Source organism: Anomaloglossus baeobatrachus, chromosome 10, assembly GCF_048569485.1.
Source record: "Anomaloglossus baeobatrachus isolate aAnoBae1 chromosome 10, aAnoBae1.hap1, whole genome shotgun sequence".
NCBI classification, from domain to species: domain Eukaryota; kingdom Metazoa; phylum Chordata; class Amphibia; order Anura; family Aromobatidae; genus Anomaloglossus; species Anomaloglossus baeobatrachus.
Window position 1 is genome coordinate 12,224,491 of NC_134362.1, and position 60,948 is coordinate 12,285,438.

The 60,948-nt window shown below is 56.7% G+C and overlaps 2 protein-coding genes across 9 annotated transcripts; both read left to right on the plus strand.

The window, feature by feature from the left end:
- The first annotated feature begins 446 nt into the window (after positions 1–446).
- Positions 447–44,888, plus strand: PACSIN3 (protein kinase C and casein kinase substrate in neurons 3). 7 transcript variants are annotated; one of them, XM_075326359.1, is made up of 12 exons: positions 447–551; positions 27,117–27,192; positions 31,203–31,294; positions 31,836–31,992; positions 34,440–34,675; positions 36,727–36,882; positions 37,213–37,388; positions 37,545–37,665; positions 38,707–38,846; positions 39,318–39,380; positions 40,303–40,460; positions 43,997–44,888. In XM_075326359.1, the coding sequence occupies exons 3-12, from the start codon at positions 31,250–31,252 to the stop codon at positions 44,110–44,112; spliced, it is 1,368 nt and encodes a 455-aa protein (XP_075182474.1). In that variant the 5' UTR covers positions 447–551; positions 27,117–27,192; positions 31,203–31,249; the 3' UTR covers positions 44,113–44,888. The 7 variants fall into 7 exon arrangements, with proteins under 7 accessions (XP_075182474.1, XP_075182480.1, XP_075182479.1 ...); XM_075326365.1 differs by having other exon boundaries at positions 40,303–40,387; positions 43,997–44,108; XM_075326361.1 differs by having other exon boundaries at positions 517–617.
- A 3,309-nt stretch (positions 44,889–48,197) lies between these two features.
- ARFGAP2 (ARF GTPase activating protein 2) lies at positions 48,198–60,508 on the plus strand. Of its 2 annotated transcripts, XM_075325185.1 has the most exons (17): positions 48,198–48,317; positions 52,498–52,616; positions 53,130–53,202; positions 53,278–53,409; positions 54,674–54,754; positions 54,841–54,934; positions 55,015–55,071; positions 55,196–55,240; positions 55,560–55,612; positions 55,680–55,816; positions 55,888–56,019; positions 56,824–56,949; positions 57,083–57,220; positions 57,621–57,744; positions 59,214–59,307; positions 59,571–59,689; positions 59,781–60,508. In XM_075325185.1, the coding sequence occupies exons 1-17, from the start codon at positions 48,243–48,245 to the stop codon at positions 59,799–59,801; spliced, it is 1,620 nt and encodes a 539-aa protein (XP_075181300.1). In that variant the 5' UTR covers positions 48,198–48,242; the 3' UTR covers positions 59,802–60,508. The 2 variants fall into 2 exon arrangements, with proteins under 2 accessions (XP_075181300.1, XP_075181301.1); XM_075325186.1 differs by lacking the exon at positions 55,196–55,240.
- The last annotated feature ends 440 nt before the right edge of the window (positions 60,509–60,948 follow it).

Here is a 60,948-nt window from a genome sequence, read left to right on the forward strand (position 1 = left end):
GAAGGAGGCTGCAACACAGGAGGAGGGGAGGCCGGGAGGAGGGAGGCTGCGGTGGCAGGAGGAGGGGAGGCCGGGAGGAGGGAGGCTGCAGTGTAGGAAGAGGGGGAGGCTGGGAGGAGGGAAGCTGCACTGTAGGAGGAGGGGGGAAGCCAGGAGGCTGCAGTGGAGGAGGGGGGAGGCCAGTAGCAGGGAGGCTGCGGTGCAGGAGGAGGGGACGGGAGGAAGAAGGCTGCAACACAGGAGGAGGGGAGGCCGGGAGGAGGGAGGCTGCGGTGGCAGGAGGAGGGGAGGTCGGGAGGAGGGAGGCTGTTGTGTAGCTGGAGGGCGGGGGAGGCCGGGAGGAGGGAGGCTGCGGCGCAGGAGGAGGGGAGGCCGGGAGGAGGGAGGCTGCGGCGCAGGAGGAGGGGAGGCCGGGAGGAGGGGAGGCTGCGGCGCAGGAGGGGGGCGGAGCACATAATTACCGGGGAGGAGGCCGGCACTCTGCACGGAGACGCAGGTCGGGCACAGCAGCAGCCGCACAGCCCGGGCTCAGGAGGATTCAGGCCCCACAGGTGAGGACCGAGAGCCGGGACTAAGTGCAGCACTACAAGCCCCAGCGTGCACTCAGCCTGCAGCAGGTGAGGGGCGGCCCCGGCACAGCAGCAGCTGGCCAGAGGGGTCCTTTGCGGGAAGGGGGCCACTGGGAATATGGGGAGGACTAGGAACATGGGTGGCAGTGCCGGGAGAACTGGGAACACGGAGGGGGTGCAAAGCCAGGAGGAGTGGGAACATGGGGGGTGGGGGTGCAAAGCTAGGGGGACTGGGAACATGGGGGGGGGGGGGTGCAAAGCTAGGGGGACTGGGAACATGGGGGGGGGTGCAGAGCTAGGGGGACTGGGAACATGGGGGGGGGTGCAAAGCTAGGGGGACTGGGAACATGGGGGGGGGGTGCAAAGCTAGGGGGACTGGGAACATGGGGGGGGGGGTGCAGAGCTAGGGGGACTGGGAACATGGGGGGGGGGGGTGCAGAGCCAGGAGGAGTGGGAACATGGGGGGGTGGGGGTGCAAAGCTAGGGGGACTGGGGACTGGGAACATGGGGGGGGGTGCAAAGCTATGGGGACTGGGAACATGGGGGGGGGGGGGTGCAGAGCCAGGAGGAGTGGGAACATGGGGGGGGGGGTGCAAAGCTAGGGGGACTGGGAACATGGGGGGGGGGGGGTGCAAAGCTAGGGGGACTGGGAACATGGGGGGGTGCAAAGCTAGGGGGACTGGGAACATGGGGGGGGGGGTGCAAAGCCAGGAGGAGTGGGAACATGGGGGGGGGGTGCAAAGCTAGGGGGACTGGGAACATGGGGGGGGGGGTGCAAAGCCAGGAGGAGTGGGAACATGGGGGGGGGGGTGCAGAGCCAGGAGGAGTGGGAACATGGGGGGGGGGTGCAGAGCCAGGAGGAGTGGGAACATGGGGGGGGGGGGTGCAGAGCCAGGAGGAGTGGGAACATGGGGGGGGGGTGCAAAGCTAGGGGGACTGGGGACTGGGAACATGGGGGGGGGGGGTGCAAAGCTAGGGGGACTGGGAACATGGGGGGGGGGGGGGGTGCAGAGCCAGGAGGAGTGGGAACATGGGGGGGGGGGTGCAAAGCTAGGGGGACTGGGAACATGGGGGGGTGCAAAGCTAGGGGGACTGGGAACATGGGGGGGGTGCAAAGCCAGGAGGAGTGGGAACATGGGGGGGGAGGGGGGGTGCAAAGCTAGGGGGACTGGGAACATGGGAGGGGGGGTGCAAAGCTAGGGGGACTGGGAACATGGGAGGGGGGGTGCAAAGCTAGGGGGACTGGGAACATGGGAGGGGGGGTGCAAAGCTAGGGGGACTGGGAACATGGGAGGGGGGGTGCAAAGCTAGGGGGACTGGGAACATGGGAGGGGGGGTGCAAAGCTAGGGGGACTGGGAACATGGGAGGGGGGGTGCAAAGCGGAGGGGGGGTGCAAAGCTAGGGGGACCGGGAACATGGGAGGGCGGGTGCAAAGCTAGGGGGACTGGGAACATGGGGGGGGTGCAAAGCTAGGGGGACTGGGAACATGGGGGGGGGGGGGGAGTGCAAAGCTAGGGGGACTGGGAACATGGGAGGGGGGGTGCAAAGCTAGGGGGACTGGGAACATGGGGGGGGTGCAAAGCCAGGAGGACTTGGAACATGGGGGGGGGGGGTGCAAAGCCAGGAGGAGTTGAAACATGGGGGGGGGGGTGCAAAGCAAGGAGGAGTTGGAACATGGGGGGGGTGCAAAGCAAGGAGGAGTGGGAACATGGGGGGGGGGGGGGGTGCACAGCCAGGAGGAGTGGGAACATGGGGGGTGCAAAGCTAGGGGGGCTGGACTGGGAACTGGGGGGGGGGGGGGTAGTGCAAAGCTAGGGGGACTGGGAACATGGGAGGGGAGTGCAAAGCTAGGGGGACTGGGAACATGGGGGGGGGTGCACAGCCAGGAGGAGTGGGAACATGGGGGGGGTGCACAGCCAGGAGGAGTGGGAACATGGGGGGGGTGCACAGCCAGGAGGAGTGGGAACATGGGGGGGGGGGGGGTGCACAGCCAGGAGGAGTGGGAACATGGGGGGGGGGGGGGCAAAGCTAGGGGGACTGGGAACATGGGAGGGGAATGCAAAGCTAGGGGGACTGGGAACATGGGGGGGTGCACAGCCAGGAGGAGTGGGAACATGGGGGGGGTGCACAGCCGGGAGGAGTGGGAACATGGGGGGGGGGGTGCAAAGCTAGGGGGACTGGACTGGGAACATGGGGGGGGGGGGGGGGAGTGCAAAGCTAGGGGGACTGGACTGGGAACATGGGGGGGGGGGGGGGAGTGCAAAGCTAGGGGGACTGGACTGGGAACATGGGGGGGGGGGGGGGGAGTGCAAAGCTAGGGGGACTGGGAACATGGGGGGGGGGGGGGAGTGCAAAGCTAGGGGGACTGGGAACATGGGGGGGGGGGGAGTGCAAAGCTAGGGGGACTGGGAACATGGGGGGGGGGGGGAGTGCAAAGCTAGGGGGACTGGGAACATGGGGGGGGGGGAGTGCAAAGCTAGGGGGACTGGGAACATGGGGGGGGGGGGGAGTGCAAAGCTAGGGGGACTGGGAACATGGGGGGGGGGGGGGAGTGCAAAGCTAGGGGGACTGGGAACATGGGGGGGGGGGGGGGGGGGGAGTGCAAAGCTAGGGGGACTGGGAACATGGGGGGGGGGGGAGTGCAAAGCTAGGGGGAGTGGGAACATGGGGGGGGGGGGGGGGGAGTGCAAAGCTAGGGGGACTGGGAACATGGGGGGGGGAGTGCAAAGCTAGGGGGAGTGGGAACATGGGGGGGTGCGCAAAGCCAGGAGGACTGGGTAGGGAGGCAATGATGGGGGGGCGACTACTGTGTATGGGGGTGCAGTGTTGTGTATTATGGCGTCATTCTCACTATTCGATGCCCTTCGGTGGTTTCCACCTTCTGCCTCCAGGTGTCCGGATTTGTCGGCCTTTGTACATCTGAGATGAGCGTCTGCAGGAATCTGGCGGCTTCTTATCTCGGTTTGTAGCTCTTTGGTGGCCGCGGTCACACAGGGCTGATTTTCCATTTCAGTTTAAAGGTGTAATTCTTCCATATGTTGTTCTGTGGGCCGGGGCGCAAGTGGCGGGCGCTCTGTGGGCCGGGGCGCAAGTGGCGGGCGCTCTGTGGGCCGGGGCGCAAGTGGCGGGCGCTCTGTGGGCCGGGGCGCAAGTGGCGGGCGCTCTGTGGGCCGGGGCGCAAGTGGCGGGCGCTCTGTGGGCCGGGGCGCAAGTGGCGGGCGCTCTGTGGGCCGGGGCGCTTTGGGTCCGGGGCTCTCTGGGGTTGTTCACAAAGGTCTGATGTGCAGAGAATCTTCTCGGCGTTCTCTGCAGGGGATGTCCACGTCGTGGCCAGATTCCGTGGATTCTGCAGCTTATGTGGGGGGTGAAATCTGCGCCAAATCAATAGCAAATCAGCTGCAAATGTGTCGATCCTTGTGCAGTAAATGCTCCGTGCGTTGTAGCGGGTGCGCTCCGCGCGTTGTAGCGGGTGCGCTCCCCATGTTGCTGTCAGCGGCCGGCACTGGAGGTGTCACGTCTCTGCGATGGGGGGGATGTTTGTGTTCGGGACTCTCTTCAGGGTCTGGCGGCTTTGCACCCCTTTTGTGGCTCTGATCTGGGGGCGATGGCGGTAGATGTGGGTGCGCGGCTCATGGTTCTGCTCAGCAGTCGATGGTGCGGAGCGCTCTGCCTGCCGTATCAGCGGAGTATATGGGTTTATGGTGTGTGCTTTGTGCAGGTTTATGGTGGTGTTATCTTTGTTATAGGCTGTATACCTGGTGTGTGCGCAGCCGGTGTCTGCTCATCATCTCCAGCAATGTGTAGGAATCGGGGATGTCGGAGCGCGTTCACACGAGGGGGTAACGCTGCAGGATTTCTCCCTGGACTCCTGTGCATTGTAGTGCCCGCAGTTATGTGCGCACGCTGTGTGCTGACTTCACAAACTGCAGCATTTTGACAAATGTAAACTCTGCGTTTGACAAAAAAAATGCATCCAAAACGCATGCATTCTAGATGCGTTTTGAATGTGTTTTGCATTCACTCAGCTGTCACTCAGCATGGGGGCGTGTCTGAATGCAACCAATCATAGGAGCCGGTGGGCGGGGGAAGCAGTGAATACGAGAGAGAATAATGAGCGGCTGGCATTTTCAAAGCAGGAGAAGCTGCCAGAGCAGTGTGACAGCCGCGCCGGTGATTGGTGAGTATGACAGAGGGTGAGACCGACCGACAGACACTGAAAGACCTTTTGTTTTGTCTGTCAAAAAAGCATGCAGAACGCAACAGAAATGCAGTGCAAGCGCACAACTGAACATTTTGGTTTGGTTTTGACACACCTCATTGATTTCATTGGGTGGAAAATGCAACCAAAATGCATAAAGTGACATGCGGCTTTTTTTTAAACTCATCGATTTTTGTCAAATATTTGTCATCCGAAACGCTGCGTTTAAAAAAGCAACGTGCGCATGGAATATGCTTAATTCTCATAGACTTTGCTGGGGACACAGAACGCATGAAAAGACACAACCTTATGCATTGACACACAGCGCAGTTCTGCCCCTTTCATTTATCTACAGCCTACCATTTTTGCTTGGAATCTGTCTCAAGCACTGAGGTTTGGGGGGGGGGGGATGTTTTGGTGCGGTTTTCAATTCCTTGCATGGTAGTGCCCGCTCATCACTAGTTACCAGTACTGAGCACCCGAGCATGGTAGTGCCCGCTCATCACTAGTTACCAGTACTGAGCACCTGAGCATGGTAGTGCCCGCTCATCACTAGTTACCAGTACTGAGCACCTGAGCATGGTAGTGCCCACTCATCACTAGTTACCAGTACTGAGCACCCGAGCATGGTAGTGCCCACTCATCACTAGTTACCAGTACTGAGCACCCGAGCATGGTAGTGCCCGCTTATCACTAGTTACCAGTACTGAGCACCCGAGCATGGTAGTGCCCGCTCATCACTAGTTACCAGTACTGAGCACCCGAGCATGGTAGTGCCCACTCATCACTAGTTACCAGTACTGAGCACCCGAGCATGGTAGTGCCCGCTCATCACTAGTTACCAGTACTGAGCACCCGAGCATGGTAGTGCCCGCTCATCACTAGTCGTCCTCAGTCTCTCCTTTTCGCTCTGGGGTTACTTTGCTAAGTTTTTAGAGCAGAAATTGAGACCGATTTATAGGAGGATTTGTACTCTCCAAAAACTCGTGTACCTGCTCCTCAGTTATTGGGGTGATACGATCTCTATAATCCTCCTCCAGAAATAGTTGACCACATGGACGGGATTGGATTTCTGCTTTTTGGTTCTTTAGGAAAGTTTTGGCTTCTTCTTTTCTCGGTGTTGGATGTGGATCGAGGCTCATGATGACGTTTCCATTCTGAGTGCGGTTCTGTGAGTGACATCTTGGCTTTTACGATTACATGATGTGTTTGGGGTGGTCCCATCCAGGATTGTTGGGGCTCCGACCCAGAGTCTATAATTGGGGGGCGCTGAAGCCCGGCCTTCCTGGCAGTTGGGGGCTGCTCTTACGGAGGACCCTGGACCTGGCGCTCTATTTTGTGTGCACAGGATATAATATTTTTTTTCCTCCTTGCATTGTTTTACAGCGTGACCTGAATACCAGTAAATGCACATACCTGTGTGGTAAGAATTTGGTAAAATATTTAGGGATTTCAGAGCTGCAGTTTTTGTGTCTGGCACATGTATGGGGGGAAGACGGCTCTACAGGGACAGTGGTTGAGGTGATGTTTGGGTCCGTCGGGTCCAGCAGTGATGGCCGCTCGCTGGCTGAGGGTCACTGCCGTACACTGGCCGCAGTGGTCGTGTGCCGGATCATGCAGTGCTCACTGGCTGGGGGTCACTGCAGTACATTGGCCGCAGCGGGCGTGTGACGGGTCTGACATTGATGGCCGCTCGCTGGCTGAGGGTCACTGCCGTACACTGGCCGCAGTGGTCGTGTGCCAGATCATGCAGTGCTCACTGGCTGGGGGTCACTGCAGTACATTGGCCGCAGCAGGCGTGTGACAGGTCTGACATTGATGGCTGCTCGCTGGCTGAGGGTCACTGCCGTACACTGGCCGCAGTGGTCGTGTGCCGGGTCCTGCAGTGATGATCGCTCACTGGCTGAGGGTCACTGCCGTACACTGGCCGCAGCGGTCGTGTGCCGGGTCCTGCAGTGATGATCGCTCACTGGCTGAGGGTCACTGCCGTACACTGGCCGCAGCGGTCATGTGCCAGGTCCTGCAGTGATGATCGCTCACTGGCTGAGGGTCACTGCCGTACACTGGCCGCAGTGGTCGTGTGCCGGGTCCTGCAGTGATGATCGCTCTCTGGCTGAGGGTCACTGCCGTACACTGGCCGCAGCGGTCGTGTGCCGGGTCCTGCAGTGATGATCGCTCCCTGGCTGAGGGTCACTGCCGTACACTGGCCGCAGCGGCCGTGTGTCGGGTCCTGCAGTGATGGCCGCTCGCTGGCTGAGGGTCACTGCCGTACACTGGCCGCAGCGGCCGTGTGTCGGGTCCTGCAGTGATGATCGCTCGCTGGCTGAGGGTCACTGCCGTACACTGGCCGCAGTGGTCGTGTGCCGGGTCCTGCAGTGATGGCCGCTCGCTGGCTGAGGGTCACTGCCGTACACTGGCCGCAGCGATCAGGTGACTGTTTGCAGCACATCTGATTGCATGGGTGGATGTGCTGCCCATAGGGTTCAGCAGAAGTGGGGCATTGATTGTCTGTGGCCACTGGATCAGAGCCCTGTGGACCCCCCGACCCGCGATCTCCTCAGCGCCTCTTCTGATAAGTCACACTGTCGCGTGCATCTGGGCGGCACGTAACGACGTCATGGCGGGATACTAATCAAAAGAGGCGACTGGGGGTGGGGGTCGCAGGTACGAGGGCCACAGAGCTCTGGTCAAGTTGCCACGTTTATAGTCCCAGGTCTGGTGAAAGGCCCAAAACACATTAGGCCAAAGTTGGTTGAAGCCATTGATATTGGTTTGATCGACTGATGGTGTAATGTGTATGGGGTCCACAGACAGAAGATGCCGGGGGGAGAGAATCCACCACTTTCAGTACGAGGGTCTGAACTTGCGATCCGTACTGATCACTCACGGAATGTGATCGCACCGGAGTGAGGTGATTCTCGCGGTGTAACCGCTCGAGTGCTGTGGGGTTTGTCTTTTTGTGGTTTGCGCTTTTGTGACTCGCTCTCCCGGCTTCATGCTCGGTATGTGACTTCTCTTATCTCAGCCACAAACATGTCAGTAAACTTGAGCCCTGCAAAAAAAAATCTGACCTGTTTCCTTATCTGTGCACTGACACAATGTACCGGCAGCTCCGCGAGGAGGACACCTTCCCCGCCCCCTCCGTACCTATTGGAAAAAGCTAAGGGTAGTTGGTCCTGGCAGGGAGCCCCTCGGTGGACCGGGGGGTGTGAGCGGTGTCTGGCCCTGGCGGGGAGCCCCTCGGTGGACCGGGGGGTGCGGGTTTGGCCCTGGCGGGGAGCCCCTCGGTGGACCGGGGGGTGCGGGTTTGGCCCTCGGTGGACCGGGGGGGTGCGGGTTTGGCCCTGGCGGGGAGCCCCTTGGTGGACCGGGGGGTGCGGGTTTGGCCCTGGCGGGGGGAGCCCCTTGGTGGACCGGGGGGTGCGGGTTTGGCCCTGGCGGGGAGCCCCTTGGTGGATCGGGGGGTGCGGGTTTGGCCCTGGCGGGGAGCCCCTCGGTGGAGCGTGTTATACAGTGACTATGGCCAAACAACCATGCAGGTTAACAGGGTAGAATTGTGACACCCCACCCCAGGGCACCATGACAAGCCAGGCCCAGAAATGGCAGAATCCGGTATTTGCCGCCTGTTGTTGCAGTTACCCCACCGGCTGCCGTCTGACCTCCGGTCGCTCGCATTACCCTGCGATGTAGTGGTGGCACAGAATGCTTTTTGGCAGTGGCCAAAATTGCGATGTCGCCTCCAACTTAAGCCATAACCAGCCATATAAGCGCCCCCGGTAATACTGCCCGTGTAAGTGCTGCATTGTTCCTCAAGAACGGCCTCTTCTCCTTTCAGAAGTCTAAAGTGACCGGAGTTTCTTATTTATTTTTTTGGCCGGGGTGAAGCCGACATTACACAAGACCCGATCGCACCCGGCAGCTGTGATTAGTTGGCAAAGAAATGGTGCCTGGTAATAGGTCTGATAAGATCGCACATATCTGCCTCTGCGACTCCCCGGAGCGAAGTGTTGGCATCTCGCAAGAATAACCGGGACGGGACCGTGTCCATAATGTTTGTTAAATCTCAGCACTGAGAAGTTATCAGAGCTGCCCCTTTAATGAAGTGACCTGCTGTAAGGTCTTTGTACAGGAGGAGGAGGTGAGCTGTGACTTCACCTATTGTGAATGGTGGGTCCTGTGTTATCTGCTTTGTATAGAGGTGTTATCTGTCATTGTACAGGAGGAGGTGAGCTGTGACCTCTATTGTGACTGGTGGATCCTATTTTATACTGTATACAGGTGTTATCAGGAATTGCACAGGAGGGGGAGGAGGTGAGCTGTGACATCTATTGGGAATTCCGGTCATTTGTCGTTGTGATCCTGTGGTTATACACCCGGAGCAGCTACTTGCCTTTCAGTAATAAAGGATTGTGCATGTTGACATCCGACAACACATGCTCAATTCTTCTTTTCCCTGACACGCTATTGGGACAGTCGGCACACCCCCAAACAAATTTTAAAAAAAAAATTGACGGGATCTGCAAATATCTGGTGATCACTGTGGCGGCTCCATGGATGTGGTCGTATGGAGAGATCCTCCAGTCTCTGCAGCTCCTTCAGGGTCACATCTGCTCTCTGTGCTGTTTCTCTCATTAGTGACCTCCTTGCCTGGGCTGGGAGTTTTGATGGGCACCCCTCTTGGCAGGTTTGTGGGGAGACTGGAGTCTGGAGACCGCCTCCCTTCTGGCTCTTCGCGGGGTCCCTTCTGGAGACCGCCTCCCTTCTGGCTCTTCGTGGGGCCCGTCTGGAGACCGCCTCCCTTTTTGGCCCTTCGCGGGGCCCGTCTGGAGACCGCCTCCCTTTTTGGCCCTTCGCGGGGCCCGTCTGGAGACCGCCTCCCTTTTTGGCCTTCGCGGGGCCCGTCTGGAGACCGCCTCCCCTTTTTTTTGGCCTTCGCGGGGCCCGTCTGGAGACCGCCTCCCCTTTTTTTTTGGCCTTCGCGGGGCCCGTCTGGAGACCGCCTCCCCTTTTTTTTGGCCTTCGCGGGGCCCGTCTGGAGACCTCTCCCCTTTTTTTGGCCTTCGCGGGGCCCGTCTGGAGACCTCCTCCCTTTTTTGGCTCTTCGCGGGGTCGGGGTCTGTGTGTATACTGACAGACCCCCGGGACACGTAGATTGCACAGGGGGGCCTCCTTTCACTACTCATGTGACTTATGAAGGTAATGGCTTACATCAGAAGCTTTTAGGGGCTTCATAGCAAAAGGGCTGAATACATCTGCACATGGCGATCTATATTTTATGCCGTAAGTCTATTTTTGCTTGTATCCTTCTCGCTTCTCGTCCCCGTCTTACGCTATTTGGTGCTGATGGATCGCGCACAAATCAGATTAGAAAAATAAACACAGGTTGTAATGTAACAAAATGGGTAAAAAGCCCAGGGTGTGAATACTTCTGCACGGTATGTGTGTGTGGTGTGCGTGCTGTGGTGGTCTCCCTGGCGTCCAGCTCTGTGTATAGTGATCCCGGCCGGCCCACCGCTCCCTCCGCGTCCCCCCCCCCCCCCCCTCCCCTCTATTCCTTTTTTTTTCCCCCTTCTTCTTCCCCAGAACAAAGCTGGTTCTGTCCCTTCGGCTCTGCGATGCCGTTAACCCTTTCCTCGGGGGGCTGCGCTGTGCGGTCTGCGGACGCTCGCTGGCATATTCAGTCCGTGTATGATCACCGCTCCCTCACACGGCGCCGCCGCTCGCTGCCAACATAGAGTGAAATTTTCCAACCTCCTCTCCTGCCAGACAGCCGAGGCTCCGAGGCGGCGTTCAACCTCCACAGCACACGCCAGGTACGACGCTCCGCTACAGCCCTGACGGGGGTGGGGGGGGAATTACAGGGGGTATCCGCAGCTGCTCGTGCCCCGGAGGGAGCAGCGGTAATGGCGGGGGTACTGGCTGGCGCTCCGGAGCCGGGCAGTCGATGCTCCGCAGTAATGACCTATTTAGCCTCCTAAAGTGAATGTACCGCGAGCTGCTGCCCTAAAATCAAATCCCACGCTGAACCCACAGCCCCCCCCATCTGGTAACCCCTTCCCTGCTGGGTGCTGACTCCGCTGAATGCACAATATGTCTTGTTAGATTTTGGACCGGTTGCGATTTCCCGCAGGGACGGGATCCGCTCCGGACAGTAGATCTATTTAGGGACGAGCCAGGAAAATGTGCAATTTAAAACCGAGGGGGTTTGGCTGCTTCTTTTTTGGCATTTTATATTGTGGGTTTCTTTTCTCGTCATCTTTGTGCGGGGGGCGGCCGGGGTCTGCGCGGTGATTCCCAGTTTGGGTATGAGGACGGCCCGTGCCTCTGACTCAGTGTCCTGTAAGAACCCGTCCGGGCAGTTCCTGTGCCAACCGCAGCGCCGAGGATCCCACGGCCGGAGGCAACGCTCTGCCCGGGAATGATTAGTGGATTCCAGGCAAGAACAGCGGGGCAAAGGTGAGCAGCCGAGCCCGAGCGTCGCTCCTTACGAAATATCGGTGCTCGGGCAGGGAGGGACTGCGGGCAGGAGGACTGAATAGGATTGCATCAGCTGTGTGGGGTTCAGCGAGAGCAATCTGGGCAAGTACGGGGCCTGGGACCTCCCCCGAGTGGGACCTCCGCCTCCCCCTGGTGCGGGGCCTGTGCCTCCCCCTGGTGCGGGGCCTGTGCCTCCCCCTGGTGCGGGGCCTGTGCCTCCCCCTGGTGCGGGGCCTGTGCCTCCCCCTGGTGCGGGGCCTGTGCCTCCCCCTGGTGCGGGGCCTGTGCCTCCCCCTGGTGCGGGGCCTGTGCCTCCCCCTGGTGCGGGGCCTGTGCCTCCCCCTGGTGCGGGGCCTGTGCCTCCCCCTGGTGCGGGGCCTGTGCCTCCCCCTGGTGCGGGGCCTGTGCCTCCCCCTGGTGCGGGGCCTGTGCCTCCCCCTGGTGCGGGGCCTGTGCCTCCCCCTGGTGCGGGGCCTGTGCCTCCCCCTGGTGCGGGGCCTGTGCCTCCCCCTGGTGCGGGGCCTGTGCCTCCCCCTGGTGCGGGGCCTGTGCCTCCCCCTGGTGCGGGGCCTGTGCCTCCCCCTGGTGCGGGGCCTGTGCCTCCCCCTGGTGCGGGGCCTGTGCCTCCCCCTGGTGCGGGGCCTGTGCCTCCCCCTGGTGCGGGGCCTGTGCCTCCCCCTGGTGCGGGGCCTGTGCCTCCCCCTGGTGCGGGGCCTGTGCCTCCCCCTGGTGCGGGGCCTGTGCCTCCCCCTGGTGCGGGGCCTGTGCCTCCCCCTGGTGCGGGGCCTGTGCCTCCCCCTGGTGCGGGGCCTGTGCCTCCCCCTGGTGCGGGGCCTGTGCCTCCCCCTGGTGCGGGGCCTGTGCCTCCCCCTGGTGCGGGGCCTGTGCCTCCCCCTGGTGCGGGGCCTGTGCCTCCCCCTGGTGCGGGGCCTGTGCCTCCCCCTGGTGCGGGGCCTGTGCCTCCCCCTGGTGCGGGGCCTGTGCCTCCCCCTGGTGCGGGGCCTGTGCCTCCCCCTGGTGCGGGGCCTGTGCCTCCCCCTGGTGCGGGGCCTGTGCCTCCCCCTGGTGCGGGGCCTGTGCCTCCCCCTGGTGCGGGGCCTGTGCCTCCCCCTGGTGCGGGGCCTGTGCCTCCCCCTGGTGCGGGGCCTGTGCCTCCCCCTGGTGCGGGGCCTGTGCCTCCCCCTGGTGCGGGGCCTGTGCCTCCCCCTGGTGCGGGGCCTGTGCCTCCCCCTGGTGCGGGGCCTGTGCCTCCCCCTGGTGCGGGGCCTGTGCCTCCCCCTGGTGCGGGGCCTGTGCCTCCCCCTGGTGCGGGGCCTGTGCCTCCCCCTGGTGCGGGGCCTGTGCCTCCCCCTGGTGCGGGGCCTGTGCCTCCCCCTGGTGCGGGGCCTGTGCCTCCCCCTGGTGCGGGGCCTGTGCCTCCCCCGAGTGGGACCTCCCCCTGGTGCGGGGCCTGTGCCTCCCCCGAGTGGGACCTCCCCCTGGTGCGGGGCCTGTGCCTCCCCCGAGTGGGACCTCCCCCTGGTGCGGGGCCTGTGCCTCCCCCGAGAGGGACCTCCCCCTGGTGCGGGGCCTGTGCCTCCAACCGTGTGGGACCTCCCCCTGGTGCGGGGCCTGTGCCTCCAACCGTGTGGGACCTCCCCCTGGTGCGGGGCCTGTGCCTCCTCCGAGTGGGACCTCCCCCTGGTGCGGGGCCTGTGCCTCCTCCGAGTGGGACCTCCCCCTGGTGCGGGGCCTGTGCCTCCAACCGTGTGGGACCTCCCCTGGTGCGGGGCCTGTGCCTCCAACCGTGTGGGACCTCCCCTGGTGCGGGGCCTGTGCCTCCAACCGAGTGGGACCTCCCCCTGGTGCGGGGCCTGTGCCTCCCCCGAGAGGGACCTCCCCCTGGTGCGGGGCCTGTGCCTCCCCCGAGAGGGACCTCCCCCTGGTGCGGGGCCTGTGCCTCCCCCGAGAGGGACCTCCCCCTGGTGCGGGGCCTGTGCCTCCCCCGAGAGGGACCTCCCCCTGGTGCGGGGCCTGTGCCTCCCCCGAGAGGGACCTCCCCTGGTGCGGGGCCTGTGCCTCCCCCGAGAGGGACCTCCCCTGGTGCGGGGCCTGTGCCTCCCCCCCGAGAGGGACCTCCCCCCCGAGAGGGACCTCCCCTGGTGCGGGGCCTGTGCCTCCCCCGAAAGGGACCTCCCCCGGGTACGGGGCCTGTGCCGCCAACAGTACGGGACCTCCCCCGGGTACGGGGCCTGTGCCGCCAACAGTACGGGACCTCCCCCGGGTACGGGGCCTGTGCCGCCAACCGGGTGGGCCCCCAGTTTACACTTTTTTTTTTTTTTTTTTTTTTTTTTTGAGGATTGGGCATGTTGCACTGCCATCAGCCCCATCCTTTACTACTGCAGTAAAACTGCCACTGTGCTGGGCTTATTCCCTTCTCCCCATAGAGAACAAATGCACACTCTGAGTGTGCATGTGTATGGGGGGGGGGCCTGACTGTGAGTCCTCTAACATTTGTGGCCACCTAAAGCTAAGTAGGTGTAACCGGGGGCTGACCCTCTGCCGGCTCCTCGTGTTGTGATGGCGGCTTCCTGGGCCAGTAATAATATTATATTGGCTCCTATAGCAGTTGGATATTTGCTGTCCCTCCGTGGTAATGTTTGCTCTGCTCAGCTGAGCGTGCACGTGTTCTCTGTAGAGGATTATTTCTCATGTCTGCAGTTGTAGGAGTCTTGGGGCGCCCACAAACAAATTGGATAGCTTGCACCCCCCCCCGCCCCGCCTCCTGTGATCGCCGGGGCCGATGTGTACGGTATGCGGTGTCATCCCTGGGGCTGACCTGTGCCGTACACCGCGCTGTATACACCGTACGATGTCGTCAGCAGCTGATCGCCCTCTTTAAGGATTACTTGGATGTAAGGAGCTTATACTTGCGTTTGCTTGACCCATATTGAGTCGCTTATTTTCCTCTTCAGTTGAGAGGTGAAGACCCCGGGGCGTGAACACTTTCTGCTAGAATTCATTTTAATTTTTTGGGGCTTGTATTCAGAGGAACCTTTTTTATATTTTTGCCATGAGATTAGCAGATGACGGAGACTCCGTGGAGGCGTTCATCAGAGCGCGGCGTCGCTGAATGGAGATGGAGCGCCGCGCATCGGCCCAGGTGACGTACCAGTGCGCACAAAACTGCCCCAAAATTACCTTGCCGAGTGACCCTTTACCTATTTGCTGTGCGGCGAGATCGGGCTTTCAGCGTTGTACACTGCTTTTCAGGGTTCTGATCCATTTGGCCGGGGCTGTTTGGGCGCTCGTGGTTGTTTGGGCGCTCGTGGTTGTTTGGGCGCTCGTGGTTGTTTGGGCGCTCGTGGTTGTTTGGGCGCTCGTGGTTGTTTTGCACGGATCAGATCACTCTTCTGGGGTATCGGAGATTGATCAGATGTGAGCAATTCTGGAGAAATCCTTCCCTCCATTAGTGAAGACCTTGTGCAGCTTCTGGAAGCCCCCAACTAAAATGGAGGGGTCCTATAAGACTATTAGAGGGGACCGGTGCGGCTTAGAAGCCACATGATCATTTTGAGACATATTCAAATTGCTTTTTTGCATGTGACCGGTCTGCAGTTTCAGCTTTTTCTCTTTTGGCTTTGCAGCTCAGTTGGATCTGTAACTTGGCTACTAATGTCTTGGCTCTTCTGTGTTTTTGTTCTGAGTTGTTTGTTTTTTTTTTTTTTGTCTATATAGACAAGTTGCTTATGTCTTGAGCCCTGCGCTCCCGTCACTTTCCAGCTGACGGCCGTTCCTCGCAGGTTTGATCCCTGCGCTCCTGTCACTTTCCAGCTGACGGCCGTTCCTCGCAGGTTTGATCCCTGCGCTCCTGTCACTTTCCAGCTGACGGCCGTTCCTCGCAGGTTTGAGCCCTGTGCTCCCGTCACTTTCCAGCTGACGGCCGTTCCTCACAGGTTTGAGCCCTGCGCTCCCGTCACTTTCCAGCTGATGGCCGTTCCTCGCAGGTTTGAGCCCTGCGCTCCTGGCACTTTCCAGCTGACGGCCGTTCCTCGCAGGTTTGATCCCTACGCTCCCGTCACTTTCCAGCTGGCGGCCGTTCCTCGCAGGTTTGAGCCCTGCGCTCCCGGCACTTTCCAGCTGACGGCCGTTCCTCGCAGGCGTCGTGGTGCAGGGCTCTGGTTGCCGTTCGGCCACATTGTTCCTCTGACATCGTCTCCTGACAGCGAGTAGCGCACATCTTAGGTGACACCGTACGTCTGGAAGTCTCCGGTACGGAAGCTGAGTGCAATGATCTTTGTGCCGCCACTGATCGGGTTATTGGATGAAAGGCCGAGGGGTCATTACACCGTGTAATTTAGGGTCTTCTTGGCCACCATTGTGTTTGGCTCGTATGAGGGGCTCATTGTCTGTACTCCCGGTAGGTTCAGGTCATGGCCCGGAGTCCGCAGCTCGGGGGGGGTGACTGATCCCTGCTCCATATGCCCGGTCTGTATGTGGGAGCCATGAATGGGGGCTCTGTCCTGCTGGCTGTGGGGGCGTCACTGAGCCACATTCACATTCCCCGATTTGTGTCCCGGCTTCTGACCTTTCGGTGGAGGAGATTAAAGGGCCGATTTCTCCGGAGCCCGGCTATAAATCTGCCTGTTCTTCTGGTCGTTTGTCCTCATTTTATATTCTCTTTTTTTACGTTCCCACAATGGGAGTCTGCTCTCCGGATTCTGTCATGCGGGAGGCGCTGCATACAGCCTGCTCTTTACCTTCATGCTTTACACTGCCACCCTGCTCACTGATCCCCCCCCCCCCCCCCCCCCCCACCTACAAAAGTAAGAAATTGTGGGGCACCTTTTATAGTAGCCTCCAACTGAAGAAGGGTTTCTGGTTTTCAGCCTCCTAGAGGCCACGGAGCAGCGCCAATATGGGGGGGGCACCTGTAAGACGTCAGTGTTAACCCCTTCAAGTATTTGTGACTTTGTATGGACATTTATTAGTTAATGTCCGTGGATTTCTGCCCATAATCTGTTGCTTTTTTAACCAAAGCAGACTGAATGGGGGAAAAAAGACCATTAAAGGGGTCACCTGCCACTTTTAATTTGGGAAAGGGCCCATGTGTGGTTTGTGTTTTCCCACCCCCTTAATGAAAAGTGACACGTGAAGGCGTGTGAGTGACAGCCCGATCTATATAATTACTCGGATATCTTCCTCCAGTACGCTGTGTATCGGGATGTTCAATGCCGCTCGTGAAATGACTCATTTTGTTTCTATAGATACTTTGTAGGTTTAACCACTTATAATCCGGTCTGAGCTCACATGATCCGCTCCAGCACCAGTATGCCATGCCTCTATACTGGTCTCTGGTGGACCTGGCACTGGTCTTTATGTGCAGATTTGTGCAGACGCTCGGGGTTTCTCGTTTGGTTTTCCATTATTTTGTTCTCATGACCCTGAGCATTGTCCTGCGAGGTGCGGCCCGGCCGACTCCATACCGGGTGCACCGGCCTCTGTAGGTAGATGAGCCTGATGTATGCGGGGATGATACCTGTCCACCCCCGTCCCTAATCTCTGCAATAAAGGGGGCAGCTGCCAAGAGGAACAAACACAGGGTCTGCCAGTCCAGCTCCAACTCATAAAGTGACTGAGCTGCAATACCGCACACAACCTGTGCACAGGGGTGGCGCTGTGTGTATTGTGCAAAACCTACAGGATGCATGTCAAGCTGTCACTGAATGGGGGGTCCCAGCTGCTGGGACCCCCCCCATTCCCCCCCCCCCCCCCCCCCATGTCCTCCTGGACTCTAATGGTAGAAGTTTTATGTGCAGCTAGTCAGCAGTCACTGATTGTCTGCAGTGGTCACATTCTTTATGAAACAGAAGAGCTAGTAGGAAATCAGAATTGTTTCTTCTTGCTCATGCAGAGCATTTGGGCTCCTTTCACTGCACATGCGCAGCACCTCTCCCAGCATAAGACCCCATTCCGTTCCATGAACACGCTGCCATTGTTTGAGATCTCAATTTGGCGTCCTCTGGGGCCGGCGCGGGGGCGTCGTATACCTCCATAGCATTATACCTATTCATAAGAATGTCTCCAGATATGAGAGCCGTGCAGTGCCGTGTGTAGAATGACTCTGGGACACGGTGTGATCTCCTGCCGCTGTGCCGGTGACCTCTGCTCCGACCTTCACTGCAGCTAATGAGCAATAAGAACGGAGGAGACTTCACGCCGGTTACACAATGCCTGGAATTAATGATCTTTGCAGGTTTATTTACACTAATGCCTCACTAGCTGCAGCCCCACAAGTGTGCCGGAGACTGTGCCCCCGGAGCCGGAGACTGTGCCCCCGGAGCCGGAGACTGTGCCCCCGGAGCCGGAGACTGTGCCCCCGGAGCCGGAGACTGTGCCCCCGGAGCCGGAGACTGTGCCCCCGGAGCCGGAGACTGTGCCCCCGGAGCCGGAGACTGTGCCCCCGGAGCCGGAGACTGTGCCCCCGGAGCCGGAGACTGTGCCCCCGGAGCCGGAGACTGTGCCCCCGGAGCCGGAGACTGTGCCCCCGGAGCCGGAGACTGTGCCCCCGGAGCCGGAGACTGTGCCCCCGGAGCCGGAGACTGTGCCCCCGGAGCCGGAGACTGTGCCCCCGGAGCCGGAGACTGTGCCCCCGGAGCCGGAGACTGTGCCCCCGGAGCCGGAGACTGTGCCCCCGGAGCCGGAGACTGTGCCCCCGGAGCCGGAGACTGTGCCCCCGGAGCCGGAGACTGTGCCCCCGGAGCCGGAGACTGTGCCCCCGGAGCCGGAGACTGTGCCCCCGGAGCCGGAGACTGTGCCCCCGGAGCCGGAGACTGTGCCCCCGGAGCCGGAGACTGCTGAGCCACTTTCCTAGTAGAAATCCGCATGACTTTATTTATTTTTTGTTTTCCCCTTTTTTAGATCGGTTCTCCGTGTGCGATGATGGAACACACCGCCACATAGAGGGGGGGTCCTGGCTGTGGAGAGATTTGGTGCCCCCATTGATTACATGGCTGCCTATCATCGGCGTGGGTGCCGTCTCGCTGATTGCACTTGCGGATCACTGGCCGTCTCGCACTTTGCCGCTGTGGGTTATGGACGCCTCTGGTGCTCCGGGCCGGCACGGCTGTATTTTAGCCAGTGATGGTCGTAATTAAGATTGTGAGAACTGTGACTTTTTTGTTGTGTGCGGCACCTGGGGCCATGATGGAGACCTCTGCAGGATTTCTATTGGCCCCGAGGCTGACTGGATCCACGGCGCTTCCTGCAAATGGAGAGTTGTGATGAACGCCATTACCGCAGACAGAAATCCGTGTTTTTCGGCTGCCCTCCTAATAGAGCCGCTCCCCGGTCCTGGCGGCCGTCCTGTGGGGGCTTCTGGGGTGACAGTTCGGTAAATGCCTCGGTCTTGCTCGTCTTTTGCCGCATTGTGCTCTGGGATCCGGCCGTGCATTCGTCTTGATGCAAAACTTAACAGGATGAGTGTGAGCGGCGACTGTGGACGCCGGAGCAAGTGTGACACAATGATAACCGGCCCGAGCCATATGGGGGAGGCAGACGGGAGCGAATCCGCCGGCACGAGGGACCCCTGAAGGTTCCTGTATGAGTGTCGTTATCTGTACAGTGGTCACCGGTCCCTGAGGGCGTCTATAGCTGCGACTATGATTACCGGGCTGCATGGTGCTGGCGGCCATCTGAGTGGGAAGAAAATCACTTTTTTTTTTTTTTTTTTTTCCTTACCGGTTTATGGTTAACTTAATGATCGGTGGACCTGACCGCTGGGACCTGCACGGATCGCCAGGACAGGCGCTTTTACCCAGAGGTGCACACGTCCGCCCGCCGCGCCGCTCTTTCTTTATGGCGCTGGTTTTTGCAGCACTTTTGGATCTCTCTGCAGCATTTTCTTGGGGGGTCCGGTGTTCAGCCAAGGTGCCCATGGGGGGGGCCCCTTATACTTTTCTATCCTGCTTGATCCACTCCTGACTTTTGCAGAGAAAACTGTGATCCAGATCCATGACCCTCCCTTATCACAAGTATTGTACAATGCTGCGGCGGGAGGGAATGTGCGGTTTGTGATTTGGACTGGGGGGGGGGGGGCTGTAATGGATCCGGGACGTCCGCTAATACATGAGGTGGAGGCGCTTGTTTTTATTTTAGGTGTCGGAGACACTCTGTGAACAGCTGGACTGCTAAATAGGACGTGGAACGCTTAATCAACCTGGCAGCTAAAAATACCACTGAGCGCACGCTCTGCTCGCAACGTAATGTGGATGGGCCTGAAATAAGTCACTCGGAAACGTCCGTTTAGTCTTTTCTGTCAGACATTGGTACGAATATCCTCCGCACTATGAGGCTCCCATCGGGGATGTGGCGCTGTCTGGTGCTAGAGGCGCAGGGGGCAGTGTGGGTCCGGACCCCATGTCCTGCTCCGTTACCAGCAGATACTCCACATTGCAGCCTCTCATCTACATTTGCAAAAAAAAAAAAAAAATAGATTCCTGGAGCAACTTGTAAAATTTTTCCTCTTGTCAGTATGTTGCAGCTCTCACCCGTGCAGGCTCCCAAAATCCATGGAACCGTCCTGGAGACTCCCGAGTGAAGCAAATGTCTGCGGATTTAGGGGTGAAGAACTGCAGGACGGATGCGGTTACTGTGTGCAGTGATATTGCACTGGAAGCAAATTTATTTATTTTTTTTTTTTTTTTTTTGGTGTGGGCAGGCGTAGAAAAGTGTAAGGTAGTGGTCTTTGGAGGCCTCACTACGGCTTGGAGTTGGCGTGGGGCCGCCCCTCTCCACCACCACCGCCATGCCGCTTGGGCCCCCCTCTTCTCCTCCTGCCGTGCCACTTGGGCCCCCTCTTCTCCTCCTGCCGTGCCGCTTGGGCCCCCTCTTCTCCTGCTGCCGTGCCGCTTGGGCCCCCTCTTCTCCTGCTGCCGTGCCGCTTGGGCCCCCTCTTCTCCTGCTGCCGTGCCGCTTGGGCCCCCTCTTCTCCTGCTGCCGTGCCGCTTGGGCCCCCTCTTCTCCTCCTGCCATACCGCTTGGGCCCCCTCTTCTCCTGCCGTACCGCTCGGGGCCCCTCTTCTCCTCCTGCCGTACCGCTCGGGGCCCCTCTTCTCCTCCTGCCGTACCGCTCGGGGCCCCTCTTCTCCTCCTGCCGTGCCGCTCGGGGCCCCCTCTTCTCCTCCTGCCGTGCCGCTCGGGGCCCCCTCTTCTCCTGCTGCCGTGCCGCTCGGGGCCCCCTCTTCTCCTGCTGCCGTGCCGCTCGGGGCCCCCTCTTCTCCTGCTGCCGTGCCGCTTGGGCCCCCTCTTCTCCTCCTGCCGTGCCGCTTGGGCCCCCTCGCCGCCGCCCCTGTTGCTCTCTTCAGATGAGCTGCGTTGTTTTCGCTCTGTTATGGAGTGTAATTGCTCCATGTGATGTGGATTCCTCCCCGCACTTATCCCAGCTGCCGCTCCCACTATTACTCTTAATATTCCTCTGTTCTCCAGACTTTCTGTAACGTCACTTGTGGAGGGGATTGCCTAAATCGCCGCCTGGATTATGACGGATGCATGATGAACACAGCTTCAGATTTTAGGGTTTTTCCCTATTGCTCTAATGCTTTTGAAAGGCCGCTCACATTTCCTCTTTGATTTTGGTTTAGATTTAGAAATGATCTCCAGTTCTGTGTACGCAGCTCCTCTGCAGAGCGATGCCGCGTCCAGTTCTGGATCATAATCCGGCTCTGTCCCTATGTAACATGATAATGAGCAGTGCAGCTGTGAATGCAGCTCTGGGGTGCGAGGAGTGCTTAAAGGGGGTGCTCCCATCTCCAACATCCTATTGCTATATGTAATAAGTATAATATTATTAATAATAATAATAATAATATAATATATTAGAGATGTAGTCTAGTTCTTCTGATTCACTGTCGCTTTCCTCATGTTCTGGGCGTTGCAGGACCTTAGTTGCTCGTTTCCGTGACCATGGGTACCTAACTGTGACTGTTTGGCCGGTTGTAACCATGGATACCTAAGGTCCTGCAATGCCCAGAACATGAGGAAAGTGACCTAATGAATCAGAAGAACTAGACTATATCTCTAATAATAATAGTATACTCAGAGAGATATATATCTATATCTCTATGATCATGGAGATGGGAGTACCCTCTTTAATACAAAGCTGTAGCACATTCATGTCCTCCTCCTTTCCCTCCATTCTTGCTCTATAAGGCTGCTTTCACACCTCCGGTTTCTGCAATGCGGCACAATCCAGCACTTTGCAGGAAAATAGCAACCGGTTTTTTTTGTTTTTTTTTTTTTTTGCCGGTTACGTTTTTCCTGCATAGACTTTAATTAGTGCCGCATTGTGCCGCATGGCCTTGCGTTCCATCTGGTTTTTGCCGCATGCGGCAGATTTAGCCGATGCGGCGGCCGGATGGAACGTTGCCTGGCACGTTTTTTCGTGCGGCAAAAAAAACCCGCATCACGCCGCATTCGGCCGATGCGGCGCATTTTTCAATGCATGCCTATGGCAGCCGGATGCGGCGCGATGCGGCAATAACCGGACTGGCCGCAAAGTAAAACCTTATGCAAAGCATGCGGTGTGTTGCATAGCTTGCACAGCTCAAGCCGGATGTGTGAAAGCAGCTAATCAGGAGCCGTCAGTCCTGGTTTCAGTAAGAATGAGGAGTTCAGTAGGAGGAGAAGTGGCTCATGTGTGGAGGAAAGAAGCGGCTCCTCTGGCGCTGTATACTGCAATGTTTGCTTATTCTGATCGCTTTGCCTTATGGTTTGAAGTTCTGTTCTGTCACAAGCTGCTGCACGTCTTCTCCACCTTCATGCTTTACACTGCAGCTTTGCTTCCTTTCCATTGGCTGCTAGTAGCGCAGGTTAGATCTCCATTGTATCCTACAGACTGTCATAGTGAACTTGAAGGAACGAATTCCCTAGTAAAATTGTCAAACGCACCAGGCCACTGCCTGAAGGGGAAATCTGCCTTAAAGGGGGGTCGTCTGTTTCCTTAGAGGGGTCTTCTGATCTGAAGTATCAGATAACTAAAATATCTCCTCGCTCCATAGTTGCTGGGACCCTCCACTGAGCCACAGAATTAAGGAGCTGCAGAGCTGCGCTCCTGCTTTGAGAGAGCTTCAGCCCCCCCCCCACCCCCCAACCCTTGTAAGGAGGGAAAAGGTGGAAGTTTATTCTGGAATTTGTGGTAGGATCTCTTCCCCCCCCCCCCAGCAATAATTAGTGATTGATGGGTACTCGGGACCCCACAAGGATGTACAAAGTCAGTATATGGTGAATTTTTATATCTTTTTACTGACAATGTCTGAAAACTGGGGGGAAAAGCGGCCCCCGCTCCTGGCCGTGTCCAGAACGAAGCTGCCAATGAAAGTCCTAAATCTTGTGTGTTATGAAATTGTCCATGTCCTCCCGACTGTGCTGTAAGACCCCCTGACTGCAGCAGGAGCCTCCCCCTCAAAGGAGATGTGGCTCCGAGAAGTCCGGGCCTAAAGATTCCCAAAATCAAAACTGGCTGCGGTGAGAAGTGTGGCCTAACCAGGCACATGCGCCAGCGCTCCGCTCACAGAACGAGCTGCAGTCATCAGTTTGGCGCATTTTATAAGCGGCTTATGGTGATGTTCACACTGTGCGTTTTTGCTGGAGTTTTCGTCTCCGCCCCGATGTGCCGGCAGTGCCGCCTCTTCACTCTGCCAGCCGGTGTCTTTTGGTCCCGCCGCTCTCCGCACAGCCGTCCGCCATGACTCGTGCAGCCTCATATTTGACGTTCCGCCTCGGGAGGAGTTGGATGTGACGACCTCCGGTTTTGTGGCTCCTCCAGACGCCTCATCTGCGGGAACTTATATTTATTACTTCCTGTTATTATACAGTGAATTGCCCAAACCCCCCCCTGTGGGGACTCTGCGGTTACAAGTGATTTCACCATAAATCAGCAGTAAGAGGGGCGTGTATATTTATGGTCATGCTGGAAATATGGCGGATAATGGGTGATGAATGGTTGTTATTGGCGGCCGTGCAATGATCATTGTGTGAGGGCTTAAAGGGGTTGGTCTGTAATGCCCTGGAGGAGCAGGGTCACCGGGACGTCTGCTGCGCGGCAACACGGAGCTGACCCCTATGTGATGCCCCCACTGATGCAGTGGGGAGTCTCCCGCCCCGTTCTCTTGGCTGGCGGGTGGATGAGTGTGCCCCCCCGTTTTCTTGGTTATCAGGTGGATAAGTGGGCCCCTGGGAGCTGGCGGGGGGATGAGCGCTCCACACCCCCCCCCCACCCCGTTCTCTTGATTGGTGGGTGGAGGAGTGGGCCCCGCAGGGTTTGGCTCATATCCGGTCCTCTTTGTTGTATTTCAGAGGGCTTTTTTTTTTTTTTTTTTTTTTTTTTTTTTGGTGACTTTGCTCCGGTGATCGCACAGGTCACACGTCCAGTCGTTTGAGTTATTCTCTGCCGACCTCGGTTTTCTCGGCTTCAGTGACTGACCGCTGGGAGTGACGGAGCTGCTCCTGCCTCATTTATGTCACCCACTGGGTGAGCTCCACTTTCTGTCCTATCGGTCTCCAGAGAGTCGAGATGCCCTGACAGGTGCAGGCAGCAATAGGGTTAAATGTTTATAATATGACCTTTTGGTCAGTAATCTTGGAGGACGATAGGTGCTGGGATGAGCACCTTCTTGCAGAATCTGGAGGTCGGCAATAATGCTGGATCGGCAGAATGCAGAGCTGGTCACCACAGCGCCGCACACCGTGGAGTGGCCGTTCTCAGTACTGCAGCTCAGATCACATTCACTGCAATAGGAGCCGGAGCTGCAATACCGAGACCGGCCGCTGTGTGGTGTGCGGAGCAGAGACCGGCCGCTGTGTGGTGTGCGGAGCAGAGACCGGCCGCTGTGTGGTGTATGGAGCAGAGGCCGGCCGCTGTGTGGTGTATGGAGCAGAGACCGGCCGCTGTGTGGTGTATGGAGCAGAGACCGGCCGCTCTGTGGTGTATGGAGCAGAGACCGGCCGCTCTGTGGTGTATGGAGCAGAGACCGGCCGCTCTGTGGTGTATGGAGCAGAGACCGGCCGCTCTGTGGTGTATGGAGCAGAGACCGGCCGCTCTGTGGTGTATGGAGCAGAGACCGGCCGCTCTGTGGTGTATGGAGCAGAGACCGGCCGCTCTGTGGTGTATGGAGCAGAGACCGGCCGCTCTGTGGTGTATGGAGCAGAGACCGGCCGCTCTGTGGTGTATGGAGCAGAGACCGGCCGCTCTGTGGTGTATGGAGCAGAGACCGGCCGCTCTGTGGTGTATGGAGCAGAGACCGGCCGCTCTGTGGTGTATGGAGCAGAGACCGGCCGCTCTGTGGTGTATGGAGCAGAGACCGGCCGCTCTGTGGTGTATGGAGCAGAGACCGGCCGCTCTGTGGTGTATGGAGCAGAGACCGGCCGCTCTGTGGTGTATGGAGCAGAGACCGGCCGCTCTGTGGTGTATGGAGCAGAGACCGGCCGCTCTGTGGTGTATGGAGCAGAGACCGGCCGCTCTGTGGTGTATGGAGCAGAGACCGGCCGCTCTGTGGTGTATGGAGCAGAGACCGGCCGCTCTGTGGTGTATGGAGCAGAGACCGGCCGCTCTGTGGTGTATGGAGCAGAGACCGGCCGCTCTGTGGTGTATGGAGCAGAGACCGGCCGCTCTGTGGTGTGTGTGGAGCCGAGACCGGCCGCTGTGGTGTGTGTGGAGCCGAGACCGGCCGCTGTGGTGTGTGTGGAGCCGAGACCGGCCGCTGTGGTGTGTGTGGAGCCGAGACCGGCCGCTGTGGTGTGTGTGGAGCCGAGACCGGCCGCTGTGGTGTGTGTGTGGAGCCGAGACCGGCCGCTGTGGTGTGTGTGTGGAGCCGAGACCGGCCGCTGTGGTGTGTGTGGAGCCGAGACCGGCCGCTGTGGTGTGTGTGGAGCCGAGACCGGCCGCTGTGTGGAGCAGAGACCGGCCGCTGTGTGGTGTGTGGAGCAGAGGCCGGCCGCTGTGTGGTGTGTGGAGCAGAGGCCGGCCGCTGTGTGGTGTGTGGAGCAGAGGCCGGCCGCTGTGTGGTGTGTGGAGCAGAGGCCGGCCGCTGTGTGGTGTGTGGAGCAGAGGCCGGCCGCTGTGTGGTGTGTGGAGCAGAGGCCGGCCGCTGTGTGGTGTGTGGAGCAGAGGCCGGCCGCTGTGTGGTGTGTGGAGCAGAGGCCGGCCGCTGTGTGGTGTGTGGAGCCGAGGCCGGCCGCTGTGTGGTGTGTGGAGCAGAGACCGGCCGCTGTGTGGTGTGTGGAGCAGAGACCGGCCGCTGTGTGGTGTGTGGAGCAGAGACCCGGCCGCTGTGTGGTGTGTGGAGCAGAGACCGGCCGCTGTGTGGTGTGTGGAGCCGAGGCCGGCCGCTGTGTGGTGTGTGGCGCAGAGGCCGGCCGCTGTGTGGTGTGTGGAGCAGAGACCGGCCGCTGTGTGGAGCAGAGACCGGCCGCTGTGTGGTGTGTGGAGCAGAGACCGGCCGCTGTGTGGTGTGTGGAGCAGAGGCCGGCCGCTGTGTGGTGTGTGGAGCAGAGGCCGGCCGCTGTGTGGTGTGTGGAGCAGAGGCCGGCCGCTGTGTGGTGTGTGGAGCAGAGGCCGGCCGCTGTGTGGTGTGTGGAGCAGAGGCCGGCCGCTGTGTGGTGTGTGGAGCAGAGGCCGGCCGCTGTGTGGTGTGTGGAGCAGAGGCCGGCCGCTGTGTGGTGTGTGGAGCAGAGGCCGGCCGCTGTGTGGTGTGTGGAGCAGAGGCCGGCCGCTGTGTGGTGTGTGGAGCAGAGGCCGGCCGCTGTGTGGTGTGTGGAGCAGAGGCCGGCCGCTGTGTGGTGTGTGGAGCAGAGGCCGGCCGCTGTGTGGTGTGTGGAGCAGAGGCCGGCCGCTGTGTGGTGTGTGGAGCAGAGGCCGGCCGCTGTGTGGTGTGTGGAGCAGAGGCCGGCCGCTGTGTGGTGTGTGGAGCAGAGGCCGGCCGCTGTGTGGTGTGTGGAGCAGAGGCCGGCCGCTGTGTGGTGTGTGGAGCAGAGGCCGGCCGCTGTGTGGTGTGTGGAGCAGAGGCCGGCCGCTGTGTGGTGTGTGGAGCCGAGACCGGCCGCTGTGGTGTGTGTGGAGCCGAGACCGGCCGCTGTGGTGTGTGTGGAGCAGAGACCGGCCGCTGTGTGGTGTGTGGAGCAGAGGCCGGCCGCTGTGTGGTGTGTGGAGCCGAGACCGGCCGCTGTGGTGTGTGTGGAGCAGAGACCGGCCGCTCTGTGGTGTGTGGAGCAGAGACCGGCCGCTCTGTGGTGTGTGGAGCAGAGACCGGCCGCTCTGTGGTGTGTGGAGCAGAGACCGGCCGCTCTGTGGTGTGCGGAGCTTTGCGCCTCTGTGCGTTGTGCCGCATGTCAGACCCCCACCAGGCTGATGTATATCTCTTAAGTCTTGGACAATCCGCTAAACCGACATGACGCTGTGAATGGCTTTGTAGGCTCGTGTCGTTCACACCCCCCCCCCCCCCACCTCCTTCCCTTCCACATTGGGAAGAGGATTTTTTTCTCGGAGGTTGGATGATGGATATTTGGGATCGGGCGTCACCCTGTGTCTGCACCGGTCGGGCCGGTCCCGCTGGGTTTTGGGCCATTACTCGTCCCTTTATGGATAATTGCCTCCTCAGATGTTGGTGGGGTGTGACATCTGGGAAGGGTCCCTGCAATTTAATCTCCCAGTTGCCTGTCGCCCTCCTGGCCCGGACCCCGGCCCACTCCCTGGGCTTCTTTCTCATGAGTCACTGGTGGGGGCTGCGGTGTCACTGGGGCGTCATATCGGCCGGAGCTATATTGGGGTCTCCATATTTAGTAGAGCGTCATGTGAGCGTGCAGCTGCCCCTGACCCTTCATCTCCTTCTCTCTGCAGATTTGGAGGAGCGCAGGTCTGAGCAGGTCCGCCGTCCCCTCCCTCCCTCTCCTGGAGCTCGTCTTCTGGCTGCAAGGTATGTGACACGACTGCTGAGAGCCGGGCGTCCTGCGTCTCCGGTAAGACTGCACCCCGCTGCGTTCCCCGGGGGTCCTGCGTCTCTGGTAAGACTGCACCCCGCTGCGTTCCCCGGGGGTCCTGCGTCTCTGGTAAGACTGCACCCCGCTGCGTTCCCCGGGGGTCCTGCGTCTCTGGTAAGACTGCACCCCGCTGCGTTTCCCGGGGGTCCTGCGTCTCCGGTAAGACTGCACCCCCGCTGCGTTCCCCGGGGGTCCCAGAGATCCAGAGCGGGGGTCCTGCATCTCCAGTAAGACTGCACCTCGCTTCGTTCCCGGGGGTCCCAGAGATCCGGAACTGCGGTCTTCTTCTGTCCGCGCTCGGCGAGCGTCCGGGGTCCGGTAACTTCTATCATCACTTATTACATTTCTGTATTATTGTAGATTTTACTATTCAGGCGCCTTATACCGGGGGGCAGCGAGGGGGGACGTACAAGCTGCGATATTGCTTTACTGTAATTACTTGTAGGCACTTCATAGTATTTGTTATATATTTTTGTTCTATTCCATATAATACTTTATACCGTTTATTTGCTATATTATCTCTTTTGATTCCTGTGCAAATATAAAAGTCCTTGATTCGCCCTTTGTTAGTTCGGGGGGCTTCCTGGTGGGGGCACAATAGTGGCCGTCCTCCAGGCTGCCGAATCTCCAATCAGGGCTTTACGAAAGGTGGATGACGGCTCAGTTTGTGGCAATGACGGCAAGATTATTGGACCCTAAGGCTATGTTCACACACTGCGTTTTTTACCTGCGTTTTTGGTCCGTTTTTGCTGCAGAAATTTCTTGAGAAATTCTTGTAACCTTTCTGCAGACATTCCCCAGCAAAACCTATGGCAAAAAAAATTAGCTGTGCGCACACTGCGTTTTTTTTCTTAAGAAAATTCTTTCAGTAGATTTTCTTAAGAAAAAGAATGAGCAGTCGCTTCTTTTCTGCAGCGAACTGCGTTATTTGCCATAGATAATTGGCATAATAACGCAGGGAGCAACCAGCGGTAAAAACGCACCGAAACGCACCAAAAACGCAGGTGCATTAATCCTTCACTCTTAAATTATTTTTCTTAAGAAATTTCTTTTCTAGTGTGCACATAGCCTTAGTGTGTGTTGTGTGGTTTTGTTTGTTTTTTTTTTTTTTTTTTGTTTGTTTAAAGCTACCTCCTGAATCTTCCAAACCCCCCACCCATCTGATTGGTGGGAGCTGAAATTGAGAATCGCTGATGGCTGGGGGGGTCCAACTGCCGGAACTCCAGCCCTGGCAATACTGGGATTTTGGTCCCCATTACTAGAGCCACTCTCGGCTTTTTCTTTTCCTTCAGTCTCTGCTCCTGTCAGGACAGGACAGCCGGGGGGCAACTTGGAGTTTGGCTTTTTTTTTTTTTTTTTAAAAAAAAAAAACAAAAGCAGAATTTTTTATTGTATTTAGTTTTTTTTTTTTTTTTTGTTTTTTTTTAAAGTTTTGTCTGCCCCAATTGTCCAAATGTGAACTTGATCATTCTGTTTTACAGAATATTTTTTTGCATTTATTGTAAATTATGGGGATAACTGTATAAATGCCCCCAAAAAGTGGAAATTTTATATTGAGGGGATAAATGTATATATATTTTTTTTTTTTCTCCATAATTTGTTCCCCACTAAGTCTCACCTTGGGTATATATGGAGGGTCTCGAGGTAGGTCTTGCGGTGGCTGTGCGGTGGGCCCTTGCGGTGGCTGTGCGGTGGGCCCTTGCGGTGGCTGTGCGGTGGGCCCTCGGCCATTGCTTTTGTGCCACATGACCGTATTCTGCCGTCAGCCTCTTGTGCCGTTCTGACCCTTCTGGATTTGGATCTCCGTCCTATTCCCCCCCTCCGCTCTGAAGCCGGTGGATCCCAGTACTGGGGGAGGGGCGCAGCTCTCGGCTGGCAGCAGGTGCTGATATTTTAGGCCGGGGTTCAATGTTTATTTTGGGAGCGCTCACAGTTTCCGTTCTTGGATCGTCTGCTCCTTTTAATAACGAGGAGTCGGGCTCCGGGGCTGAGAATCCCTGAAGAAGCCGATACAAGGGCCGGCGGCTCATCTGACGCCTGGATCTCAGGGGTGGTCTGTGATCGGACCGCCGGGGGCAGCGCTACATAAATATCACACTTGGGCCAAAGATTAAAGCGCGAGGTGTGAAAATGTGACACCCGGAGTGACGCAGCGGCTGCCACAGGGGGTGACGTGTCATATCCAGTCCCGGGGGCCGGGTATATACGGTCACTGTGCAGGGGAGAGGCCAATATATTATATAGGAGGTGACGGGTATAGAAATGATACTTATCCCATCTGGAGAAAGCCATCATGGGGCACAATCTCCTCCAGTCTGCACAGTATGGCTGAGCAGAGGGCTGAATAGGTAGGGAAGGGTTAATCCATATTTTATGTACTTTAATCCCCACTTGTCTATGCCCAGGAGTCCAGTGGGCGGAGCTACTCAGTGACTCCTTTCTCTATGCACAGATCCCTGTCAGTTTTGTTTTAGGAGTCCAGTGGGCTGGTCTATTCAGTGACGGCTTTCTCTGTATCCCTGTCATTCTCGGTTTAGTAGTCCAGTGGGCTGGTCTAGTCAGTGACGGCTTTCTCTGTATCCCTGTCATTCTCGGTTTAGTAGTCCAGTGGGCGGGTCTATTAAAGAAATAATTAAAAAACGTTATCTGGGCATAAAGTCGTCAATCATTCCTTCAGTAGGACCGCCCACTGGACTCCTAAACCCAGAAAAACACAGATCCAAGTTTTAATCTCTGGGATCTGTGTATATGTCCATCGCTGTCTTTCTTGCTAGGCGTCCAGGGGGCGGGCCTAGTGAATAATTGACAAATATTTGTTTAAATCCCTGTCTTTCAGGATTTAGGAGTCCAGTGGGCGGTGCTTCTGACTGTATGTGGAGTAGGACCGCCCACTGGACTCCTAACCGAAGCCTGAGCAGAGATTAAAATGAATAATGCCGCTCCACACACAGCGAAGGGGAAACTGTCTCCTGCTCCCCCCTGTGACAGCCGCCGGGGTACAAACATCTGATCCTGAGCAAGAAAAGACCGGACATTGAATCCCCCCAGATCTGTGTACGGCATGAAACCCCCCCACATGGAGGAAAAATGGCTGTAACACGCTGACAGCCCACTCTCAGCAACCACTGGTGCACAGTCTCCACCCATGGAAGTCTACGGGGTCCGACAGTGCAGCCACACTGTGTGTGTATAGATTATATCAGACTTTGAAGTCTCCTTGCACCTCCATAGCCCCAGCTGCTGTGAAACTACAACTCCCAGCATCCACCAACAGTTCTCACCACAATGTGTGCTGTCCTGGCATGCTGGGAGTTGTAGTTCTACCACAGCTGCAGTGCAGCATTTGTCTGACTCCTGACCTCCAGCCGCAGCCTGTAATGGCGCCTCCACGGCTGACACGCATCGTCATGTCAGATATCGTTTATTTCCGCTATTCCTCCCTTTTTTGTGTTTTTTGTTTTCTTTGGATTATATAGAACTTGGGAGAAGGTTTCTTCCATTGTACAACCGCGCTGCACACGACCGAGACCCGGCAGACACGCCGTCCTGCATTGCTGCTGGCTATAGGAAAAATGCTACAAATGTTTGAGCTTCAGAGAGGCTATAGAGGCTGTGCGGCCGCGTGCTCGGTGCTGACGTGTGCAGGTCTCTGTAGCTGTCCCCATTGCCTTTCTAATTGCGGCAGCCGCTCTGCTCAGGTCTTCTCCCTTCCGCCGCCGGTCCCGAGGTCGGGTCCCCCTTCCGCCGCCGGTCCCGAGGTCGGGTCCCCCTTCCGCCGCCGGTCCCGAGGTCGGGTCCCCCTTCCGCCGCCGGTCCCGAGGTCGGGTCCCCCCGTCTATTCTTTTATGCGTCGTGTACGTGTCCCTTGTGAATGCTTTGTCTTTTGCCCGTTATCGGCGCACGTCACATTCATTCTCGTTTTTTTTTTGTTTTTTTTTTTTTTCAGTGTCCGTCTAATCTGCAAAAATTCTGTGCTGCAAGAAATCCGCGGTGATGACAGAGGACGGAGGTGGCCCCACCGGGGGCAGCTTCTGGGAGGTGAGCACCACACTGGCTAAAAAATGCTCCGTCTGTGATCCTGTCTGACATCGGCAAGACAATGGCCACCGTCCAGTGGAAGCCGTGGTCAGAGGTTTGGTGGTGTCCAGTCTAATTCTGATCCATTATGACTGAATGTCAAAAAGTGTGACTAGAGGCTTCAAGGGGACGTCCAGGACTTCAATATTGATGACCTATAGTCCTTGTTATGTTGTTTGGTATCCGATACCCGTGGCCGCCTCTGATCAGCTGCTCCCGCGGCAAATGGGCGTACACTGTGTGCAGAGGCGAACGGCACCGCTCCGTGCAGCGTCTGAGGGCTGAAACGTCTTCCCCATACCGGGCTACACTTACCCACAATCCCCTGCTCCTGGATCAAGATCTCTACATTTTCCAATCTGTCTGAGATCAGCCATGTCCCTCTCCTCCTCTCTTACAGACCAACAGATTAGTGAACAGTCTGCAGCAGGAGCCTCTCCCCCTGTATTCTTTGTACAGTATGATCACGCAGACCTGTTTTTGTTTTTTTTTCTCCCTATAGGCTGGTAACTACCGCCGCACCGTAAAGCGAATCGAGGACGGGAACCGGCTGTGTAACGACCTGGTCACCTGTTTCAGAGAGAGGGCGAAGATTGAGAAGAGCTACGCCCAGCAGCTGACGGACTGGAGCCGCAAGTGGAAGGGCAGCCTGGAGAAGGGTAAGAGGTGGAGAGGGCGAAATGGCGGGGAGACCGGCTAGAAGACCTTGATCAAAAGGGTCGTGGTGACCTCGGGGGCAGGAGGGCGGGCCGGCGCCCCCTCCGGCTGTGGCGAGAGGGCGGGCCGGCGCCCCCTCCGGCTGTGGCGAGAGGGCGGGCCGGCGCCCCCTCCGGCTGTGGCGAGAGGGCGGGCCGGCGCCCCCTCCGGCTGTGGCGAGAGGGCGGGCCGGCGCCCCCTCCGGCTGTGGCGAGAGGGCGGGCCGGCGCCCCCTCCGGCTGTGGCGAGAGGGCGGGCCGGCGCCCCCTCCGGCTGTGGCGAGAGGGCGGGCCGGCGCCCCCTCCGGCTGTGGCGAGAGGGCGGGCCGGCGCCCCCTCCGGCTGTGGCGAGAGGGCGGGCCGGCGCCCCCTCCGGCTGTGGCGAGAGGGCGGGCCGGCGCCCCCTCCGGCTGTGGCCGAATAGGCCAAACTTCACAATCCGTCTGCAGCGCGAATTTCTCCTTCAGGGTTATTCCCAACATTAAAGGGTCCTACAACCATCCGATCCCCCCCTCAGGCCAGATTGAGCGCTCACTGCACATTCTGTGTCCTCCTATAAAGATGGCTGACGAGGATGGCGGTATATGGCCGCGGCCGTCCCGACCATGGAGGAAGGTCTGTACTTTGATGACCTCTAGTCTAATCCTATCGGTGGGGTCCGACACCCAGCGCCACCTCTGATCCGCTCCTCCGCGGTGGCCGGACATACACGGAATATCTCTGCGCCACACACCGTCAAATGGCCGTTTGCACCCACGGGGCTGAGAGGTAATTGCCACTAATTGGGCACAAGCAAATAGAAGTTGGCGTCCATACGAGGTGAATGTGGGGCGCAGGGACGGGTTCAGACATCGCGCTCCTTCCGGCACCATATGTGCATAAATATTATCCGGGAAGTGGAGAATCCGGTTCCCCCAGTTCTGTGGCGTGTAACACTATACGGAGACTTTCCTCACCGTCGCTGTGAAGCCCAGAGGATCTGACGGTGAAACCCCTCCAAAAGCGAAAAAATGTGCCTGATCCACAAGCCTATGTTATGTCAGGCCCGGACACATCTGTCGCTGAGCCTGGGAGCCTGGAACGACGCGCCGCAGGGACCGCTGCATGCAACCTGAGACCCAGCACATGGCGGAAAAATCCAACTCTACGCTGAATGTCATGTAACCACCACAACCCCCATCCTCTGTAATCATTGCAGGACTATTCCTGCTGTGTCAGTACGACTGCCAGGAGTCCACGTACTGCAGCCTTGGTCGGGTGCATGTGGCCAGGAGTCCACGTACTGCAGCCTTGGTCTGGTGCACGCGGCCAGGCGTCCACGTACTGCAGCCTTGGTCTGGTGCATGCTGCCAGGTGTCCACGTACTGCAGCCTTGGCCGGGTGCATGCTGCCAAGCGTCCACGTACTGCAGCCTTGGTCTGGTGCACGCGGCCAGGCGTCCACGTACTGCAGCCTTGGTCTGGTGCACGCGGCCAGGCGTCCACGTACTGCAGCCTTGGTCTGGTGCATGCTGCCAGGCGTCCACGTACTGCAGCCTTGGTCTGGTGCACGCGGCCAGGCGTCCACGTACTGCAGCCTTGGTCTGGTGCACGCGGCCAGGCGTCCACGTACTGCAGCCTTGGTCTGGTGCACGCGGCCAGGCGTCCACGTACTGCAGCCTTGGTCTGGTGCACGCGGCCAGGCGTGCACGTACTGCAGCCTTGGTCTGGTGCACGCGGCCAGGCGTCCACGTACTGCAGCCTCAGGTGTTGTCCGTATTGCTTTGGTCTCTGCTGCTTGCGACCAGCATGAGCAGAGAAGATACGGCCATATGACTGAGGGATCGGAATACTGCTGCCACATGAGGTCAGCGGAGGAGCACCGAAAAGCAGAGGGAGATACAGAACTGCAAAGAACTCTGCTGCTTCTCTCCAGTCAGTGCTTTATCCCACCCTAGAGCTGGATCCCTACTAAATCGCTCAGTCCTCCAACAGCCGCAGCAGGGAGGAAATTATAAAGGGGAGTGAGCGGTGTGGCTGTGAGTGCAGCGCTGGGGTTTGAGAAAATGCTGAATAGAAATCAGCAGCAGCATGGATGGAAATAGTTTTTGTTTTTTTTTTTTGTTTTTTTCGCCCCAGTGCAGGATTCACGGCTACACTGCTATATAATGTCCTCCATTCTGCTGCTGCTTTCTAGTAAGTGGTGTATCGCTGCCCATTGCAGGAGTCACAGCCACACTGCTGGATACTGCTGGATACTGCTGTATAATGTGCTGGGAAAGGCAGTGAAAAATAAGGGTAAAATTCATATAATGACCATCAAGTGTTATACATACGACTGACTACACCCGACGTTTCACCTGACTGTAGACTATGTAACGTAGGAGCGGACGTCCTCGCACAATGCAGCGTAACGCTTCTTGTTGCCCGCAGGTCCTCAGTACGGCACCCTGGAGAAGGCGTGGAACGCTTTCCTCACCGCCGCAGACGCCCTCAGCGAGATCCACACTGAGCTGAGGAATCAGCTCTGGGACGAGGACAGCGGGAAGGTGCGGGACTGGCAGAAGGAAGCCTACCACAAGCAGATGATCGGGGGCTTCCGAGAGACCAAGGAGTCCGAGGACGGCTTCAGCAAAGCGCAGAAACCCTGGGTGAAGAAGCTGAAAGATGTAAGTGTCCTTCTCCGTGTGTGAGTCTGGAGACATCCAGAGCCTTTATCCTTCACTACACGGCGCAGCACTTCTGTGCATTGTCCTCCGCGCTCTTGTAGTGTTGTCTCATCCCAGCGCTGGATTCAGCGTTACACCGCTCAGAACTCCTCTGTTCTCCTCCATGCGGCTGCTTTCTAGTAGGGGCTCAATCCGAGCCCAAAGCTGGATTTGTGGTGCGCACCTCCAGTATTTCTGTACAGGGTCATCCATACTAGTGCATCATGTCGTCCTGGTGCTGGACTCACGGCCACACTGCTCAGATGTGTGATAACGGTATAGTATATGTGCAGTGGGCTCGCGTGCGGGTCAGTGGAGAGGTGCGCATTACTCCCAGATTATGGCCACATTCCCAGACAGGGACGCGTCAAGGCTCTGTTCATTTGTGGTGGTGGTGGGGGGGGGGGGGGGGGGGGGGGTCACATCTGTAGATGGGGAGACCCCTATAATTTGCACTGGTCCACAGTATGCTATGGTCCGGACTGGTGGCCTCTTCCATTGTGCATTAACTGGTAATCACTCTGCACAATGGAAGTAAAGCCTCGCTTGCTCCTGTGGGAAATCTGCTGTGCGTTACAGGACCAGCAATGTGAGCGCACCCCTCTTTCCCGTGTACAGATTTTAGGCCCATTTTATGCTACCAATGCAAAATCCACGACTATATGGACCTCTGCGGCGTGACGTGGACCCATGACATTGTGGGGCGACCCAAACCGTGCTGCAATGTGGCTTCAATGCAGTAAAATAAACTTGCAGTATGGGTCTTGACTGCGACAGCAGCGCCGGCCGACTAGATGCAACCTATCAGCTAATGCGGCACAAAACTTACTTTCTTGTAACGTTTGTGTATTTCGGGGTTCTCTGTAGACCCCGGGAGTGACGGCTCTGTGATCCCCGGAGACGTGTCCTCAGCGCAGATTTATTCTATAATTTAACCCTTCATTTAGTTTCCGGTTTCTTTTCACCGAGACTCTCTGATGGGAGTGATCGTGTTCATTTCCCAGACAAGTGCTCTAAAAATATTCCCTGCAGGGACATCGCTCCAGTGATTGTTTCCCGTGGAAGTTTAGTAAACACTCGGGAGCAGGACGGCCGTCGCTGGGAGATGGTGACCTCCGTGTGACATTGTGCACGCTGGAATCTGTGGTCGAGGGGTGCGGGGACGACATATTTTATCCTTTTCTGTTGCTTTTTAATGTTTCCTTCTTTTGGGAGAAGGAAATCGATCTTCTTTTTTTTTTTTTTTATACCTGGAAACCATCAGCAAGTTGGTATAATGTCTGTTATAATCTGCTCTCCGGTGATTCCTCCTTTTGGAATAATTGGCTCATTCTTGCCCCAAAATAAAAAATACCTGGAGCTATAGAGGCCGCACAGCGCTGGGGCCAAGCAATAGTCTTTAGTGTGTGTGTGTGTGTGTGTAGTGTGTGTAATATGTGTATGTATGTGTGTGTATATATATATATATATATATATATGTATATGTATGTATGTATGTATGTATGTATGTATGTATGTATATATATATATGTATGTGTATATATATATATGTATGTGTGTGTGTATATATATATGTATATATGTATATATGTATATATGTATATATGTATATATGTATATATGTATATGTGTGTATGTGTATATATATATATAATATATGTATATGTGTGTATGTGTATATATATATATATAATATATGTATATGTGTGTATGTGTGTATATATATATATATATGTATGTGTATATATATATATATATATATATATAATATGTGTGTATATGTATGTGTATATATATATATATATGTGTGTGTATATATATATATATATATATATATATATATATATATATATATATATATATATATATATATATATATATATATATATATATATATATATATATATATATATATATATATATATATATATATATATATATATATATATATATACACATTTCATTTATTTTTGCTGCAGAAATATTCATGAATTTCCGGCTTTTACTTACAGGTAGAGACAGCAAAAAAGCGTTACCATGTAGCCCGGAAGGACGAGCGTTCAGCCCAAGTGCGAGAGGATCATTCGAAGGCCGACGCCTCGGTGTCACAAGAGCAAATCCGCAAGTTACAGGAGCGGGTGGAGCGGTGCAGCCAGGACGCAGAGAAGGTCAGACACCGCTTCTTTGGAGAGGATTGTATGTGACGTTTCCCTAGGACAAGTCATCGCTGTTTGTAGATCCCTCAGCAGCCGGGAGATAACAGTTTTCAGGGCTGGAACAGCGCAGCTCCATACACCGTGTAGTGGCCACTTACGGTACTGCAGCTCAGAATACGTTCACTTCAGTAGGAGCCGGAGCTGCAGTACCAGGAGCGGCCACTACAGGGTGTACAGCTGGCCGCCGCCACTGATCCCATACATGACTTCTAAGGTCTCATCCATTTTTGTAGTGATTTGCCCCCAGCAGTAACCACCTGCTTTGTCCTGAATGTGTTGCAGGAGAAGGGGGTGTATGAGAAGGCTCTGGATGAGCTGAACCGATACAACCCCCGCTACATGGAGGACATGGAGCAGCAATTCGAGAGCTGCCAGGAGGCCGAGCAGAGGAGACTTCGCTTCTTTAAAGAAATGCTGCTGGATTTTCATAAGCACCTCGATCTCTCCAGCAAAGACGGGTAATGGTGGACGGCGCAGGACCCGGCACAAACCAGCCAAACACATACAGACTTGTCCTACACCTCCCCTGTACCCCTGGATGTTGCCCCCATGCTGTCCCGTGCGGTGATGCCCCCTGTGCTGTGGCATTGATCCGTGTTTCTTTGTCCTTTCAGCTTCCATGCTTTGTACCGCGACCTCAATCAGGGCATCCAGGCGGCTGACGATCAGCAGGACCTGAAGTGGTGGAGAAACACCCACGGGCCGGGCATGGCCATGAACTGGCCGCAGTTTGAGGTAGCCGTCCATACTGTGATTGCTGCAACGTACTGGTTGGATATTGATATTGCATCTCCAGAGCTGTAATCGGGTGGTCAATCGTGATACCGGGAGTCTGATCCCCACTGATTACACATTGTCCTCGCCTGAGGATCAGCCATGATGTCTGGGGAGTGGATTCCTTCGTGGTTGGTTGGGTGGATGAACCCCCCCCCCCCACCCCTTACGGTCAGGGTCCTGAGGATCAGCCATGTCTGGGGTGTGGACCCCTTCGTGGTGGGTCGGGCGGAGGTTCCCTGGTCAGGGTCCTGAGGATCAGCCATGTCTGGGGTGCGGACCCCTTCGTGGTGGGTCGGGCGGAGGTTCCCTGGTCAGGGTCCTGAGGATCAGCCATATCTGGGGTGCGGACCCCTTCGTGGTGGGTCGGGCGGAGGTTCCCTGGTCAGGGTCCTGAGGATCAGCCATATCTGGGGTGCGGACCCCTTCGTGGTGGGTCGGGCGGAGGTTCCCTGGTCAGGGTCCTGAGGATCAGCCATATCTGGGGTGTGGACCCCTTCGTGGTGGGTCGGGTGGAGGTTCCCCGGTCAGGGTCTTTTTTTGCTTCTTGCTGTGAAGTGTTTCCTTCCTAATCTCCGGACCCTCGGCTTCAGTCCTCCAGGATAAACATCCTCCGCTTCCTCCGCTCTGTAAACGTCTGCAGAGAAGTGTTGGAATTTGCACTTTGTAGAATTAATCGGTTTCTTGGGAGGAAAGAAATAAACTTCCGGCAAATTTGGAAGTTGGAAAAATGCACTTTTTATTTTTATGGGGTTTTTTAGCTAAAAGTTCACATGGGAGGCACAGGGGTCCTGAAGCCCCCGCCGCCGGCTGTGGGGAGCGGTGCAGACCTGTGTGTGGGGAGAGGTTTCCCCCAATATTAATGATGTGGCTGCTCATTATGTGGCAGGGACTGGTTCCTATAGCTGTGGGGGCGCGGCGGGGCCACGTTGTATCCCGCGAGGGCTGCACAGACGTTCTGCAGATATTGATGGATATTTTTTCCCTTGCTCCTAAATCCAGGAATGGTCTCCGGAGACGCAGAGGCCGATCAGCAAGAAGGAGCGCAGCAGTAAAAATGTGGAGGAGGTCACCCTGACCGGTATCGTGCCAGCCAAGGATGGCGTTTCAGCCGGGACCCCCACCCAGCAGCTGAACCGCGGGTGAGTCCCCCATCCTCCGGTCCTCCGCGCTCGTCACAAGCTCCGGCCTTTATAAAGACACATTGTCGGAGCGGTGAATAGCGGCGTAGCACAGGCTTCATGGGGACGGGGACACACTCCGTATGTATTGGGCCGGGGTTCACCTGTGGCTTTCCCGCTGTTGTCGCACTACCACTCCCACCATGTACTGACGGCCACGAGCTCTCGGAGCACGTTAGGGGTTGCAGTTTTGCACAAGACCCAGGACGCCATGAGCGCTTGTGGCCATCAAGGACTTGTAATTTTGCAGTGGTTGGACTGTGGCCTCATGCCCGGTCAGTGGCACAGGCTGGCGTGGCATGCTGGGGGTAGTAGTTTAACAACTGGAGAGCCAGGGATTAGGGAACACTCCCCCAGACTGAGCCCCTAATGATGCTGGGACGTGGCTGGTTTGGTGTCGGATCACGATCTTTTTGACGTCCCCCCTCCCAGGTTTTCCTACGCAGATGAAGACCAGGATTTCTATGCCACTTTAACGGATATGCCACGTTCAGAGTCAGTACAGGCCGCTCGCCGGCTCCTCCCGCGGACGCGGGGCCCTTGTCTATTCTCCCCCATTGACTCTCCTAATGGTGGCGGGATCCACGTCTGTCTTCTCCTGATTAGAGACTCCTCCGCTCTGTTCACTTCTGTCCTCTGGGTGGTGGTCGGTGGTTATGGGGTCACTGGGGTGTTTCTGGTGGTCACATCCCTCTCTGTGATGTATTTTATGTCTATATCTGGGTGAGACCCTCATCCTTCTGCTTCATTATTTACTCTGTAAAGAGCATTTCCACCAAAATTGTGTCCTAGACCGTGTGTTGGTCAATGGACTGGTCTTAAAGAGATTTTCTAGGATATAAGCACCACTGGCCTAAGCTGCAGACACGCCGCACGTCGTCTCCAGCCCATATGCTGCAATACCACATACTGCCACGGTTGTGTGGCGCTGTCCCTGTGTGGCGCTGTCCCCGTGTGGCGCGGTGCAGGTGCTCATGTGTGGCGCGGTCCCCGTGTGGCACAGTGCAGGTGCTCATGTGTGGCGCGGTTCCCATGTGGCGCGGTCCCCGTGTGGCACAGTGCAGGTGCTCATGTGTGGCGCGGTTCCCGTGTGGCGCGGTGCAGGTGCTCATGTGTGGCGCGGTTCCCGTGTGGCACAGTTCAGGTGCTCATGTGGCGCGGTCGCTGTGTGGCGCGGTGCAGGCGCTCGTGTGTGGCGCGGTGCAGGCGCTCGTGTGTGGCGCGGTTCCCGTGTGGCGCGGTGCAGGCTTCCTCCAATATCTGTCAGTGCTTTCCTGGGAAACTCATTTATGACGTCCCCGATCTATAGGTGCATATACCGCCCCTGTGACCGAGGGATGTGACCGCGTTTTGGGTGGTCTTGCTCTCCAGGGTCTCTCTCGTTTGCAGTGGTCATTAACCCTTGTGCTTCTTGCAGCGCGGTGAAGGACGACGGCTCGGAGTGGTCTGAAGACGAAAGTCCTAAAAAGTCACTGGACAGTAATGGTCGTGAGGCGTCACAGGTAGAGGGCGTGCGTGTGCGGGCGCTGTATGATTACACTGGACAGGAGGCTGACGAGCTGAGCTTTTCGGCAGGTATACACCACTAACCCTCCCCTAACTCCCCTCCTGTCTCCTCATCCACAGGCACGTCCCCCGCACCCCATCCTCACATCCTCCCATCCTCCATCCCTCGTCAGGCCTAGTGCATGAATCCGGCAGAGCACGCGGGCTGCACCCGGCATGGAGCATGCACCTCGCTTCCACATCCTCACCCCCCGATCGCCCACCATAACACCGCTCTAATGACTGTACTAATGTCTGCACCAGAGCCGCACGGGGCTGGGACTGGATGACTGGGGGCCGCGTCTCCTCCAGTGCGTGCGGACCCCCAGTCACCCAGTGCGTGCGGACCCCCAGTCACCCGCGCATGTGGTGCTGGGAATGCAGTGAATACTGGGAGTCTGTCCTCATGCGGGATCAGAAAAACATGGAAAAATGCAAAATGGCGCCGCCCCTGTCTATAGGGTGTGTATGGGACTGCAGCTCTGAGTGGCATAATATATAGAAGAGGTGGCGCAGGATTGTAACCCCCCCTATTCTATAAACAGGAGGTAACTCGCTGGGAGCAGATGCCGCGCTGTGCCCCCCACTGCCATAGCTAGGTGGGTGCTGCCCCCGCCTGTCCTATAAATGCAGGGAGGGGGGGCACGGCGTCTGCACCAATACGGGGGGTCCTGGGTACTTGGTAATGGCACATCTGTCTGAGGCTGCACAGATTCCTCAGTGGAAGGTCACAATCTGTGCTGCTCCAGACGCAAAAAATAGACTTGTGCCTACAGGAAAGCGCATGCACGCTCTGCCCAGGTGAGGGCGCTGATGCCACACACAGAGGGCGCCGGTAATAACGGGCAGATAAATGATGGATACAGTCCACAATTCATTTTAGGAAATTGTAGTTTCCCAGTGTCGCCGGTTACGTGTCCTCCCCGCAAGAATCGCCAGGTAAGTGACGCATCGTTCTAATGTACAGGGAGAACGCAGACTAGAGTGTTTGTAATGCCCATGGGGGTCAGTGGGCACCGTGCAGTGTGCTGGGCCTCCCCCGTGTTGCGGTGTACACTGTGCAGTGTGCTGGGCCTCCCCCGTGTTGCGGTGTACACTGTGCAGTGTGCTGGGCCTCCCCCGTGTTGCGGTGTACACTGTGCAGTGTGCTGGGCCTCCCCCGTGTTGCGGTGTACACTGTGCAGTGTGCTGGGCCTCCCCCGTGTTGCGGTGTACACTGTGCAGTGTGCTGGGCCTCCCCCGTGTTGCGGTGTACACTGTGCAGTGTGCTGGGCCTCCCCCGTGTTGCGGTGTACACTGTGCAGTGTGCTGGGCCTCCCCCGTGTTGCGGTGTACACTGTGCAGTGTGCTGGGCCTCCCCCGTGTTGCGGTGTACACTGTGCAGTGTGCTGGGCCTCCCCCGTGTTGCGGTGTACACTGTGCAGTGTGCTGGACCTCCCCCATGTCTCTTGCATCGGTAAAACGGATCGGTGACATGGAGGAGGGTCCTCAGTATGAGATCTGTGCAGATCCGGACACCGGCGCCTCCACGATCACCTGTTCATGCATCCGCCAACCAGTGCTGGAAGTGAACAGACCGCGAGCAGCACCGCACCATGTACTGGCCGCTCCAATCATTCATTTCTATAGGAGCTGAGCTTCAGTACCTAGAACGGCCACTGCATGGTGTATGGCGCTGTGACCTTCCATCTCTGCACTATATACAGTGCCTTGCGAAAGTATTCAGCCCCCTTGAATTTTTCACCCTTTTCCCACATTTCAGGCTTCAAACATAAAGATAAAATGTTAATATTCTGATGAAGAATCAACAAGTGACACAATTGTGAAGAGGAAGGAAATTTATTGCTTATTTTACACTTTTATAAAAAATAAATGAAAATTGGTGCGTGCAATATTATTCATCCCCTGTAAGTGAATACTTTGTAGCGCCCCCTTTTTGCTGCGATTACAGCTGCAGTCTCTTGGGGTATGTGTCTATCAGTTTTGCACATGGAGAGGTGAAATTCTCGCCCATTCTCGCTTTGTAAACAGCGGGAGCTGAGTGAGGTTGGATGGAGGCGTTTGTGAACAGCAGTTTTCAGCTCTTTCCACAGATTCTCGATTGGGTTCAGGTCTGGACTGTGACTTGGCCATTCTAACACCTGGATACGGTTATTTGTGATCCATTCCATTGTAGATTTTGCTTTGTTTGGGATCATTGTTTTGTTGGAAGACAAATCTCCGTCCCAGTCTCAGGTCTTTTGCAGACTCCAACAGGTTTTCTTCAAGAATGGTCCTGTATTTGGCTCCATCCATCTTCCCATCAATTTTACCATCTTCCCTGTCCCTGCTGAAGAAAAGCAGGCCCAATCCATGATGCTGCCTCCACCATGTTTGACAGTGGGGATGGTGTGTTCAGGGGGATGAGCTGTGTTGCTTTTATCGTTTGGCATTGTGCCCAAATAGTTTGATTTTGGTTTCATCTGACCAGAGACCCTTCTTCCACATGTTTGGTGTCTCCCAGGTGGCTTGTGGCAAACTTTAAATGACACTTTTTATGGATATCTTTGAGAAATGGCTTTCTTCTTGCCACTCTTCCATAAAGGCCAGATTTGTGCAGTGTACGACTGATTGTTGTGCTATGGACAGACTCTCACCTCAGCTGTAGATCTCTGCAGATCATCCAGAGGGATCATGGGCCTCTTGGCTGCATCTCTGATCAGTCTTCTCCTTGTGTGAGATGACAGTTTGGATGGACGGCCGGGTCTTGGTAGATTTACAGTGTATGATGCTCCTTCCATTTCTATATGATCGCTTGCACAGGGCTTCTTGGGATGTTTAAAGTTGTGGAAATCTTTTTGTAACCAAATCCTGCTTTAAACTTCTCCACAACAGTATCATGGACCTGCCTGTTGTGTTCCTTGGTCTTCATGATGCTCTCTGCGCTTTACACAGAACATGAGACTATCACAGAGCAGGGGCATTATACGGAGACTTGATTACACACAGAGGCTTATATTTATCATCATCAGTCATTTAAGACGACATTAAATCATTCAGAGATCCTCAATCACCTTCTGGAGGGAGTTTGCTGCACTGACAGTAAAGGGGGTGAATAATATTGCACGCCACAATTTTCAGTTATTTGTTTTTTACAAAAATTTAAAATAAGCAATAAATTTCCTTCCTCTTCACAATTGTGTCACTTGTTGTTGATTCTTCACCAGAACATTAACATTTTATCTTTTATGTTTGAAGCCTGAAATGTGGGAAAAGGGTGAAAAAATTCAAGGGGGCCGAATACTTTCGCAAGGCACTGTACAACCGGCTACCAGAGGCGCTGTAAATGGCTGATCGGTGGAGATGCCGCGCACCAGACCTGCACAGTGTGATACTGATGGCCCATTCTTCAGTCCTGGACATGCCCTTTAAGGCTCGGTGCAGGGAGCCGGCTGTCGCTGGTATAGGAGGCCGTTGTGGGATCCTCGCTGTATCTGACCTCTGCGTTCCCGGTCTCTGGTTGTGTATATATAATATTCCTGCGTCCATGTCGTCCGGTTTCGCTCCATGTTTTCTTTCTTGTCCAGGAGAAGAGCTCGTAAAGCTGGGCTTGGAGGATGAGCAGGGCTGGTGCCGCGGACGTCTCCTCTCTGGGAAAACCGGACTTTATCCTGCAAACTACGTGGAGGACGCCGCATCCTGAGGACTCCGAGCGTTGAGCGTCCTCCAATCTGGGGGTGTCCTGGACCCTCCTGAGGATTGGGGGGGGCCGATCTATGAACATTGGAGACTTCTAGTGAATCCATTGCTGCTTTTACCATATTATTTTAGACATGCAGTTATATATATATATATATATATATTTTTTCTTAATAAAAATTACCCAGAAGATATTATTTTCCGAACCGGGGAGGTGCGTGGTGAAGAGTTTGGAGTCCAGGTGAGGTCGCGTGGATCGCCCACATGTATATAGCAAAGGTCAGAAATACACTACAGTGCTTCCTCCAGAGCCCACGTCCGGTGGTCCTATCGTCCGTCCTCGGTCCAGCCCCCCCGGATGTGCCGCTGACGGCCCCGGGATTTATTTTTCTACTGTCCATGTTTGCACAGAGGTGGGAGCGTCTGCCCTGCGCGGCGGTGGAGAGATCACACCTTGATGTTGCACCGTCTGGCGGCGTTTTTCCCGGTGATTCCCTATTAATGGGGTTTGTTGTTTTTAGGGTTTTTTGCTGGACACATTATGGGATGGTTGAGATTGTGTAATTTTCCGGTGAGGGTTTAGTCGCGGTGATGATCACTCCCTGTATATCTTGTGTCCCCGCTCGGTCTGTGCCGTCTCGCGGATGTCGGGTTCAGCATGAGACTTGTCCAGCGCTTTGGGCCGATCCGAGCCGTTTTGTGCCATCTCATCATGCAAGTGACCTTATTGTGAACTATGTATTTTCTATTTAAATGATAATAAAATCCATGTTGTTTTTACCCCACGTCTGTTCCTCTTCTGCCGCCGAGGTGCAAAAAATACAGAAAAAGCACCAAACTGTTAGACATTGTGCAACCTTACTCCAGTCCTTCTATGACTTTCATGGTCTGTTATGGTTTTGAAGGCAGCAGACGCCTGTAACCTCCGAGAGGTCACACAATCGCCATCCATGGTGTAGCGCAGTACGCAGCCTTTCTGCTGTCTGCACCGGTTTCCTCCCAGGATCAGGGAAACATTGTGAGCCCCAAAAACAACACATTGGGCCTCTCTGTACAGCGCTATGGAATATGTTGCCATTATATACAGTAAATATTAAAATCAGAAGCGCTTGCATTTGACGTCTTCAAACATGGCTGCCAAAGGAAGTTGTAACCAATATGGCGGCGTTTGTTGGAAAGACGTTGATGTGAAAAGTGGCCTCTGATGATCTGGGGGGGGAAGTCGTTTTGCAGAGTAGGCAAAAAAATCTGGGAGCAGGAGAGTAAGGGACAGCGAGGGAGCGGGACCGCGCCATCCAGCCGCACAGCGGCCCCGCGAGATGGGCGGTAATCACAGGCCTGAGCAGTGAGGGAGCGGGACAGCGCCATCCAGCCGCACAACGGCTCCGCTAGATGGGTAGTAATCACAGGCCTGAGCAGCGAGGGAGCGGGACCGCGCCATCCAGCCGCACAGCGGCCCCGCGAGATGGGCGGTAATCACAGGCCTGAGCAGTGAGGGAGCGGGACAGCGCCATCCAGCCGCACAACGGCTCCGCTAGATGGGCAGTAATCACAGGCCTGAGCAGCAAGGGAGTGGGACCGCGCCATCCAGCCACACAGCGGCCCCGCGAGATGGGCGGTAATCACAGGCCTGAGCAGCGAGGGAGCGGGACCGCGCCATCCAGCCGCACAGCGGCCCCGCGAGATGGGCGGTAATCACAGGCCTGAGCAGCGAGGGAGCGGGACCGCGCCATCCAGCCGCACAGCGGCCCCGCGAGATGGGCGGTAATCACAGGCCTGAGCAGCGGATGAGCGGCCGCAAGTCGAGCAAAAAGATTAGAATTCTCCACCGCCTCCGGGATTGGGGAAAAAAATGATCCAACTTCAAGGGCAACACTGACCAGAAACCGATAAAAACAATCTACTGCAGTGAGAGGAGAACAAATGTATCTTATGCCTGGAAAATACAAAAATTTTATTTTTTTTAATTATTTGGTATTTATAGAGCAGAAAGTTTCTCATCAAAACTTATGAATTCTAAAGAGATCCGGCTTCAAAAACTCCTATTAAAAAAAAAAAAATATATATATTTGGTTGCATAGCCCAAGACTCTGGAGGAGCGGAAATCTGTAGGGGACTGTGGCTGGAGGACTGTACTTCCCTCAGTTAAAGGGATGTATCCATGTTGCTGATGTCCCTTTTAAGTTATGCTGCGGCCCGTTCTGACAATGGGCGGAGTGAGGCTGCGGAGTGGAATGGGATGTGAAGGGGCGGCGTGTGGAGTGAGGCTGCAGTGGGTGGAGGGGTAGGGTGTGGGGCGAGGAGTGCTGGTGTGTGGAGTGGGATGTGAAGGGGTAGTGCATGGAGCGAGGCAGGGAGGGGTGATGCTGTGGGGCGTTGCATGGACTGTGGCTGCAAGAAATGAAGGAGTGGGGCATGGAGGGGCAGTTCGTGGAGTGGGACTGTGGTCCGTGGAGTGAGGCCATGGGGTGTGGAGGGGTGGAGTGAGGCCATGGGGCGTAAGGGGTGGTCTGTGGAGTGAGGCTGTGGGACGTGGAGTGAGGTTGCGGGGAGGGGCATGGGCTGGCACTGGGCTCTGTGGAGTGCGGCAGTGTGTGGAGTGAAGCCGCGGGGAGGGACTGGGACTGTGGTCCATGTAGTGAGGCTGTGGTGTGTGGAGTGAGGTTGTGGGGAGGGGCATGGACTGGGACTGGGACTGTGGTCCATGTAGTGAGGCTGTGGTGTGTGGAGTGAGGTTGTGGGGAGGGGCATGGGCTGGGACTGGGGTCCGTGGAGTGAGGCTGCGGGGCGTGGAGAGGCAGAGTGAGGCTGTGGTGTGTAGAGGAGTTGTGCTGTGCACCGGTTGCTATGGTAACGGTACTGAGGCCTCCTTCACACATCGGTGTTTCCTCCGGTACGTGTGACATCTGTTTTCACAAGTACCGGAGACACACGTAGACCCATTGAATTTAATGGGCTTGGTCACATCCATGTTTTCATAGACCGTATACTCTACAGGACGACATGTCCGTTTTCTGCCGGCAGCACGGATGTCACATGAGCCGCATACTGATATGATCCATGTGACGTGTACTGGAGAAAACACAGGTCACGTAAAAATAAAGAATTGTTATCCCTAACAGTGCCCGGAGCTGCAGCCTCTATTACTTCCAGGCCGCTCATTATGCCTCATGAATATTCACTGCGCTCAGCGCGGACCCGGAAGTAACAGCAGCGCCAGAGACAGGTGAGTATACAAGTCCATGCTGTCCGTGTGCTATCCGGATGTCACACAAAGAACACACGGACACACCCCTTCACCATGGACCGGGAAACACACGTGTTTTATACACGGACACGTGCAGGAGGTATGATTGTGACTGTCGGCCACGGCTCCAGGTGATATGAGCTCTTCTGAGTGACCGCTATACTGTGGGCTTCCATTATAACGCCTGTGAGTCGCTGCGGGATGTAGCAGAGCGGAGTGTGGGGGCAGCAGACGCTTCTGCCTGAGTTCTGTTATATCCTAATATTTATGTGACGATGTCTCGCTGTGACGCCGCCGCTGCACGGATCAGCGATCTCTTCTACGCGATCTCTTCTACGCGATCTCTTCTACGCGATCTCTTCTACGCGATCTCGTGTGCTATTCATAAATAACCTGATGGAAATCTGATCACAAAGTGTAAAAATAACAAGCTCCACCCTCTACATCCGTGTAATACGTATGAGACGTTAATGCGCCATCTGGTGGTCATGTATGGAAATTACACTCTTTATATAAAACTTCTGTATAAATATATTTCTGACTTTCTTTTATAATTATTATCTATGTATCATCAGTAAGCAAAGTCCTCAATTGGAGAATCCCTCTAAATCCGCCATCTTAACACACCCGCTGAATTTGGTCACCACCACCCATAAGGTGTACCAATATGGCGTTTGTATGACGTCACTTTAACGTAATCTGCTTCTTATTGGTCAGCATTATTAGCCCCGCCCATAAATGTGTACTGCTTTGTGATTGGTTAGCTCTCAGCCGCATGTGTCGTTCCCTGTGATTGGTCAGTTTCTGCACGTCTCACGGGACTGCGTTCTGCTTGGTGATTGGTGGAGGCGCGGAAGGACCGCAGTGGTTGATGGGAGTGAGGAATCATGGCGGCGGCTGAGCCCAGCAAAGCGGAGATCCAAGCCGTGTTCAGACGACTGCGGGCTGCGGCCACGAACAAGGTGAGGCCGGGGGCGGAGGGAGGCGCCGGCAGCCGAGGCCTGAGACTGCTGTCCGGCAGGCGGAGCTGTGTGTGGTCGCTGTGGAGGACTAGAAGTCCCAGCACGTCCTGACACAGGCATTCTGAGCCGTGCAGTCCCTCTGCAGACAGAGCAGAGGCACAGAATGGTCTTACTGATCCCAGGTGACACGGTATTGCTCTCAGTTATCAGCCAGCACTCACTGATGAGTGATAGGAGAGGTGTGAGCGGTCACCCAGCTTTCCCAGGATCAGATCAGACTAAGAAATGGGCAAATTACGTGATCAGGCCCCTCCCCTAATGGAGGCCGGTGCTGGACCCCGATGTAATACCGCGGCGCCCCCAGAGAGGCCGGTGCTGGACCCCAGTGTAATACCCCGACGCCCCCAGAGAGGCCGGTGCTGTACCCCGGTGTAATACCCCCAACACCCCCAGAGAGGCCGGTGCTGGACCCCGGTGTAATACCCCAACGCCCCCAGAGAGGCCGGTGCTGGACCCCGGTGTAATACCCCAACGCCCCCAGAGAGGCCGGTGCTGGACCCCGGTGTAATACCGCGGCGCCCCCAGAGAGGCCGGTGCTGGACCCCGGTGTAATACCCCGACGCCCCCAGAGAGGCCGGTGCTGGACCCCGGTGTAATACCGCGGCGCCCCCAGAGAGGCCGGTGCTGGACCCCGGTGTAATACCCCCAACACCCCCAGAGAGGCCGGTGCTGGACCCCGGTGTAATACCCCGACGCCCCCAGAGAGGCCGGTGCTGGACCCCGGTGTAATACCCCGACGCCCCCAGAGAGGCCGGTGCTGGACCCCGGTGTAATACCCCAACGCCCCCAGAGAGGCCGGTGCTGGACCCCGGTGTAATACCCCCAACACCCCCAGAGAGGCCGGTGCTGGACCCCGGTGTAATACCCCAACGCCCCCAGAGAGGCCGGTGCTGGACCCCGGTGTAATACCGCGGCGCCCCCAGAGAGGCCGGTGCTGGACCCCGGTGTAATACCCCGACGCCCCCAGAGAGGCCGGTGCTGGACCCCGGTGTAATACCCCGACGCCCCCAGAGAGGCCGGTGCTGGACCCCGGTGTAATACCCCCAACACCCCCAGAGAGGCCGGTGCTGGACCCCGGTGTAATACCCCAACGCCCCCAGAGAGGCCGGTGCTGGACCCCGGTGTAATACCCCCAACACCCCCAGAGAGGCCGGTGCTGGACCCCGGTGTAATACCCCAACGCCCCCAGAGAGGCCGGTGCTGGACCCCGGTGTAATACCGCGGCGCCCCCAGAGAGGCCGGTGCTGGACCCCGGTGTAATACCCCGACGCCCCCAGAGAGGCCGGTGCTGGACCCCGGTGTAATACCGCGGCGCCCCCAGAGAGGCCGGTGCTGGACCCCGGTGTAATACCCCGACGCCCCCAGAGAGGCCGGTGCTGGACCCCGGTGTAATACCGCGGCGCCCCCAGAGAGGCCGGTGCTGGACCCCGGTGTAATACCCCCAACACCCCCAGAGAGGCCGGTGCTGGACCCCGGTGTAATACCCCGACGCCCCCAGAGAGGCCGGTGCTGGACCCCGGTGTAATACCCCGACGCCCCCAGAGAGGCCGGTGCTGGACCCCGGTGTAATACCCCGACGCCCCCAGAGAGGCCGGTGCTGGACCCCGGTGTAATACCGCGGCGCCCCCAGAGAGGCCGGTGCTGGACCCCGGTGTAATACCCCCAACACCCCCAGAGAGGCCGGTGCTGGACCCCGGTGTAATACCGCGGCGCCCCCAGAGAGGCCGGTGCTGGACCCCGGTGTAATACCCCCAACACCCCCAGAGAGGCCGGTGCTGGACCCCGGTGTAATACCCCGACGCCCCCAGAGAGGCCGGTGCTGGACCCCGGTGTAATACCCCGACGCCCCCAGAGAGGCCGGTGCTGGACCCCGGTGTAATACCCCGACGCCCCCAGAGAGGCCGGTGCTGGACCCCGGTGTAATACCCCGACGCCCCCAGAGAGGCCGGTGCTGGACCCCGGTGTAATACCCCGACGCCCCCAGAGAGGCCGGTGCTGGACCCCGGTGTAATACCCCGACGCCCCCAGAGAGGCCGGTGCTGGACCCCGGTGTAATACCCCGACGCCCCCAGAGAGGCCGGTGGCGGACAATTCTCCTGGCGGCTCTGGGTCCAGATGTGGACGCCCCCTCGAAGGATCCATCGTCACCTGCAGTCTGTAGCAGTTGTGTAGAAGGACCCTCACTGAGCGCCGATTATTGTGTGATCGGGGCACGATATGAGGTGATATCTCGCTCGTGTAATTACCACACGGACAATTATTAGATGATCACAGCCAACGGCACCGCAGAGGGGGCACCGGCGGATCCAACGCCCACTCCCTGCCCCCACCGGGGTCAGCAGAGCCGCTAACGGTTCCAGTGGGCTCCAGAAAAGAAGGCGGCGGATTCCCAGAACTGACTGCAAAGACCCCATATTACTAGAGGGGATGAATAACGAGGCGGTAATATGCGGGCGGGGGAGACGGGCAGTAATATGCGGCGGGGGGGAGACGGGCAGTAATATGCGGCGGGGGGGAGACGGGCAGTAATATGCGGGCGGGGGAGACGGGCAGTAATATGCGGGCGGGGGAGACGGGCAGTAATATGCGGGCGGGGGAGACGGGCAGTAATATGCGGGCGGGGGAGACGGGCAGTAATATGCGGGCGGGGGAGACGGGCAGTAATATGCGGGCGGGGGAGACGGGCAGTAATATGCGGGCGGGGGAGACGGGCAGTAATATGCGGCGGGGGGGAGACGGGCAGTAATATGCGGCGGGGGGGAGACGGGCAGTAATATGCGGGGGGGGAGACGGGCAGTAATATGCGGGGGGGGGAGACGGGCAGTAATATGCGGGGGGGGGGCGGGGGATGGCTCGGCCTTGTGTTTCAGCAGAACTGTCCAAACAGCGAGGAGGTGACTGGGGCCGGACTCATCCTGGGATCTCTCTGGATCCATGACTCTTCCTCTCACCAACAACAAACTGATCCTGCAACTTATGAATGGGAAAAAAATCAGATGATTTCATTGTTAGTTTTCTGCCCCCCGATAACTTGCGCAGCAGAGTGTGAAAAAATGAAATCAATCTTATTACTGATCCTGGTCATCCTTCCCCAATCCCCACCAGTCTCCGCACGTCAGCTCCCAGCCGGGTGAGGAGCCGGCACGATCCACGCGCACGTGTAGGGCAGAGGAGCCGGCGCGATCCACGCGCGTGTAGGGCAGAGGGGTCGGCGCGATCCACGCGCACGTGTAGGGCAGAGGGGTCGGCGCGATCCACGCGCATGTGTAGGGCAGAGGAGCCGGCGCGATCGAGCAGAGGAGCCGGCACGATCCATGCGCACGTGTAGGGCAGAGGAGCCGGCGCGATCCACACGCGTGTAGGGCAGAGGAGCCGGCGCGATCCACGCGCGTGTAGGGCAGAGGAGTCGGCGCGATCCACGCGCACGTGTAGGGCAGAGGGGTCGGCGCGATCCACGCGCACGTGTAGGGCAGAGGAGCCGGCGCGATCCACGCGCACGTGTAGGGCAGAGGAGCCGGCGCGATCCACGTGCGCGGTAGGGCAGAGGAGCCGGCGCGATCCACGCGCACGTGTAGGGCAGAGGGGTCGGCGCGATCCACGCGCACGTGTAGGGCAGAGGAGCCGGCGCGATCCACGCGCACGTGTAGGGCAGAGGAGCCGGCGCAATTCACGCGCACGTGTAGGGCAGAGGAGCCGGCACGATCCACGCGCACGTGTAGGGCAGAGGAGGCGGCACAGGGGCTGCCGGGGTCCACACAGCGTTAGAAGAGGAGCGGAGGAAAATAAGATAATAAAACGGAATAATAAATTCTGTTTACGTTTCTTGACATTCCTTACAATGTGTCGCCTCTTATAGCTGACGGCGGTATTTTGTCCGGCACTACGGTAGATGCTTCGTCCGCTGACGGTTCGGTGTGCGCAGTCCACGCTGTACTGTCAGGGGCGCCATTACTTCCGCCTTGTTGCCTCCTCTGCTTCCAGGTGTAGACAGAATATCCGATGTATGCATCTTTCCATCAGGCGATGATGAGAACGAGCCGCTGCTTCGGTTTTCCATGACACTTTGCTGCGGTCGCGTTCTGCCGCTCCCGTATTAACCCTTTCTCTCCCTTTCTTCCAGTCCTGCTTTGACTGTGGCGCCAAGAATCCCAGCTGGGCCAGTATTCCCTATGGAGTGTTCCTGTGCATTGATTGCTCCGGCATCCACCGCTCTCTGGGCGTCCACCTCAGCTTCATCAGGTGAGGCCGTGTTGTGCAGGGTCCTGCTCTGTTCTGGGGGGTTTCTGGCCTCTCTGCTCTGCAGAGCGCTGTGTATCCGCTGCAGCCGGTCTGGTGCTTCTGTCCTGGTGATTATGGTCGCGCGCCATGTTAGTATCTCCTAATAGAGAAGTGAAAGGTGAATCCAATGTGGACAATCTGAGGGTCGTGACGGCTGCCTCCTGACCATTATCCGCTCTGTGCTTGAGCTGTGCTTGGTGACCCCGCACACATTGACCCATACAGCCATATACAAGGTGTGCGCAGAGATGGCGCTCAGCAGTGGGGGTGATTCTGTATATAGTGAACCCTCCAATACACATACAGTGCCGACCGTAAAATCACGCTAAATACTAACAGAGCAGAGGTCTCCCACCTATGGCCATTCAGGTGTTAAAAAAACTACAACTCCCAGCATGCCCTGCCAGCTGCAGTACAGAAGAGATGGGGGTTGTGTTTCCTGCTGTCGATCATTGAAGCTCGTTTCATCGTCAGGTCCACAGAACTGGATTCCAACTGGAGCTGGTTCCAGCTGAGGTGCATGCAGGTCGGAGGCAACGCCAACGCAGTGAGTGTTCAGAGCGGCGAGCGCCCGAGTGTCGCTTGGCCCAGAGTAAAGTGTGATATTCTTGGCTTTTTGCAGAACGTTTTCTTCCACCAGCACGGCTGCACCACCACCGACACCAACGCCAAGTACAACAGCCGCAGCGCTCAGATGTACCGGGAGAAGATCCGGCAGCTGGCCAGCGCCGCCATGGCTAAGCACGGCACCGATGTGAGTGCCCTTAAAGGGATTGGGTTCTATCTATTCCTATTGTGAATATCATCAGGAATGGGGCGGTTCTGGAAGTGTTTCTCGGCTCCCTCTGGTGGCTAGTACTGGTAGGGAGTCTGATTCTGCATCTGTCACTCGGACAGGTGTCGGAGATGATTGCTGTTCCAGGAAAGCCAGTGAAGTCCAGTCTGGTGGGGATATAGGAGGACAGTTTCTGTCTGACCTTTTCCGGAAATAATTGTTTCTACTCCAAGAAAAGGTGTCCTGAAGTTTGTCCTCTGCCTTTAGGCTTTTTTGCCTTTCCATGTAGGATTGGTTTTTGCTTTTCTGCTCCTTTTTTGGATTTTCCAGGAATGATTTCTACAGCCGTTTTTTCGTTCCTTTGCATCAGTTTTGTTCCTATGTCATCCTGAGTCGGCAGCCATGCTTGATAAGTATTTTGTTTTTTCTTCCTGAGATTAATTCGTTCTCATTCATTTTTCTGTCTTTTTGTTTGCAGGTAATTGTGTAATCTCTGTGATTTTTTTTTTTTCCTTGTGAGGGTTTTTTCCTCTTAGTCTGGGCTTGGTTTAGGCTGAATTTTACTTATGGGTGTTTCTGCTGAACCTATGAAGTCTATTCCTAATTCAATGATTGAGAGGATTCTCTTATTTCTTGCATCGGCATAGGCGTCTTTTCTGCACTATTTTTTTAGGACTATTTATTCCCAGCAAGAAGGGAGTTTACTCCCAGTCTGATTAGGAGTTTGTATTTGCACAAGAGTTCCTGATATAGTGGGAGGAAGACCGTGTGATCTTTAGGGCATTTTTGGTGATCAGGTGTTATTTCTTCAGGGTTTTCACTGGCTGCAACCAGTAACCTTTTCTATCCTTTTTGTATCTAGCTAGCAGGGTCTCACTTTGCTTAACCCTATATTAACCATCTGTGTGCTGTCTTTTTCCTTACACTACTATCGTTTTTGGGCTGCTCTGAGGCAATTCAGGATTCCTCATTCCATCTTTGAGGCTAGTTAGTTCTCCGGCAGTGACGAGGCGTCTAGGTTTGTTAGAAACGCTCCACCTCTACTTCTAGTTGTGGATGTGTAGTCAGCGGATTGCAGCCAGCTCAGCTTACAACTACTCTTGTGCATTATTTTCTACCTCTTATAGGATTTTTGCTAGATCATTTGCAGTGGTCTCCTGACTATAGCACATTCCCGTCTGAAGTGCGTCCTCTGCACGTGCAATTTGCTTTTGAGTTTTTATCATTTTTGTTCTTTTTTCAGCTTTGGGTGGACGGGATGAATTTCCCTCTTGCAAACTCTCCGGAGAAGAAGGAGTCGGACTTCTTTGCTGAGCTGGCCCAGGTACGTCAGGGCACAGTGTCTGCCTTTATGGACCGTACAGGTCATCGGGGGACGTGATCCATTAATCCACATTTTATATTTCTCAGTCGTCCACCTCCTGGGAGGCGACACCGGTCATAGAGCAATCACTGGAGACCATCCAGCCAGGAGCCAAGCCGCCCGCTGGAGCTGAGCCCCCGTGTGAGCCTCTCCTCATCCTCTCACCTGTAATATTAGGTTTCCCATTGTCTTTGCTGATGCTCATCAGTTTCTTCCCACAGGTGCGGAGTCGGGGCCCAGTGTGGATAATCTGAGCGCGTCGCCCAAAGCTACAATAGGTAGGTGGCGCAGGGATCGCCTGTGGGCTGATGCCGGTGAAGCCGGTGGGGGGGGGGGGGAGACGGTAGCTCCCAGGAGGCTCCCACCATGCTCTCAGCTGAATTTCGCCCCTTTCTTCCTCAGACCTGGCCATGTGCCTGTGTGTTCAGGAGCCGGCCCCCGGCACAGGTGACCAGACGGTGGCTGGCGCCGGCCGCTGTTGCTTGGCATGTCTGTGCAGTGCAGACCGTGCTCTCGCCCTCTGGCTTTTCTCGCGTGACTTGCTGGGTGTTTGCTTGATTTCTGTGGATTTGTAGCCAGATGTGGTGACGAGTTGCCTGAGTCTCCCTCGATGATCCACACAAGTGGACGTACGTCATCGGGGTCCTGCCGCACTAACCATACCCAGTGTTTAGCATGGGGTCACTGCTGCGCGCTGCCACCGGATTACTAACTCCTAGGCTTTGTGCATTCTCACCATTTTACCATCTTTGCTCCTTTCTTCTAGAGGTGAAACCTTCTCTCATCGGGAAGAAGAAACCTACAGCCGCCAAGAAAGGGGTAAGTCCAGTAAGACGGGTGAGGATCTGTGACATGGAGGGACGGTGCTTACCCCTCGCTCTCACAGTTAGGGGCAAAGAAGGGTCTTGGTGCCCAGAAAGTGAGCAGCCAAAGCTTCAGCGAGATTGAGAAGAAGGCGCAGGTGGCGGAGAAGCTGCGGGAGCAGCAGGCGGCCGAGCTGCAGAAGGAGGCCGAGGAGTCGCTGTGAGTATCCGTGTGCGCTGGCGTCAGTCCGTGTGTACGGGGCATCCAGCTCACCAGGGCTCTCTGTCCAGGGTCTCCTCCATGAGGCTGGCGTACCAAGAGCTCCAGATAGATCTCAAGAAGGAGGAGAAGAAGCTGCAGACCTTGGAAGGAAAGAAGAGAGAACAGGCTGAGCGCCTGGGTATGGGCCTGGCCTCCCGTAGGTACGTGATGGCCTTACCTTTTCACACCCCAGTGTACAGACATGTACCTCTATAGTTATGCCTGGCAATGCACAGAGCGCTGCATTATAGGGATCACCAGCTATATGTTTGTGAATGAGGAGAACTCCATCCTCCAGATACTTCTGTATTAATCTAAGATTACTTAGAAGATTTCTTTTCATAAATCTTTAATGTCCCAGTGTCTTTCCTCTGTTCTTCTTCCTGGACAATCAACAGTTGGACAATACCAATCCCCATTACTTGGTAGTCGGGCTTTGTTCACACATCCATGATGTAAACGCCCTGTGCTAGGATTGTAGTAGACTGACCGCCGGCCCTCCAGACCCGCCGGCCCTCCAGACCCGCCGGCCCTCCAGACCCGCCGGCCCTCCAGACCCGCCGGCCCTCCAGACCCGCCGGCCAACTGCCTCCGTATATTATTATTAATTATAGAGCACTGTTGATTCCCGGTTCTGTACATGAAGGGGTTGTGTGCAAAATATAGATATGTTTCAGTGAATAAATACCGCCAGGCCTCACAGAGGGGAGTGGGTCCCGTCCTTTCTGGCTCTCCAGGAGCCCCACTTGCCGGCCCTGATGTCGTGGCTTATACAGACTGTTCTGTCAGCCTCTGTTATGCAGCTTGTTGGGGCAGACTTTTCCATGTTTCCTCTTTTTCTCCAGCACTGTCTGCAGGAGCCCCACTTTCCGGCCCCGCTCCCGCGGCTTATACAGACTGTGCTGTCAGCCTCCGTTATGCAGCTTGTTGGGGCAGACTTTCCCATGTGTCCTCTCTTTCTCCAGCTCCGTCTCGCACTCGGTCCTGTCGGAGATGCATGTGATTGAACAGGAGACGCCTGTGGTGACCAAGTCGTCCCGATCTCAGCTCGACCTCCTGGAGGACTCCAGCTTCACCTCGGGGCCTCCGAAGTAAGTTTCGCGTCCTGTGACGTTGCTTATGTTGATGCCTCTTTGTTGTAGCTGAAGAAGAAAGATGTAAAACTATGAAATCCTTCGCGTAATTCACTTCAGGGTTAAAATGTCCCCCCCTCTCTATTTCTAGATATAAAGATAACCCTTTCTCACTCGGGGAAGGATTTAGTCCACGGTGGGACAACGAAATCTCAACGTGGGGATCCGCAGAGAAGGCCGAGGACGAGCGAGAGGTGACCATCTCCAGCATCCAGCCGGCACGAGACCGGTGAGTTTCTGGCCACTTTTAGCCGTTGGTTCCTGCTCGGGTCTGTATATCCATAACACTGTAAGGACCTGAGCGCCCCCCGGGGGGGTCCTCGTTCCCCGTGCTGGGGGAGTCAAACCTCATACGAAATGTGACGTCTGGGGGAAAATTCCATTATGTTCTTAGACTCCGTGTTCGGGGACTCATTATGGAGCATAAAGCTCAGACGTCCTCACAAGTAGATGCACATTATAATATCCCAGTCACTGCTCAGCGACGCTCCAGTATAGGAATCTGATACAATGCGGAAAAGTACAATTGTCAGATCGCAGGCGGCGGCCGCGGAGACGAGCGTCACATTGTTAGTACATTGTTAGCTGTGGAGGAACCCTGCCTTTACACCGTAATGTTTCTATCACAGGCCTGCGAATAGGAGAAAGCCCGAGAGCGCCCCGGCCCCGGAGTCCAATGAAGCACGCACCAAATTTGCCAGCGCTAAAGCGATCTCATCGGACATGTTCTTCGGGAGAGAGCAGGACGCTGAGGTACGATCGGCGGGAGTGGTGTGCGCTTTTATTTATCCATCCCAAACAATTGTTCACTTCTGCACTAAAACAGCTCTGAACGCGCCGCTCGTCATCCGCTACATAGGTCGGATGAGTACTGGCGGCCGTCACTGCAGGCGCTCGTCTCCCTGGCACCATCCTCGCACATTTCTGGTGGGGTCTGGTGGCGGACCCCGGCTTCACTGCACTTCAGAAAGTTACAAGGATGAGTTTCCTGAAATGACTCCACCAGGGGAGGCTGAGGGCGCGGCGCAGGGGGAGGCTGAGGGCGCAGCAGCGCGGGGGGAGGCTGAGGGCGCGGCGCAGGGGGAGGCTGAGGGCGCGGCGCAGGGGGAGGGCGTAGCGTGGAAGGAGGGTGGCGAAGTGCGGGAGGTTGAGGGCCTGAAGTGCCGCCCGCCCGGCTGCTTCCACCCATATGACAACCTAATGAAGGAGTTTATGAAAATGCAGGAATGGGGGCGATGACACCATAATGGGGGGGTAACATCAGGACACTTGATGGGTTTTTTTTATTCATTAGTTCCCACGCTGACCCCCCCCCCCCCCCCCATTGTATGCCCGGCCTGGGTTTGGTGGGTTTCCTATCCATAGACACGGATTGCCCCCAGTGTATGAGGGGGATTAGGTACGAGAGCGATGTGACGGCGCTGCGGATTATATGATCCGTTATATTACAATCTCCGCACTCGCCGTCCTCGTCCATTCATTCCTACATTAATCTTTTCGGTTTTCTTTAGTAATGAGGTCCCTTTAATTGCTGCTTTCTTCACGGTGTCCTGTAATCTGCACTCGGCCCTATATCCCCCCAGGGCACGGACTCGTTGGTGTGGAATCGTCAGTCGTGTCCCGGCTCCGTCTCTGCCATTCATTATTCATTGCTTGGCTGCAGCAATGCTCCCTCCGCTGTAACTCATTCTGTAACCTTTGCGGCTGCCGCCGGGTGGGAGCGATTATTCGGCCGGGACAGATTTATGACCGTCTCTTCCACCATCGGAGCCGCCGTGTCCCTGGAACCAGTTGCGGTGTTTACTGAGAGGATGGGGCCCGGCTTTATCCTCAGTATTGTGCGGGGGGTTCAGTGAGAACATTCGTCTGATGAAGCAGAGGGGGACGTGTTCACTCCGTAGAGACCCCCGAGAGATGATATCTGCGCTGTTATTGGCCGGGTCCCACAAGTGCACGGTGCCCCCCGTCTTCTCTGGACATTACTGCTCATTACTGTTAACCCCTGACATGTCGGCTGTGTATGGCGTCTGCTCTGTAGACGTTAGGTGACGGCTTTGTAGAGCGGATTCTCATCTGTGCCAGACGATACGACTGGTTAACCCCTTGTATGCTGCGGTTTTTAAAATGCTGAAATGGACGGACTGTTGGCGTTATATGTAGACAAGTCGTAATGCATCTTGGCCCAGGACGATGGATAACAATTGCTTCCTTTTTGCTTGCAGTATGAAGCCCGATCTCGCCTGCAGCAGCTGTCCTCCAGTACGGCCATCAGCTCCGCTGACCTCTTCGGAGAGTCTGACACCCTAAATCCCGGAGGTAAAACGCACTAATCTTCATCCTTTCAGAAGCCGGGTTTAGCGGCCACCAGACAAGACAACGGCAAACTACGTCCTACCTGCAGCACCCGGCGCGGTCTCTGATTAGCCAGTCCTATTAATCAGGAGCGGCTCCGGGATGCCGCCGGTAGTGGTATTGTGCAGGGCGGTGGTCGTGGACCTCCAATGTGGCCGCTGGACCCTTTTTGCTCCTCTCTGGTTTTGGTGACTGTATTCTCAGCCGCTTCTGTTCTTACCCCGCAGCCGGCGTCTCCCTCGGTAACGTCATCCCATCTGCAGACATCACCCACTTCAAACAAGGGGTTAAATCTGTTGCCGGCAAGATGGCGGTCCTGGCCAATGGTGTGATGAACTCTCTACAGGTGCCACGTTGCCACGTCTGCATTCCTGCATGTGTTCTGCCTTTGCTCCCGTTATGGGTCCTATTAACCCCCGGCTGCTCTTTTCCCGCAGGATCGTTACAGCTCCTATTAACTCGTCAGGAAAGAAGAAGTCGGATCCTGCTGTAGCGTTTTCCTATAGGGAAATGAGGGGGTCAGGAAGGGCGTCGTGTGTCCCCCTCTTATAGAAAATGACCGCTTCAGTATTCCTAACACCACGTCCACTCCCGGAGCATTTCTCACCCCACGTCCAGTGTCCGCTGTCGCTTGTGCCCATCGGCCGCTCCCCTGCGAGGGACGCCCCGGACTGTGAGCTTCATCTTGTGTGTCCGTGTGAGATCACTCTATGGGGGTCTTGTATGACGGCGGGGTCTTCTGCATGTGGTGACTGCGGTGGAGGCGGGAGGTGACACTGATAATGGAGGGGACGTGGCGCCCCTCATCCTGGAGACTTGCTGACTGTTACTGTTGGGATGAGGCGGCCGCCATGTCCTGTAATAATGCGTGTGACTGTTGTGGTTTTAATATTTTAATCTTTTGCAAGTGTGGAGCGTCCGGCGCCACGAGGGGAGACGTGTGCACCGCGTCCCAGCATGGCGGGGGGCTCCAGAGACACCGGCTGCATGAATATTTATTTTGTCGTCTCTCGGAGCGCAGCTGCCATCGCGTACAAGAAGGGGTGCGAGACTGGGTACAAGAAGGGGTGCGAGACTGGGGGCGCCAAACCTTGAACCACGAGCCTCTCACTATGTTATTTACAGCAATGACCAGATAAAAGTGAATAAAGATACTGAGGCCCGAGTGCCGGCTGTGCGGTGTGTAACCTGAGTGGCGTCTGAACCGAGCGCCGGCTGTGCGGTGTGTAACCTGAGCGGCGTCTGAACCGAGCGCCGGCTGTGCGGTGTGTAACCTGAGCGGCGTCTGAACCGAGCGCCGGCTGTGCGGTGTGTAACCTGAGCGGCGTCTGAACCGAGCGCCGGCTGTGCGGTGTGTAACCTGAGCGGCGTCTGAACCGAGCGCTGGCTGTGCGGTGTGTAACCCGAGCGGCGTCTGAACCGAGCGCCGGCTGTGCGGTGTGTAACCTGAGCGGCGTCTGAACCGAGCGCCGGCTGTGCGGTGTGTAACCCGAGCGCCGGCTGTGCGGTGTGTAACCTGAGCGGCGTCTGAACCGAGCGCCGGCTGTGCGGTGTGTAACCTGAGCGGCGTCTGAACCGAGCGCCGGCTGTGCGGTGTGTAACCTG

What these genes read in the sequence shown, in the direction of transcription:
- ARFGAP2 (XM_075325185.1), top strand. Translation starts at nt 48,243, where the DNA reads ATGGCGGCGGCTGAGCCCAGCAAAGCGGAGATCCAAGCCGTGTTCAGA. An exon ending in CGCTGGAGCTGAGCCCCCGT is followed by an intron (nt 54,935 to 55,014) that starts GTGAGCCTCTCC and finishes TTCTTCCCACAG; the next exon opens with GTGCGGAGTCGGGGCCCAGT. An exon ending in ATCCAGCCGGCACGAGACCG is followed by an intron (nt 57,221 to 57,620) that starts GTGAGTTTCTGG and finishes TTTCTATCACAG; the next exon opens with GCCTGCGAATAGGAGAAAGC.
- PACSIN3 (XM_075326359.1), top strand. Translation starts at nt 31,250, where the DNA reads ATGACAGAGGACGGAGGTGGCCCCACCGGGGGCAGCTTCTGGGAG. An exon ending in GGGTGAAGAAGCTGAAAGAT is followed by an intron (nt 34,676 to 36,726) that starts GTAAGTGTCCTT and finishes TTTTACTTACAG; the next exon opens with GTAGAGACAGCAAAAAAGCG. An exon ending in ACCCAGCAGCTGAACCGCGG is followed by an intron (nt 38,847 to 39,317) that starts GTGAGTCCCCCA and finishes CCCCCCTCCCAG; the next exon opens with GTTTTCCTACGCAGATGAAG.